This window comes from Leptodactylus fuscus, chromosome 3 (genome assembly GCF_031893055.1).
Source record: "Leptodactylus fuscus isolate aLepFus1 chromosome 3, aLepFus1.hap2, whole genome shotgun sequence".
Lineage (NCBI taxonomy): Eukaryota > Metazoa > Chordata > Amphibia > Anura > Leptodactylidae > Leptodactylus > Leptodactylus fuscus.
The window spans coordinates 175442465-175514553 of record NC_134267.1 but is presented as its reverse complement, the minus strand read 5'-3'; the positions used below and the strand labels follow the sequence as shown (position 1 = coordinate 175514553).

The 72089-nt window shown below is 41.8% G+C and overlaps 1 protein-coding gene across 2 annotated transcripts; it reads left to right on the top strand.

Moving 5' to 3' along the window:
• Positions 1–26585: 26585 nt before the first annotated feature.
• On the top strand, positions 26586–68449 carry TSC22D2 (TSC22 domain family member 2). Of its 2 annotated transcripts, XM_075268783.1 has the most exons (4): positions 26586–28765; positions 48441–48509; positions 63375–63426; positions 66010–68449. In XM_075268783.1, exons 1-4 carry the CDS (start codon positions 27018–27020, stop codon positions 66274–66276), a joined length of 2136 nt encoding a protein of 711 aa, XP_075124884.1. In that variant the 5' UTR covers positions 26586–27017; the 3' UTR covers positions 66277–68449. The 2 variants fall into 2 exon arrangements, with proteins under 2 accessions (XP_075124884.1, XP_075124886.1); XM_075268785.1 differs by lacking the exon at positions 48441–48509.
• Positions 68450–72089: the final 3640 nt, after the last annotated feature.

Here is a 72089-nt window from a genome sequence, read left to right as displayed (position 1 = left end):
GCCAATGCATTCTATTAGCCCGATGAAGTAGAGCTGAATGTGTGTGCTTAGCACACACATTCAGCTCTACTTCATCAGGCTAATAGAATACATTGGCCAATCAGCGCTGGCCAATGCATTCTATTAGCTTGATGAAGCAGAGTGTGCACAAGGGTTCAAGCGCACCCTCGGCTCTGATGTAGCAGAGCTGAGGGTGCACAAGGGTTCAAGTGCACCCTCGGCTCTCCTACATCAGAGCCGAGGGTGCGCTTGAACCCTTGTGCAGCCTCGGCTCTGCTACATCAGAGCCGAGGGTGCGCTTGAACCCTTGTGCACACTCTGCTTCATCAAGCTAATAGAATGCATTGGCCAGCACTGATTGGCCAGAGTACGGAATTCGGCCAATCAGCGCTGGCCAATGCATTCTATTAGCCCGATGAAGTAGAGCTGAATGTGTGTGCTAAGCACACACATTCAGCACTGCTTCATCACGCCAATACAATGCATTAGCCAGTGCTGATTGGCCAGAGTACGGAATTCGGCCAATCAGCGCTGGCTCTGCTGGAGGAGGCGGAGTCTAAGATCGCTCCACACCAGTCTCCATTCAGGTCCGACCTTAGACTCCGCCTCCTCCAGCAGAGCCAGCGCTGATTGGCCGAATTCCGTACTCTAGCCAATCAGCACTGGCTAATGCATTGTATTGGCGTGATGAAGCAGTGCTGAATGTGTGTGCTTAGCACACACATTCAGCTCTACTTCATCGGGCTAATAGAATGCATTGGCCAATCAGCGCTGGCCAATGCATTCTATTAGCGTGAACTGAGTTTGCACAGGGGTTCTAGTGCACCCTCGGCTCCGCTACATCAGATTGCTACATCTGATGTAGCAGTGCCGAGTGTGCATCAGATGTGTAGTTGAGCAAAACTGACTCAGCACTGCTAAGTCTGCATTCGCATAGGAATGCATTGGCCAGCCTTCGGCCAATCAGCGCTGGCTCTGCCGGAGGAGGCGGAGTCTAAGGTCGGACCTGAATGGAGACTGGTGTGGAGCGATCTTAGACTCCGCCTCCTCCAGCAGAGCCAGCGCTGATTGGCCGAATTCCGTACTCTGGCCAATCAGCACTGGCTAATGCATTGTATTGGCGTGATGAAGCAGTGCTGAATGTGTGTGCTTAGCACACACATTCAGCTCTACTTCATCGGGCTAATAGAATGCATTGGCCAGCGCTGATTGGCCGAATTCCGTACTCTGGCCAATCAGCACTGGCTAATGCATTGTATTGGCGTGATGAAGCAGTGCTGAATGTGTGTGCTTAGCACACACATTCAGCTCTACTTCATCGGGCTAATAGAATGCATTGGCCAATCAGCGCTGGCCAATGCATTCTATTAGCGTGAACTGAGTTTGCACAGGGGTTCTAGTGCACCCTCGGCTCTGCTACATCAGATTGCTACATCTGATGTAGCAGTGCCGAGTGTGCATCAGATGTGTAGTTGAGCAAAACTGACTCAGCACTGCTAAGTCTGCATTCGCATAGGAATGCATTGGCCAGCCTTCGGCCAATCAGCGCTGGCTCTGCCGGAGGAGGCGGAGTCTAAGGTCGGACCTGAATGGAGACTGGTGTGGAGCGATCTTAGACTCCGCCTCCTCCAGCAGAGCCAGCGCTGATTGGTCGAGTTCCGTACTCTGGCCAATCAGCACTGGCCAATGCATTTCTATGGGGAAAAGTTAGCTTGCGAAAATCGCAAACTGACAGGGATTTCCATGAAATAAAGTGACTTTTATGCCCCCAGACATGCTTCCCCTGCTGTCCCAGTGTCATTCCAGGGTGTTGGTATCATTTCCTGGGGTGTCATAGTGGACTTGGTGACCCTCCAGACACGAATTTGGGTTTCCCCCTTAACGAGTTTATGTTCCCCATAGACTATAATGGGGTTCGAAACCCATTCGAACACTCGAACAGTGAGCGGCTGTTCGAATCGAATTTCGAACCTCGAACATTTTAGTGTTCGCTCATCTCTAATAGCAGCCACTAAGACTGCTATAGCGGTAGTTTTGCCCATGCCTGCTGAGCACTGTGTGCGTACTGAACAGAGAGAGGGGAGAAGAACATTTAGACTCATCTGGCAGAGGCTTATCTCTCCCCTAGAAGAGCAGGATCAGGTAGTTGCAATCAAACTGCATATACGGTATGTTATCTGTCCTGACATCAGTCATTGGGGAGGGAGTCTGCCATACAAGTTAAAAGGTTGTCTGAATCTGTTGCTACTGGTAAGTTCGATCAATACACATCCAATAAATACGGCCAACTTTACTTACTAAGCATACTAGATTTAACAGAAACCGCTTCCCTTTACATATACCTGTGTTTGTGAGGCTGACAGTCCATACACTCTCTCTGAATACAGGTTTGAAAGTGAGGAGGGAGGAAAGCATCCTGAAAAATGGAGATAGAAGCATTTTTCCATAATATGATATATTTACAAAGTTTCTTATATTCACTTGTCTTACTTATTTATAAAAAAGTTGTTTCTGATAATTGGGGCTACAATATAAGGAATCTGCATAAACGTATATGACATGGAATTCCAGCGCTAATATATACATTCTGGCTGCACTAATGAGATTAATCCTATCACATAACTTGAGGATTTATGGATAACTAGTTGACTATAAAGTGACTGATGTTTTGTTGCTGTAGGGACCTACATTAAAGGTGTGTATGTAATGGGAAATGGCTTTCCTCCAATGTGTTAAGTGATTGCCTATTTTCCAGGTTGTGGAATGTTAAGTATGATCTTGTGTAAAAATTTTGGCACGATGCAGCCTTGATTTATTTCCAATATCGTTCCTGATAATGAGAATCAGAAAAAAAATAAACAGAGCAAAGTTACTCCCGTTCAGTGAAGTGATCCTGTTGCAACATGTATACTAAATGGCAGTAAAACTCCCACTTCATTTATGAAGAAGCCTAAATATTACATAGAATAATGAAATGATATGCGACTTTATAATACAGGGGTAGGAAACCTTTTTTGTTCGGCATGCCGATTTAAATAAAAAAAAAAAATCAAAGGAGTGCCACACAATAATTTTTACTCTGACGACAACTACAAAAAAGTCATATAGAACAAACTGGCCCGTATAAATAGGCTTTAGATGAATGTTCCAGTCAGAGCAAGCTACCACCTATATACGAGTAGATAGAATAGGGGATAACTTGCTGATTGGTCGGAGTCCTACCATTGAGTACTTTGTTTCAGCTATCTCTAGCGGTCCTATTGAATTTAATTGAGTAGCAAACACGTCTGGCCAGCCACTCAATTCAAAAATGTGGTGTAAATCGCCCCAATTCTCATGATTGGTGGGAGTCCCAGTGGTCAGACTCCACCAATCAGCAAGATACCTCCCATTCTTTTGGATAGAGGGTAATCTGCTGTGACCGGAATACCCCTTTAAACTGTTGCCAAACTCCTAGCAGTGTCTTATCTGCCATGCAAACAATAGATTGGGCATGCTAAAATCCACCATACTCGATCTCTCTTTCCCCCAACATCCGCTGTCACAGACATTAGAACATTGGCCAGTCTTGCTGAAATCTGTGGATTCGGCCAACTTTGATCTAATTTTTGGCCAGCTCTAAACTTTCTCCACAAAACAGAGGTGAGATGAGGTGAGAAATCCTGTACTCCACAATTATGATATAAAAAAAAGTTGTAAAGTAGAGTGAAAAATTTGTGAAAATTTTGCGGCATTTAAAATTTTTACAGCACTCACTCCACTTTCAAAAGAGTTTATAGGAAAGTATGCATGGTTAGCCCATCTAGCTATGTATCAATTTCAACTCTCATTCCAGTAAATGGGTAGCATAGAAAGTGGATCGACATTTCAGTTTTAGGCTAAAGCCTTACAAAAAACTGTTTTTTACAGGACCTGCAAAGTGTGTCTAATCCTATCCACACATTGTAGGAAAAAAATTGCAGGGGAAAAAATGTGTTTTCAAAAATGCCCACATCTTTGAAAAATTGCAGCATGTCAATTAAACCTGCAAAAATGTAAACGGTTACCATATAGGTATAATAGGTGCAGAAAGTCCTCCAAGAGAAGAAAAATGCTTTATTCTGCTGCGTTTTTATGTTGCACTTTGCTACGTGAGACCTTCGCTTTAGACTTCATTTTATTCAGCTTGGTGCAAAATTTGATAAATTTCACCAACGCAGACTCCATCAAAATTGCCTTTAAAAGTTCCCCTTATGATTAAGCTCTCCATAGTTTTTATACATTGGAAGAGATATATTAAAGGGATTTTACCATTAGAATCCCTTTTTCTACAAAGGCCATGTTGGAATAGCTTTTATAAAGACTATTCTTCTCCTACCTTTATTATTCTGATCCACGCCGCCGTTTCTGTGAATTTTCTTTTTTCTTCCGTATGCAAATGAGTCTTCATAAAGCACAGAGGGCATCCCCTGTGCTCTCTGAAGACTCTACAGTGTCGACTCTGTCTTCTCCCAACGTCTCTTTGCCCGCGCCATCAGCTGGCAGAGCCGACTGCGCATGTCTGTTTGGCCATCTTCCTGTGGCCTTTTACACAAGCATAAGTTCAGCCAAAGGAAAATGGCCGAACTGACATGCAAGGTCTGGAGAAGAAGACAGAGGCATCGCTGGAGAGTCTTCGGAGAGCAGAAGGGACGACCCCTGTGCTGCTTTCTGAGCAAAGGGGAAGGTGCCCAGTGCTTTCTGAAGACTCAGTTGCATAAGGAAGAAAAAAGAAAATTCACAAAAAGAGCAGTGCGGATCAGAACAATAAAGGTAGGAGAGGCATAACCGTTATAAAGGCTATTCTGAAGTGGTCTTTGCAGAAAGAGGGATTCTAATGATAGAATCCCTTTAAACAAAATGCACCAGAATTCTTGTGTAATTTGCACCAAAAAAACCAAATATACTGTGTGCCACATTTATCAAGTGTTGTAGACACATTTGCAACTTGTTTGAAAAAGGGGTGTAGCCTATCAGAAAAGATGTGTGCTTTTTTGGGAAGGGGCATGAACTAAGCTGTGACATTGTGTGCCAAAAAGGCAGAAGAGCTTTTAAGTTAACTAATAAGTTGTATAATATTCAACTATACAATCTCGTAACATGCCATATTTATCTAACGTTGATAAATCTGGTGCATTTTAAGACTGCCTCCTTTGTATGAGAGTAGGTAATATACTGAAAGCTGAGCTCAACAGCAGCACACATTCTCTATTATGCTACTGAATTTTCACTGAAAACAGTAAAAACCATCCTATCATCATGAATAATAAAACACGTCTTTACCAGCAAATTCATAATATACTTGTAGGGTCCTGAGGATACATGTGAATGTATTCTGTCTGAGAAGCTCCATAAACAGGCTCCTGTAATATCTGCCACTATGTTGACCCTCAAATGCAAAATTCCCAATAGATCCTTGCTGCTTTATTATTTAGACACTTCAGTTTTCCAAGGCAGTGATTCGTGTAGCACTATATATATATATATATATATATATATATATATATATATATATATATGTATATATATATATATATATATAGTACATGGTATACATTGCCATGTATATAATCCAAATACTGTACATAATTCAGTCTTCCCATAGGTAAGACAACCCTCAAAGTAATTCTACACATACTGCCAATACAATATAAGGTAGTACTATATTAAATGAAATAAGACATCGGATTCATTAAAGACTTGAGATGTGTGAAGCAAATCTGCAGTCAAAATGTTTTTCTGGGCTTTTTTGGTTACAAATCAAAATGCTAAAAAGCTTTATATCAAGACAGCAATAAAATTAATGAGCATCTACGAAAGCGAAGAGTCAGCAGATTACTGCATAAATAGAAACATCAAATCTTTAATTTTATCTATTCTAAGGGCAATAATCATCTAGACATTAGAAGCACAATGATAATACCATTCACTTAATTGTCAACTTCAGTAAATAGTCTCTGACAATTTTAGAAACTGTGCTAAACGTTAATTTCATCTGCACTAAGTGGCCATTTTATTAGAGACACTCATTTATTATGATACCTGTGAACCAAAAACTGTCCCAATGGGGTAAGTATACCAAAGTCCAAAGAAACACACTAATAAAAAACATAACATCTATTTAAAGGTAAGTGCTAGACCCTTTTATGACTTACAAATAAAGATTACATTTTGACAGAAGTATGTCAACACAAAATTGAGATATAAGCTAATGACAGTACCTTGTAGGGCTATAATCACAGTTTACAATGATGTATTCCTTATTTAGGACTGCTGCTCCATTGTTGTAAAAATTGTCCTTTTAACCCTATGCACATGAACAGAAAGGGGCTTTAGTGGTTTTCCATCAATGGGTTTCACTATCTGCTGCTGCTAACTGCTGCTCAGCGCTGCCCTGTGCATGTCTGATGATGACGCACGTCAACCTGAAGTGAAGAAATCTGGCCTTAGCTGCTCCATATGAAGCCGGCATCCTTCAGTTCCAGGTGTAGAGTGTTACCATCAAACATACACAGTACAATTATTACTTTGTGCAGAGGAGAGAGGTGTCAGTCATCTAGCAGGGTGGAGCTAAGCATCAGTTAAGAGCAGCAGATAATGAAGCCCATTGATCAAAAGCAACATCCCAAAAGCCCTTTTCTGCTCATTTACATAGGGATAAAAGGACAATTTTTACAAGAATGGAGCAGCAGTCCTGAATAAGAAATACATCTTTGTAAACTGTGCTGACAGCACATTAGTTTATATCTCAATTTCGTGCTGACAGACACCCTCTAACTACTTTATAACCAGACCATTTTCCCAATTTTCCCTAGCTCACGACCAGACACATTTTTGGGTTTAGTAGTAGATATGGATTTGAAGACTATAACATTTTTTTCATTTGTGTTATTCACAAACTTAAGGTTTTATTTTTCTAAAAATGTTACTTTTACATTTTAACATTACAAGTTTTTCTGATTTTCCTGTAGCTGGGGTTGATACATTAGCCCCGATTACAGGAGGAATATGCTGCAGAGTTAATGTGGCTCATGCAGTCCCTGGCACCTGTCAGATCACATGAATGCTGCTGCATCATGGCAGCTTTCAGTGCTCATTTGTTTTTAGGTGAAACTGCAATTTAATAAAATAAGTTAAAAAACAATATTTTCTATCAAAACTGAGTGAGTTTAATAATATTAGATTGAAAAAGCAGCTATATTTCTTCCTACACTCATACTGCAAGTAAAGTGTTAAAGTGATGATAAAACCTCCCTTATGGACATCGCTGTATGCAAGAGACCTTGGAAAGATAATAATGCAAAACATTTTTAGAGTTTGTTGAACAGCTGTGCTATTCTGAATAGTTTGCACAGGTCCCTAAATATATAGTCATTCCTATATAAGCTAAAATGTACAGCAAGGGAAGAAAGAAGGACCCAGAATGACTGGGTTGACATCTGCGTTGCTGTCTCCATTCAGACACTCGATCACAGTTTTCACCTTAAAATTACCCTCAAGTCTCTTCTAAAGGATCCTAAGGTTGTAAGCCACAAACCTGCAACCTACAAGCTCAGGCAGCTTCAGTGTAGATATATATCTTTCTGCTTCCCGGCAACTCATGCTCTCTCTTTCCCTGCTTTGGGCACAGCTGGATCGGGAGAACTGGGGAAAAGACCATGGGCCACAGATTACAACCTCCGGGGCCACATGCAGCCTGCAGGCCATGCTCTTGATCTAGAAACCTCATGAGGTAAAAGACAATTTTCCTCATTTTAAGGTAAATATTCCTTCCCAACTCTAATCTGACAGTCAGAATAAATTAATGTATCAAAGTTTTAAAAAATATAAAAAATTAAAAGTTCAAATGACCACCTTTCCCTAGTATACATATAAAACTAAAAAATTACTGTGAAACATATACACATTACGTCTCCCTGTTTCCAAAAATGCCCAGTCTACAAACTTCTAAAAATATTTTTCCCGTATAGTGAACGATGTAGCAGGAAAAAAAATCTAAAGTACCAAACCGCCATTTTTTAACTGTTTCACCTCTCATAAAAATTTTAATAGAAAGTGATCAAAGCAATAGACACTCCCCAAAATGGTATAACTAATCTGGCCCCGCAAAAAAAGACAACTCATGTATCTCAGCACATGGAAAAATAAAACCGTTATGGGGGTCAGAATATGGTGACTTTTAGAACAAAGATTTTTTGCAAAGTTTTAGATTTTTGTTAAAAGGTTAAAATGTAAATAAAATTATATACATTTTCTATTTCCAGAACAGTACCGAAACATTGAATACATGTAACATATCATTTTGGCTGCAATTTTGGATTAAAAAGCCCTTTAAACACTCAGGGCATCATTTGTGAAAATACAAAGGTTTACTTTAGCTTTTCAATGGCAGGGTGAAAGTGAAAAAATTGATCAAATTGGTTACTACAGGCAATTTAGCAGTTAAAGCATAAGTAAACTTTCAATTAACTTTTTTTCTGGCAGTATTTGTGTCACTAATAAATAAAATATATTTTTTTCTCCCTAACACATAGGAATAGCCTTAAGAAAGGCTACTCTTCTCCTACCTTAGCTCTCAAAAGAGAAACAAGGGAAAGAATAAAGAAGTGCAGTATTTCACAGAAAGGAGCCAAAATTTGTTAATAAATCATATCAAAATTTACTTACGACACAAATAACATGTTTTTATAATGATGAGCTATAAGTTCAAGCAACAATGATAATCCTTTTTAGTGAGGTTAGTCTATATTCAAACAAGAGTAAAGGATTTTGCTTATCTAAGATTGGTCATACACCTGATCTAAATGCTCACCTATAGCTTTATAATGGACCTGTACTCATCATGAACAACATGCTCTTCTGAGCTGTAGATGACAGAAACCACACTTGCTGTGAGAGCAAATGAAAAAACCTTGAAATGTGAAATAACCAGTGAAAAGTCCCTTAAATTGTAGAAAACTGTGTTATTGCATGTACGTGATCAATTTAGAATTTGGGCATACTTTAGTTACATAAAAATGAGTTTTTTCAGTCGCCAGTTTATAGAAGCAAAATTGAAAGGAATAAAAGAAAAAAGAACAATAAATAAAGCAATAGAAAGTCTCCAAAAAGTGACATGAGATGTTCTCTGAAGTCAATTGGCAATTCTGGGTCACATAAATCTTCAGAAATGAAATCAAAGCTGAACATTTTACTCCATGTTTGTGCCGAATATGAAACATGTAATTTCATGCTAGAAAAGTTGAGTTTTACTTTTGCATATTAAATGTAACTTTACTCTCTGTGAATAAGAATTCATTCACATGTATCAATGAGCTTTTATGAAATCCTATAAAAGGGCTTTGGGATTACAGAACCACACACCCCACTCCATGCAATACTAGCTAGAAAATTAGCCAAGAAACAGTGACTGTAACAAATGTAATAGTCACAATCTTATTTTTAGCTTGCAAAAGCCCTTGGTCTGCATTTTTAAATACTGTAACTAAACCATTAAGATCACTTGATCTTCTGATGATATTCACTGTAGTGTCTAGTTAAATAAAAGAAAAAGTGTGAAAACAAAGCAAAAGAACAAACGTTATGCTATAAGTTTCTATAACTGGTTGTTGTGTGGAGATCACTTATATGGCATTATTTTGGAAAAATATAAGGACCTAATTTCCTATAAAAAAAAATGTGTTGAGAAGGACATATTAGTAAGTCAAGTAATTGGTATCAAAATGAGCTACAAATAGTATAATTTTATGGTTAATAGAAACATAGGGTTATGGTATCAATTTAATGGTGGCTGTACATGGCTTAAACCGCACCCCCAAATAAATGTATTTTATTATCAGCTGTTTTTACAGGAAAATTGTAGTTTTACCTGCAATACTGCCTGGTCACTAACCTTGAGACTAAGACCTCATGTAGTGGGCCTCAGGGAAAAAGCACGGAAACACATTGCAGTATTTCCCAAAGCACTTTTAACAATAAGTCCACAGTTGTAAGTGAATTTCCAGTTGACCAATACCCCAGTGCTGCTGCTGAAACTTGGCAGAAGGGAAAGACAGAGACAGCGAGTCCTAAAATTGACCCAGTCCCTGTCCCTACCGACTTGCCACAACTGTCCTAATGACAAGGACAACTGGACAACAGTCCCTTCTCCGAATAAGTGTAAACTCTAAACCCAGACAAGACAACACAAAACAGAAGAGGAGTCAGCAAGCCAAGGGTCAAAGCCAGAGAGAAAACGCAGTACCAAATCACAATCCAAAAGAGTAGTCACAAGAAAAGCCAATGGTCAGAAGTCATTACATACAATACAAAAGGAGCAAGTAGAAAGCTTATCAAGGACAAAGTCACAGTAGCCAGCCAGCATGCGTGGGCAGATGACCTGTTTATAGGAAGTCCAGAAGCCGCGCCCAGACTTGATTGGTAGACAGGTTGTCAATCACACAGGTAAGGGTAAGGTTAACTATTAGAGGCGCAGAGGGAAACCAAGGTAAAGGAGATGGGTACAGTGGAAAATCAGTTATAGAGGTGAAGCAATAGGAAACTGTTCAGATAATACAAGAAGAACCTAAAGCAAGTAATAATAACTGAACACACCTCCTGCACCGCCACACGTGAGCGGAGAGTGGCACAGAAGCCTGAGAAGGCAGAGACTTTACAGCAGTATTCCTCTATGGACTTTCTGCTTCAATTATACCAACAGGAAAACTTCCGCTGTTTCTGTAGATATAATTGACATGCTGCAATTTTTAAAATCATAACAGTGGCAGTTCAAAGCCACTTTTGGACTACTTTTGATTTTTTGGCATTATTTTTCACTGTTTACTTAGTTTCTGTACTGAGAGCTGTTCCTGCCTTTCATTGAATGTTACTATGTAAGGAGAACCGGGCTGGGTAAAATGTAGAGAAAATAAGGATGGGGGAGGATCATATCAAACAGTTATATTTCACACATAATATAATGTATATATTTGCTTTTGGTGTTACTAAGTTTGCTATCTATATTATTTCCATTTGGAAAACTCAGTTGTGATTAGGATATATCTATGCAACTGTATGATATCTATGATATAAAGATCCTAATCCCGACTGTGTTTTCAATCAGTGATATCTCTGGAAATAATTTAGATAGCACTGCAGCCTCAATTTCATGTATAATAAGAGAATCTCTCGTCTTTCGTATAATACCATCGTTTGTACATTTTATAATGTCCGAGATATAACTGTTTGAAGTGAATCTCCCCCTTCCCCCCCTTTTTACACAAGTACCTACTCTGTACATAGTAACATTCAGTGAGCGGCAGAAACAGCTTTCAATACAGAAACAAGGGATAAGTGAAAAATGAAGGATCTCACAGAAAGGATCCAAAATTTGTTAATAGATTACATTACAAAATTTATTAATGACACAAATACTGCCAGAAAATCAAAAGAATACCCAAACTAACCCTATTGTTTTAGTTAAAAGAGTATTCATTGTATTTTACATTCCACTCCTTCATACTGCCTGTTCTTTAAGAAGCACTTGAGTCAGCTACAGTATTCTTCAGAAATTCTATATCTATTGGGGATTCTAAAATCCTCTGATCTGTAAGTGATATGTAAGGGAATTGCAATAGGAGCAATTCCTCAGTAGATGTTGGTAAACTCTGTGGGGAGGTGCACAATAGACAGTGAGCCCAAAGTTGAATTCCCACCACTGTCCCTTCCTGCTTGCCGGTCCTATACTAAGCAATAGGCGGCAACTGGACGACAGTCCCTTCCTATATAAGTGCCAACACAGAACACAGACAAGACAAACAACAAGAAAGTGAGGTCAGCTAGCCAAGGGTCCAGTAACAGTCGAGCAATGCAGTGCAGAATCAAAATCCAAGAGAGAAGTCAAAAGGGTAAGCCAAAGGTCAGAGATCAGTAATTCAACAGTAGCAGAAAGAGGAGCTTAGCAGCGACAAAGTCTAAGGACAGAGTCTCAATAGCCAGCGAGTCTGTGTGGGCAGATGGCATGTATATAGAAAGCCCAGGACCAGCCCTAGGCTTGATTGGAAGACAGGCTGTCAATCACACAGGCAAGACTAGAATTAACCATTTCATGAACAGAGGGAAACAAGGTGCAGGAGATGGGTGTGGTGGAAATTCAATTACTGAGATAGAGCAGTGTTCACACAGTTCAACAAAAAACACTAAGCAATAAATCAAACTGAACACATCTCCTGCGCCGCAGCGTGTGAGTGGAGGGTGGTGCAGAGACCTGAACCGGCAGAGACATTACATACTATATTTTAGAAACTAAGTGTCTAAACGCCTTTGCTTTCTTGGGTGATTTTCCTAACTCCACGGCACTGAATCACTTTTCCAATAAGCAGAGTACCAAGAAGTCGTTCTCTTTGAGTGTGAAACACATCAGGGCATATTCACGCTAAAACGGCTGGACGGATTTCCCTAAAATTTTCCAGAAACATAGTTATTCCTTGCGATTGAAATCTAGGCTACTTTTCGTGCCGCTAAACAACATGGCTCCTTAGCAGGACAGTCCCAAAAGTAGGACTCCTGGCCCCCCCCACACACTTCCTTGCATTTCCGGCCCCAAAATACCTCCACACTCCATATTGTTGCCTCTACGGTAGCCCTAACCCCACTCCATCACATTTACATGTATTTCCACACCTTACACACTCACATAACCCCAAAAACAAAGGTCTCGCTCTGCCACCGCCATCTTCTATCATCAGCTGTGTGCCACCGCCATCTTCTCTTATCAGCCGCGCGCCACCGCTTGGCCACTCACACCAACTGCACTTCACTGATTCACTGATGATGCCACACGCACAGTTCCCGCGCAGAGCCCTCACACAGTCTGGCCCGCACGGCACACATCAGACCGCAGAGCGCACACACAGTCTGGCCCGCACCGCCACTCAGCCCCGACCCGGCAACTTTCCATTTCAAGTTTACCATCTACCACCTGACCTAAAAAAAAAAAAATATATCCAAAAATACAAAAATTTCTATAGCAAGATTTCTCAAATGCTCTGACAGTTTCACACGTCTGTCTCCACCCAATTCTCCAAACACCGCAGATGAAGTCACGGGTAAAAGCTAGTTACTGTCTAAAAGTTAAACTAGACTAAAAATGCCCCACATTTATCATAGTGTCTGCTACTCAATGATAAACCTGTTGCATTATTAAACTACTGTATCTATTGTAACTTTACACCTCCAATTGTTTGACTTATTATACGCCAGAAAAATGCATCAAAATTTTGGTGCATCTTTTTGCACACTTTCATGTACTTTTATGCAAGTCAAACCCGTTTCCTAAGTAATAATCCTGTTCTGTATAAGTCATAAAACTGTATAAAAAGTGTCTAAAACATTTAATAAATGAGGTGCAAAGCATGCTAGAAAGTGGTTGCTGCAAATTATGAAAGAATTTTATAATCTCCCTCAGCATTTCTAGTTTGATGTCTTATTACTAAATATAATAGGCATATTTTGAAGATCTGAGCCCCAATGAAAAATCTGCAATAGGGCCCCTACTTAGTTGGTGCCATTTAGAATAGTGGTATATATTAAGGGGCAGCAGGACCTTTGGGGCCTCCTCAGGGTTCAAGGCACAGGAGGGCCTGCTACCTTTCCACCCCCTATGGCTACATCCCTGTTCTGAGAGTTTGACTTATATGTGCTGGCATGTAGCTTACAGTAATGCTGATTTGCAACTATATTTAACCACTTTTCCCATAATGGTAATGGTGCCTTGTGCAAATTGGGTTTGAATACCCATGTGCCAGAATGGAAAGCTACACTAAAATCAGCAATTCTGGCACAAATTATACTATAGTTATTGGGGTGTAGCATCCAACCTTGATCTCTGCCCCCTTTTGTAAAAAGTGGTGAGTGGGACACAGAAGGAACAAAGTCATACTTCTTTGGTGCAAGAATAGGACGTGCACCAATGATGCGCCACATTTCCATATTGTTGCATATATGGATTAGTAAATATCCCCCCCAAATTGCACTAGTGAAAGGTGAAAGCATTCATCATTATCGTCACTAGCATATGCTAGCATAAGAGCCATATTATTTGTTATTATGCTTTATATGCTTTTCCCATTTTAATATTCAGTGAATATTTGGAATGTTTTTGAAGTTAGAAATGTTTTAATTGGTGATGTAAATTATATGAAACATGTAATGAAAAATATATTTTCTATAGGTTCTATATTGACTTCCCTTACCAATAAATTTGCAGGGTGATTTGATGAAAAATCTGCATAAAAGTTATTAGGATGGTAAACGGTCTTGTTATCTGTAATTAGATGGATTACTTCATTTCAGGAATAAAACATACTAACTGAAGTCATTTGTCTTTGCCAAATTCTACTGTGGGTTCTTTGCTACGTGGTTATTAACTCTTCTAATTGAATTTTACATTGTAATTATGTAATGATATATCATTTAATCAAATACTTTATGTAATTAAATATCTTTATGGGAATTGGCATCCAAAGAATGTCTGGAGAATATGTTGATACAAAAGTGATCCACCTTTCAATTAACCCTTTCCCGCCGATGGCATTTTTTGATTTTCGTTTTTGACTCCCCTCCTTCTAAACCCCATAACTTTTTTATTTCTCCGCTCCCAGAGCCATATGAGGTCTTAATTTTTGCGGGACAAATCTTTCTTCATGATGCCACCATTATTTATTCTATATAATGTACTGGGAAGCAGGGAAAAAATTCAGAATGAGGTGGATTTGAAGAAAAAATGCATTTCTGCGACTTTCTTATGGGCTTTGGTTTTACGGCGTTCACTGTGCGGCCAAAATGACATGTCCCCTATAGTCTGTTTCGGTACGGTTCCACGGATACCAAATTTATATGGTTTTATTTACATTTTGACCCCTTAAAAAAAATCCAAAACTGTGTTAAAAAAAAATGTTTTCTAAAAGTCGCCATATTCCGACAGCCGTAACTTTTTTATACGTCAGTGTACGGGGATGCATAGGGCGTTGTTTTTTGCGGGGCCGGGTGTACTTTTTAGTTCTACAATTTTCGGGAAATGTTATTGCTTTGATCACTTTTTATTCAAATTTTTATCAGAATCAAAACAGTGAAAAAACGGCGGTTTGGCACTTTTGACTATTTTTCCCGCTACGGCGTTTACCGAACAGGAAAAATATTTTTATAGATTTGTAGAGCGGGCGATTTCGGACGCGGGGATACCTAACATGTATGTGTTTCACAGTTTTTAACTACTTTTATATGTGTTCTAGGGAAGGGGGGGTGATTTGAATTTTTAATACTTTTTTTTTTTTTTAACTTTTTTTAAACTTTTGTTTTTGCATTTATTAGACCCCCTAGGGGTGTTGAATCCCAGGGGGTCTGATCACTAATGCAATGCATTACAATGCTAATACATTGCAAAAAAATCATCCTCTCTTTTGCAGGCTGTATACACCAGCCTGCAAAAGAGAGAATTTGCAGACAAGCCTGGGAGCCTTGTAAAGCCTCCCGGTTGTCATGCCAACGTGACGTCAGCCCTGGAGCATGCTCCAGGAGCCGGCGATCACCGGCAAAATGGCGGCGCCCATGCGCCGCCGGGAAAATGGCGCCTCCAGCGCCTTTGACCGTGGCGCCGAAGGGGTTAATGCCTCCGATCGGTCCGGGGACCGATCGGAGGCATTAGAGCAGGTTGTCTACTGCTTAAAGCAGTAGACACCCGGCGGCTATGGCGGCCGCCCGGCTCCCGGGCGGTCGCCATAGTTACAGACCCGACGTGCGCCGTACTATTACGGCGCATGTCGGGAAGGGGTTAAAACTCATCAATTTGCAATAACTGTCTAAAAATTTTATTAAAATGCATAACCCTTAGTAAATATAGAATAGAAGCAACAACATTATTGTAGTACCACCTTTAGCATGAACATTATAATATTACTGTACACCATAGGCAGTGGTCCTTGGCGTACCTTGGGTTTACTATTACAGTCCTCTGATTGAATGAGCACTGTCACTTTGTCCATGTCATTTACATATATTATAATTTATTATTTATTTAGCTTACATATACACTCACCGGCCACTTTATTAGGTACACCATGCTAGTAACGGGTTGGACCCCCTTTTGCCTTCAGAACTGCCTCAATTCTTCGTGGCATAGATTCAACAAGGTGCTGGAAGCATTCCTCAGAGATTTTGGTCCATATTGACATGATGGCATCACACAGTTGCCGCAGATTTGTCGGCTGCACATCCATGATGCGAATCTCCCGTTCCACCACATCCCAAAGATGCTCTATTGGATTGAGATCTGGTGACTGTGGAGGCCATTGGAGTACAGTGAACTCATTGTCATGTTTAAAAAACCAGTCTGAGATGATTCCAGCTTTATGACATGGCGCATTATCCTGCTGAAAGTAGCCATCAGATGTTGGGTACATTGTGGTCATAAAGGGATGGACATGGTCAGCAACAATACTCAGGTAGGCTTTGGCGTTGCAACGATGCTCAATTGGTACCAAGGGGCCCAAAGAGTGCCAAGAAAATATTCCCCACACCATGACACCACCACCAGCCTGAACCGTTGATACAAGGCAGGATGGATCCATGCTTTCATGTTGTTGATGCCAAATTCTGACCCTACCATCCGAATGTCGCAGCAGAAATCGAGACTCATCAGACCAGGCAACGTTTTTCCAATCTTCAATTGTCCAATTTCGATGAGCTTGTGCAAATTGTAGCCTCAGTTTCCTGTTCTTAGCTGAAAGGAGTGGCACCCGGTGTGGTCTTCTGCTGCTGTAGCCCATCTGCCTCAAAGTTCGACGTACTGTGCGTTCAGAGATGCTCTTCTGGCTACCTTGGTTGTAACGGGTGGCTATTTGAGTCACTGTTGCCTTTCTATCAGCTCGAACCAGTCTGGCCATTCTCCTCTGACCTCTGGCATCAACAACGCATTTCCGCCCACAGAACTGCCGCTCACTGGATGTTTTTTCTTTTTCGGACCATTCTCTGTAAACCCTAGAGATGGTTGTGCGTGAAAAACCCAGTAGATCAGCAGTTTCTGAAATACTCAGACCAGCCCTTCTGGCACCAACAACCATGCCACGTTCAAAGGCACTCAAATCACCTTTCTTCCCCATACTGATGCTCGGTTTGAACTGCAGGAGATTGTCTTGACCATGTCTACATGCCTAAATGCACTGAGTTGCCGCCATGTGATTGGCTGATTAGAAATTAAGTGTTAACGAGCAGTTGGACAGGTGTACCTAATAAAGTGGCCGGTGAGTCTATAGCGCCATCATATTCCACAGAGATTGTGGTCACTGTCCCATATGGGGCTCACAAGCCACATTCCCTATCAGTATGTCTTTGGAGTGTGGGAAGAAACTAGCGTACCCGAAGGAAACCCACGCAAACATGGGGAGAACATACAAACTTCTTGCAGATGCTGTTTGTGGCGGGATTTGAACTCAGGACTCCAATGCCGCAATGTTAACCACTGAGCCATTGTGCCATAATATATATGATTGCTAAAAAATCCTACTAATATTATAAATGTGAAAGTTTGTGTGTTTGGATGTTTGTGAGTTTGGATGTTTGTTCCTCAATCACGCTAAAACGCCTGGACGGATTTGCGTGCAATTTTCCACAAACATAGTTTTCCCTCAGGATTGAGTCACAGGCTACTTTTGGTGCCACTAAACAACATGGCTTCCTAGAAGGAGACTCACAAAAGCAGGACTCCTAGCCCCAGGTATAGACTCACACACACTGCCTGGCATTTCCTGCCTCAACCTGCCTGCACACTCCTTACTGTCACCTCAGGAGTAGCCCTCACTCTACTCACTCACATTTACATATAGCTTTCCACTATACATACACAATACAACACATTACATTGTAATTACATGTATCTCCTATCACTGCTATATACAGTGCCTGACACATATATACTCCTGTACACAGGCTGTATATACTATATAATTACATGTATCTCCTATCACTGCTATATACAGTGCCTGATACATATATACTCCTGTACACAGGCTGTATATACTATATAATTACATGTATCTCCTATCACTGCTATATACAGTACCTGATACATATATACTCCTGTACACAGGCTGTATATACTATATAATTACATGTATCTCCTATCACTGCTATATACAGTGCCTGATACATATATACTCCTGTACACAGGCTGTATATACTATATAATTACATGTATCTCCTATCACTGCTATATACAGTACCTGATACATATATACTCCTGTACACAGGCTGTATATACTATATATTACATGTATCTCCTATCACTGGTATATACAGTACCTGATACATATATACTCCTGTACACAGGCTGTATATACTATATATTACATGTATCTCCTATCACTGCTATATACAGTACCTGATACATATATACTCCTGTACACAGGCTGTATAACACATCACATTGTCTGTATCACAACATACACAATATAACACATCAAATCACATTTGCTAGCCCACCAAACTTTTTAAAGCACTTTTACAGTTTCACACGTCTGTGTCCGCCCAATTCTCAAATCACCGCAGACGAAGTCGCGGGTAAAAGCTAGTATAATATAAGGCATGGGAAATAAATACTTTTCTATGTTTATATAAAAATAGAAATTATGCATCCAAGAATGGTGGCAAAAGAATGAAAAAACAGTCCTGCAATAAACAAAACCTTAAGTACAGCATTTTAAAAATGTGAAGATCTATTATAACTGGAATGTAGCATGGCAACCAAAAAAAACAAGAAACAGAAACATTTGGTGAGATTTACTACAGCTACTAGAATTCTTAATTTGTTTAAAAAATAAAGAATAAAGATTGCTTTACATCACTATTATTACGTGTTTAAAAAAATATAAATAAATAATGTTGGTAAAGAGCGTAGCTTGTTTGAACGGGTCATGGCTTAAGATACAATAACATGTGCCAAAATTGCAACAGAATTTTGGTGCAGTATTTTAGCACAAAGTCAACTAACTAATATGTATTGTAAATTTAGAGTAGACAACATGTGCCAGATTAAGCAATCAGCATCAGCCATAAATCTGTATTTACAGTACCTGGTGTACATCTGCACAGCCTAAATTTTAGATTGGTAATTCTGCTCTATTCTTTTTATCCTCAAACTAGCAGGAAGACCTGGCTTCGCACAGGTATATTTCATTTTTTGTTTGTGTAGTGGCCTCATAAGAATTGCCCAGTTTTGCAGTGGTCTAGTTTGTATGTTGTGTATGTGTCCATAAGCATCATATGATCATGTTTGGATATCAGTGAAAAACCTGCGATAGGTTGTTAAGGATACCTGGAGTAAAGCTGTGTGAATGTGAACTTGTCTAATAGTGTCATCAACAGCGCCTTGCCCCTTTAAAGCTGACCTACAGCAGTGAAGAAAAATGGCTGGGTTGTTGTGTAAACTAGGAGTAAAGCTCTGATTTGTGATGGTGTGTCCTGAGCTATGTATCTAATCCTCTGATGTGTGCTGAGCTGTGTATCTAATTATCTAATGTGTGATACTCTGTGCTGAACTGTGTACCTAATTCTCTGATGTGTGATATTGTGTGCTGAGCTGTGTATGTAATCCTCTGATGTGTACTAACCTGTGTATCTAATCCTCTGATGTGTGATGCTGTGTGCTGAGCTGTGTGTCTAATCCCCTGATGCATGATGGTGTGAGCTGAACTATGTATCTAATTCCCTGATGTGTGCTGATCTGTGTATCTAATCCTCTGATATGTGCTGACCTTTGTATTTAAAGAGGACCTTTCATGGTTTGGGGCACAAGCAGTTCTATATACTGCTGGAAAGCTGAATTCAGCGCACTGTCGGCTTTCCCGATCTGTGCCTGGGTAAAGAGCTTTCGGTCCCAGTACCAAAGCTCTTTACAGACAAAAGGGCGTTCCTGACAGTCTGTCAGATACATCCTTCTTCAAAGCAGTGCCTATCACGCTGTACAGTGAGACCGGGGAGGAACGCCCCCTCCCTCTCCTCACAGTGCTTGTCCATAGACGAGTATTATCAGGAGGGGGGGGGCGTTCCTCCCCGCTCACACTGTACAGCGCAATAGGTGCTGCATTGAAGAAGGACATACCTGATTGACTGTCAGGAATGCCCTTCTGACTGTAAGGAGCTATGGTACCGGGACCGAAAGCTCTTTACCCGGGGCACAGATCGGGAAAGCAGCCAGTGTCCTGAATTCAGCGTACTGTCGGCTTTCCAGCAGTATATAGAACTGCCTGTGCCCAAACCATGAAAGGTCCTTTTTAATCATCTGGTGTGATACTGTATGCTGAGTTGTGTATCTAATCCTCTGATGTGTGATAGTGTGGGTTGAGCTGTGTATCTAATCTTCTGATGTGTGATACTGTGCTGAGCTGTGTATCTAATTCTCTGATGTGTGATACTGTGCTGAGCTGTGCATCTAAACCTCTGATGCGTGTATCTCAGTTTGGATATCAGCTATGGAAAACTGGAGTAAATGCTGTGTGCATGTGGAGTGACCATGTGTATGGCAGTTGGAATATGAGTGAAAGATTTGCAGGTTTGTATTGGCTAATGCAGGCCATTGTTTTGGGAATACTATATCTCTGGAACTGTACATCTGAGAGAGTTGAGACCTGGTCTAAAACCTTCCCGGACACCTGATGTATTTGTGTGCTAAATTTGGTGAAGATCACGTTTGGTCATGCATAAAGAACAGACAGACAGAAACTCATTTTTATATACAGTATATAAGAGATAAGAGATATAAAATTGATTTGATCTTCAGGGGGTTAAGATAAAAAAAAAGGACGACAACATTATTTATTGGTGCACTTAGACACAGGGGGTACATGTATAGAGTAAGCATGTGATATTCTGTATATGTATCAAGAAATAATTATTTAGCAACAAAAAAAATAAAATTCAGATTAAAGAGGACCTTTCACCACTTTTGGGCACATGCAGTTCTATATACTGCCAGAAAGCCGACAGTGCGCTGAGTTCAGCGCACTGTCGGCTTTCCCGATCTGTGCCCGGTGTACAGAGCTTACGGTGCCGGTACCGTAGTGCTCTATGGTCAGAAGGGTGTTTCTGACCATTAGCCAGAGACGTCCTTCTGCCTCGCGGCGCCTATCGCGCTGTGCTGTGGAGCCGGGAGGAATGCCCCCTCCCTCTGCTCACAGCGCTCGTCCATAGACGAGTATTATCAGGAGAGGGAGGGGGAAGTTCCTCCCCGCTCCACAGCACAGTGCGATTGGCACCGCGAGGCAGAAGGACGTCTCTGGCTAATGGTCAGAAACGCCCTTCTGACCATAGAGCACTACGGTACCGGCACCGTAAGCTCTGTACACTGGGCACAGATCGGGAAAGCCGACAGTGCGCTGAATTCAGCGCACTGTCAGCTTTCCAGCAGTATATAACACTGCATGTGCCCAAAAGTGGTGAAAGGTCCTCTTTAATGCGCTCCCCATGATCAAAAACCAAAAAAACAAACAAAAAAAATCTAACAATAGTAAAATCGTCATAAGCCGAATGACTTTATAATGGTGAGTATAGGAGATGGCTGCACACCCTAGTTGACCGACTGGCTGGAAACGTACAATTGGTAGGAGACTATAAGAACAAAAGAAAAGAAAAAACCTAGTGGCGCACACCAAAAAACGTTGTATATACTTTTTTTAAATTTATTAGGATAACGTGTTTCGGGGCTATACCCCTTCGTCAGATCCACAGTAAGCTGACAGTCTGATATTCAACTAGACTCCTTAAACAACAGTACATGGGGAGTGTAGTATGTACAGACCGTTACGGCATACACGCCCCGAAACGCGTTATCCTAATAAATTCAAAAAAAGTATATACAACGTTTTTTGGTGTGCGCCACCAGGTTTTTTCTTTTCTTTTGTTATTATATCAAGAAATAATGTTGCAGGCTCAGGTCCTGAGATCTAGGTCTGTCATCTTTGCATTTCTTGTAAGAAAGCACCTTCTAGGATACCTGTCAGTGTTATGCTGAGTCTGAGACTACCACTAACAAATAAAGATCAGGTTTAACTCATTTATGCTGTAAACACTGTAAATCCACCAAAAAGAAGCCTACACATAAAAAAGACACTCACCCGATGTACAAGTACAAAACAAATCATTTTATTAACACAATAATACTAATGGACAACCATGCTTAACTTAGTGTCAACCTGCCCGAATGAAATAGATGCAAAAGTTTTAGTGCCTAAAACAAACTCTCCTCTGTCCCCGCTCCCACATTACCCCACATGATATGATGCTATTTCAGACTAACTTTATATGTCCAGGCTCCATCTGCACGTTCAATGACACGACTGGTGACGGCTCATACAGTTTTACATATGTGTAATGACAGTAACCTCTATTTTCAAAATTGTCTGACCACTGTATAAGCAATGCCGCCCCTGCTACCTCTTGTGTCACCCCCTCTACCTCATAGATTGTAAACTCTTGCGAGCAGGGCCATCAGTCCCATTGTGTGAAGTGACTATTTCTTTGTAATGTATCTTTCTTGTCTGTATATGAACCCTACAAATTGTACAGCACTGCGGTATATGTTGGCGCTATATAAATAAAATGTATTATTATTAGTAGTAGTATCCAGAGGAATGATATTAAATTATAAAATGACCACCTAGATACTGTGGGGAATCGCTCAGGTAGATGCTTGTAGCAGGAAACAGGGACACAGACACTGGATTGCACACAGGTTCAGGCTTTATTCACATGTAACACATACACTGCTTTTGCAAAGCCACAGGATAAACAAAACAAACACCTTATCGGCTGAGAAACTAACTTAAACGTAAGGAAACTTTTCCCTGACTATACAGTAGACTGGCTACCAGTCTCCCACCTTGGCAATAACAACGGGTGGCACAGTACCTGCTTTGGAGATCCGGACAGTTCAACTCTGTCAGTGTGGTGCCACCCTGCTAGTCTTCACACTCAGACTGTTATTAGGGCCTGATTAGTCAGCTGACCTCCCTGGTGTGAGTTTTTACCAAACACCCTTTAGCTGCCTGGCTGGAATATACTTGTCTTCCCAGACCAGACCCTTCACTCTCTCACAATATCTAACTATCAATTCTGTGTGGCAATAAATAATGAGGCCCCAAAGGACCAAAAAGTGCCCTTAAAAGTGCTGTCCCTAATCTAATAGTGATGGTTGAAAATTGTAGCAAACATACTCCACCTGTGAAAAGACAATGAAATAAATAGTAATGAAATAAAAACAACCCTATCACTACACACAAAGACACAAATAACAGAGATATAGTCAAAAATCCGCCTGAAGACACTCCCAACTAGGCCCATTCATTTGCACCTAATTCGGATCACAGTGCCGCGACTGGAAGCCGATGCACTGCCTCCGCCTCAGATTCCAATCCAAAATACTCCGTCAGAACTTAGCCAAAGGGTAAGGACTAGAGATGAGCGAGTAGTATTCGATCGAATACCTCGCTCCCATAGGAATGCGTGTAAGCAGCTGAACACCAAGGGGTTAAGCGCAGTGAATATTTGATGCGCTTAACCCCTTGGTGTTCGGCCGCTTACACGCATTCCTATGGGAGCGAGGTAATCGATCGAATACTACTCGCTCATCTCTAGTAAGGACCCACATGACTTAAGTTAAATTAACAAACTGCAGATTTTATATCCTCAAAACAGGTTACTTTCTTATTTTATTTTTTAACTAAAATCTCATCTACTTTTCAGGGACTGTAAAACATAAAGCAAAATGCAGCATTCCCATTCTGTATATCCCTAGGTTATATATTGAAAATTAGAGTATAACAGGCGACACAACTCCTACAGTTCCCACCTGTCTCCAGTGACAACGGTCTGAATTTTTTTAAACTGCAGATGATATGTTAGAACTGCAGTCAGTGAGGGCAGACAAAAGAGCCTGTCACAGGGGTCAGTGACCCATCTCTGATACAGCAGCAGTACTTTCGGCAAGTAAAAAGGTCAGATCATCAACTAACTGGAAAATTGTCAATCAAAGCTTTACAAAAGAGAGTTAGGCTAAGGCCCCATGTAGTGAGCCGCAGTCAACAAACGCTGTGGAAAAGACTATGGTGGAAACTAAATGCATTTTTTTCTGCAACGCTTTTCATAGAAAGTCCTCACAGTTTTCCTCTGAGGACTTTCTGTACCTATTGCATCTCTGTAGTAATCATTGACATGCTGTGATTTTCAAAAATGCAAGTGTTTTTGAGCAGTTTTTCCACTGCAGATTTTTTTTCTGTAAGGTGTGGATGGGATTAACTAGAATCCCATCCATTTTGCAGGGAATGTAAAATGCAGAGTTTTTTTGCCACAGTGTTTCTGCCACAGACTACACACAGCGTTTTCGCATCATAGGGCCTTGGTCTATGGCCTCACGTAGCAAGCTGTGGCAAAAGAACACTGCAGTATAGACTGTAGCAGAAACACATCACGTTTTATTCTTCAGCGTTTTCCATAGAAAGTCTGAAGGGTTTTGGTGGAACCCCCATGTTTAAAAAAAAAAACAATGTGTAAAGTACTGTAAAGTACCTGCAAAGTGGATGGAATTCTGGCTAGTGATGTTTGAGTGCTAAGGCCCGCCCCCAGTGCTTCGAGAGAACTAATTTGCATACTGATGAAAACTGGGATTTATACCGAACGGCGGTGTGGAGAAGACATCTAAAGGTAGGAGAATAGCCTTTCTTAAGGCTATTCCTGTGTCAACAAAAAAAAATTTGATTTTAATGATAGGATCCCTTTCATGTAACACTAAAGACTCCTCTAATAGCTGATTGACCAGGGGCCTGATGTCAGACCTCAACCAATCTTTACCAGATGACCTATCCTAAAGATAACTCATCAGTTATGAAGCCTTGATAACCCCTTTAAGAGGACCTTTCCCCACCTCTAGCAATTCAGGTTCTTAGCATCTGTTAATAGGGGCTGCTCCACTAATTCCGACACAGATGGAATTTTCTCTAGCCCCCCACCATTCTCTAACATTAAGGACAGTTAGTTTTGGTGCCTGATGCTCTGTGATGTCGGAAGGGTGGTGTCAGGCAGGGGTCGTGATTCAGGGCTCATTCACATCTGCGCCCAGCACTCCGTACTTCAGGTTTCCGTTTCCTGCATAAAACAGAGGCAGGAGACGGAAACCCGGAAACCTGCAGGATTCTCTCTCACCCATTCATTTGAATGGGTGAGAAAGATGCCCGGCCGTGAGCGGTGGTGAGTGTTTTATGCTCTCCGCCACGAAACCGGGTTTTATAATCCGGACACAGAGTTGGACATGCAGTATAAAACAATCACCGCTGCTCACGGCCGGACCCGGTCTGTGGTTTCCGTCTTCTGGCATGCAGAAGACGGAAACCACAGAACGGACAGCTGAACGCAGGTGTGAACCTAGCGTCAGTCATCGGCAACCAGTGTCAGAGCTCAGAATCACACCCCTTGCTTGACACCGCCCACTTGACTGTACAGAATCTAAATAGCATATCAGGCACCAAAACGAACAGCATTGATATTTCAGGAACAGTGGGGACTAGAGAAATACATCCGACTGTGCCAGAATCAGGGGACAAGCACCTATTACATAATATAAAGATCTAGGCTTGTGGGACACGGGGCAAGGTTCTATTTAATTAAATTATATTATAAATCAGGCCAGCAAAAACAGATAGCAGGCAGCCCCATTTCTAGAAAATCCATGGTCATCCACCATTAGAATATTTAGTACAGTATGTTCCTCCGATACAAGTGTGAATGCTGCCTAAGGTGAGCTACTATTCTCATTCTCTATTCTACTATTCTCAGCCACCAAACCATGTGACGCTTGCCCTGAACAACATTGTAGTGATGTGCACCACCATCTTCCAGGCACTTTTTAGCCTTGGTTTTCATCACTTTGATACGCCATTTCTACTATATTTTTGCAGTCACTCCCTCCCCCATGTGCCACTTTCTATAAGTGCACGGTGACTTCATGTACAGCACACACTACAGGAACAACAGTTCCAAACTATGTTCACTCTCACCAAGCACAGCTCTGCGCATGCCCACTACAACAGCACCCTGTGCCAGTCTTCCCCACAGCTCCAGTCACGAAGGAGTTAAAGAAAAATACCACCCCGGACTTAGCTAACTGCAACACAAGCCGCTCATAGACAAAGCGGCAGCAGAATCCGGGGCCGTACCAGCAGCACCACCCCCTCCTCCACCTCCTACAGCAATGCCCGAGGGGAACGGTTTCTCCTGCCCGTCATCTCTATCTCTTCTCTTTCCCCGCCCCTTGCGATGACGCAGTAGAGTCTGACCAATAGAACGGATTTATGAATGGCTGCAGCCCGCCCTGCCTTTTAGCACAGTGCCCCTGGCGGCCATCTTGTGTACAATGATGACAGCGGTTTGAATTTTGAGTGTGTGAGGCAGCGCTGAGGAGGCGGTGCCGGGGCGGAGCGGAGCTGAGGTCAGCTCGAGGGGGCGGGGCCTCCGGAGCCGCCGTCACTAACAGACATTTATCCCTTGTACTTTGCAGCCTCCTCAGCGTCTCTCACTTCCTCTCAGTGATTCGGGGACAGGACAGCAGCACATCTTAATCCTGACATGTCTGTCGCACTGGAGTGCAGGTAGGGGTGAGCGGGGGAGCCGCGGCCTGTCCCCCTCCTCGGGCTTCCCACATAGGGTAAAGCCGGTAGCGCCATCTGTAAGAGGAGCGAGCGGCCTGTACATCCCCGGACTGTGGTGACAGAGGAGGCCGGGCCTAGCTGGGGCCTGTAGCAGTAGCAGCGAGCCTTCATCGTTACCGGCGGAGCCGCAGAAATGTGTACGCTGCGTTAGACGTTGTCACCGGGAAGTCTCCCCTCCCTCCCCCGGACCTGGGTGAGGAGCTACCCCCGAGCGGGACCGCCGCTTCCTCCCCCTGCCTCCCCGGGGGACGTGTCTCGGCTCTGCCCCTCATCATGTCCAAGATGCCGGCTAAGAAGAAGAGCTGCTTCCAGATCACCAGCGTGACCACGGCGCAAGCGGCCAGCAGCATCACCGAGGACACCGAGAGCCTGGACGACCCCGACGAGTCCCGCACCGAGGACGTCTCCTCCGAGATCTTTGATGTGTCCCGAGCCACGGACTACGGCCCCGAGGATGTGGTGGAGCGGAGCTCGTCCGAGGAGACCCTGAACAATGTGGGAGACGCCGAGACCCCGGGCACCATGTCCCCCAATGTGCAGCAGGAGGCCCCGCTCATCAGGAGCAGCGGGCACCCGGCTCCCAGCCAAGCTGGTGCCCAGCAGCAGAGCGGACAGGCGGCTACACCCACCAGCGTGGCCCCGATCTCCTCCTCCTCCCCCTCCGCTGCCACCAGCACGGCCGCCTGCAGTTCACGTTTCCGGGTGATCAAGCTGGACCACGGCTCGGGAGAGCCATACAGGCGGGGCCGCTGGACGTGTACCGAGTTCTATGACCGGGAGCCTGACAGCAGCAGCACCGTCATCACCAGGACTGCCGACTCCATCCGGCACTACGAGCACACACCGGAGCGGGACAGCGGCCTGGGCGCCACCGTGGGCTCGGTGCATGTAGGGCATGGGCCGGACTCTATAGCTGACACTTCCCTGACTGCTGTGTCACAGCTGCTGCACCCCGACAAGCTGAACCAGCCCTCCCAGCACTTTGTCATTGGGCAGCAGCCCATAGGTGGAGCAGCGTCTCAGGGTGCTGCTCAGCCCTTGTATCCTGCTGCTCAACAGATGATGGGGCAGCCAGGCCAGTCCTATGTCCATGCACAGAGTGGCCACAATGGCAAAAGCCCTGGACCCCAGAATGTAGCTGCTGCCCAGACTGGCATGTCTATGAGTCAGCAGCAGACCAGTGCTTCTGGAAGTCAACCCCAACAGTTCACCTACTCCCAGGCCCAGATGCAATCGGGCCATATGATGGGCACCCAGGTCTCTGGCCAGGCTGACTATGTGCAACATTTATCTGCTCTACAATCACAAGGATCCAGTCAAATAGCACCAGGTACTGGAGCTCCAGGCAGTCTTCCGGGCCAACATCTGCAAGCAGGTGGAGCGCAAGTACTGGGCCTTCATACCAAACCCGGTGGTGACTCGGTGAGTCCAGGATCAGGACTTGTTCCCAATGCACCAACTGCCCAGAGCCATCCAGTTCACATGCCACAACCTGGAGCCGTGGCGCCTATTGGTGGGGTGCAACAGAAACCTATAAGTCAGCAACAAGTGACTGGAAGTAGTCAGCTCTCAAACATTCCTGGTGGACACCACGCCATGACCCCTGGCCTGCACAATGTGCCCAGCACTGGGGCTTCTGGAATAACAAGTAGTGTGCCTAGTGTGTCAGCTACCCCTGTTACTATGCCAATTGCTCCTTCGACTTTTGTACAGTCTCCGTTGAGTAGCCATACTTCTGTCAGCAGGAGTAACAGCTTGATCCCAACAGTTGGGCTTCCACCTGTGCAAGGTACAAGCAATGTACATACAAGTCTGCCACAGTCCACCATTAGTCAGTTTCAGAACCAGCCACTGGCTGGTCAAATCGATGACCGGAGAAAGTCGGAACCCCTACCTCAGCCGCCAATCCCTTTGATTTCTGAGAAGTCTTTTGTGAAAGTTCCTATCACGGACCCTCTATCAAATCCTCTTCATTTACCCGTGTTTGGTTTACCTATCCCTGTTGATGGTGAGGATGACAGGTATGGAGCATTTCACATTTGTCTTACTTGCTATACATGCATTTCTTTCCAGGAACTGGCGTAGGTTGTCTCGTGTACCACTGAGTGACACTCTTGGCCAACAGGTTTCTAAAGTGGTGAAAAATGAGTTTACCCTTTCAGCTCCTTAGTTGGCTAACTGACTTGTGTCCTTTTGTAGCTGATGTGGGTCTTGGAGGGTTCATGTGCTGTGTGTGTGCAGATAATCCATCTAATCTTTCCATGGTATGTAGCACAGGAAGTGTCTCACAGAGTGGGTGGCACCTGACCTGGAGCTGTACTATACAAATGGTGACACAGCTCCCGTTATCTCTCCATTATATCAGACCATAGTGGGGAATCTGCCGGCTCATAAGTGGCATAACTCGCCTGCATTCCTGACTACCATGGACTGTTCTTTGGCCTTCAAGCTGTTGCAGGAATGAGTTCATGATGTTAAAAGTATTGGCTGATGTGGGCATGTGATCTGGGTTATCTTTGGTCACCAAGGAACATCAGAATCCACTAAATCCAATCCCCTTACAATGTCTCAGTTTTCTTTCTAGTTTGGTATCTGGTATGACAGTACCTTCTAGCAGGTTTGGTCTGTGGTAGCAATTGGCTGGTATGTAGTGAATCTTCAGCCCCGCAGAAAACTTGTCTTGTGTAATACGTAGTGTAAGGGATCATGCACGTGACTGTATTACACCTCTTAGTATATGGCCTTATAGATCACCATATGTAATACAAAGGAATGGGCTTGAGAAGACTGTGAGTGAGGTCTCATGTCAGGATTGTGTAGACGTTTTGCAGTGTCTTGGCCCTTCCTTTGGGACTGATCCGTACTACCTAATCTGTGTTGCTGGAAGTCTTGTGACTGATGTTTTGCAGGCTTTTGGCATATAGTACAGAATAGCATAGTTCCACTACAGAAGCTGCAATACGTTCTAGTGGCACAGGCTGGTAAATGTGGCTGTCGTTGGCTTTATCACCTGGCTTCTATTAGGTATATGTTGGCTTTGGTGACGTTTATGTTGCTTTTGGTTTTAATTTTTATTTTTTTTCTGTTGGAAAGCAATATTAGTGAGGGGTTGCTGAATACAGTCTAGTGTCCTGTAGCCTCTTCTGCTGTGACTAGGCCGGGCTTCTGGTTCGGGATGGATGAGCACAGGCTGTAATGGTGACAGTCTTCTAGCTTACGCCCTGTGCACATGTGCCTTAGCATAGCTTTGTAATGTTACAGCGCATTTGTATCTGTTTTAGTAAATGCTTGTATTCCCCATGAAATACTCCGGAGCATCTTTTCTTATTCCCTTTTCTTGCACTGTTCCTGTTATTCCTCCTGGCAATGTAGGAATAAATTGACAACCGTGTATCGCCCAATGGGGGTGTGTCCCTGTATTCTCAGTACCGATTGGACAGCGTCGCTCTGCTATGGAGTTGTCAATTTATTCCTACGTTTCTAAGAGGAATAACAGGAACAGAGTTATAAAGATGCTTCAGAATTGTTTTATGGGAATTACATGTTTTTCCATAAACACTGTTGGGGAAAAGGGACCGGTCCTCTTTAATGTAGTGTTTGCTGCTTTTTCGTTTAACAGGGTGCTTAGGTAGGACTTGTGTGACAGTCTATAGGATTGGCAAGTGGTGAGCAGCTACTGATCATAAATGGAGGATGCTGGTTGACCACTAAGTTGTCAGAAGTTTTTACGATGTGTTGTAGAAGTCACGTTTGGGCCCGTCCCTTTAAGGCTACATATGGTATGCAGATGTAACTTGTCTTCCCCAGTAAGTATCCTAGTTATGGCAGCCTTATGTGTTGTAATTTATTGGGGACGATGACTTTTATGGTCTTTAGTTTTCTTCTTTTTCCTACTTTTTATGATTTTCAGTGTTCTGTCACATACTGCAGTAAGGATACACTTGCTTTATATTACAGTGTAACCATCTATTTCGTCTTTTATGTCTGCATCAAAGAAATAGGCTGAAAATGCAACTGTGGTTTCCCGCAGAAGTTGTCTTCTGAGCTTTTTGTATAACTATTACTAATAGTGCTGTCGCCATGTACTTCAGCAACCGTTCTTTAGATGCATCGGCCGACGACTCTGCTTCATGCGTATGGATTACCATTGTATATTAGTATGTGATATTTCAGATCATACCTTCTATAGAGAGACATGACTGAGTGTAAAACCTGTCACCTCTTGAGTGAAGGACACAAATATTTGGTGACACTAACCATTGGAGTGGGGTGATATGTGGTAACTGTAGATTGTAAGCTCCTCTGGTGCAGGGAGTGATGTGAATGGACGTAGTACTATATGAATAACGGATAAGTTTTTCTTGTTTATGACCTTCCACTATTTGGCTGCCATATGTGGTGACGGTACTTCATGGACAGGCTGACTTCTTTGTGAGAAGCCCTTTTGAAATGTCATTTGTTTCCTGAGGTAAAAAGTCTGTTCCCGCCTTCATTATGGGCTGCAAATGTAGAGCTTAGCGCAGGTTTTGTTTGGTTCCCCACTTTAAAGGGGCCTGCCACCAGAAACCGCAGAATCACACCAGCGTTGTGGAGAACATTGTGTTGGACACCATTATACTTGTTATAGATAGTCCAATAGGTGCACCATATCTGTGAAAGCTTGCTTTTTTTTTTATAATAATATGTAGATGAGACTCTGGCACACCCCATTGCACTTGACACATTTGCATATTTCTAACCCTCCTCCCCAAATAAATGTTGCATCTGTTGGAGTATTACGTTATGGTGGTGCTCAATGTAATGCCCCCTATGATGCACTGTGCCAGGTTTAATATGGTGCTTTCTCATGTGTACTGGTATACACAATTTCCAGAGTGAGGTAAAAGTTCTGGGCCTTGTTGATGCTTGTGTGGGGTTTTTTAATAACTTTCTACTGTATAACACGATAGACTATAACGTTCATAGGTCATCTAAGTCAGAGGTAGACAACCTTGGTGAGTTAGTGATTTACTATTGTCATCACTACAGTAGTAATGCAGAAGTAACTGAAGACCTACGGTCATAAAAATGTGTTTTATTCACACCGACGTGGCCATGTCGGTCATGTAGGCTGCACCTCTACACTGTGAAGCTGAAATATCTTTCATGTTGTGCTCAAAGTGATAACTTTTTTTTTTTTCTCTTTGCACATATAATAAACTTTTTTTTCTGATAAAGATCAAAGACATGGCATATCTGCAGCATATTATCTCATTACATAGATTATCCATTAGAGGTAGGGATGTGTATTAGATCTACATGAGTCTAATAGTCAGAACCCCATCAGATCAGTTTTAGGACAGCGCAGCACCCGGTAATGTACAAAGTGTAGCAATGGCCTTAGGGTACCGCAGCACTGTCCCACAGACATCAAAGCGCAGTGCTGCAATACCTAAAGCAGCCATTACACATCGTACGGTGAGTGGCATGTAAACATTACATTGCACCGTCCTGGTACTGGAAAAGCCGCCAGTGAGGCTTTTTTCCACTGAATGGTACCATATCGCCTCAGTTCATCTTGTACCCCTTTATGTCATTTTTTTTTTCACTCGGTTATGGATGCTTGTTTAATTTTAGTACCTTTTTAGACTAGTTAAGTAGCAAGTCAGTGGTACTATAAGGGCACGTGTCCAAACACTGCTCTTCTGGTTGGTCTTCACTAGATGACATCCAGCTACTATATGAAGTAGGACTTTCTACAGTGGAAAACAAAATGCATGATGCCTAAACAGTCAAGATGAACCCAACCAAGGTGATCTGGTAATATGCAGAGGAAAACTGGCTGTAGTTGAGTCATCTATACTCTTCCATAAGTACATGCTTCAAGCACATTTTACTGTCAATTATTCTTTTCAAGTGATAGGGAAGCATTGTGTGATGGTGGCCATAGACATTAGATGTATGTCTCCCCAATAACAGTTGTTGGGGGACATAAAGATTGGGAAGATTCACTTTAACGGATTCTTCTACTCTTGAGCAAATAAGCTGCTATAAGAGAAGTCTGATAGTGATTCTTTTTTTATCCCCATTCAGAACATATGCTTGGCTGAGCACACATGTGTATGGGCGTATCATCTGACAGCTATCTAATGTGTATGGCCAGCTTTGGAAACTGACCACAAAATAGAACTATGCAAAATCTGACCTGACAAGTTGGACTTTTTCTGGCCATTGCCAGATGGAGTAGATAATACCTGTAACATTTTTGGTGTACTCTATTAGAGACATGGCACATACATTTGACATGGTCAACTAGAATGGCAGTCTTCAGAGATCAGCCCTAAAAGCCAAGTCATTTAGAAATATGAAATCTTGTAAATCCAGCCTAAATTATTGAGATCTACTCTGGTACTGTTATATCAGCCGATAGATCCTGATCTTGCTGTACAGCAGAAATTATATCCACAAATTGTCTTTCATTGTAATGGTTGCACATCCTAAGCTGAGGCTCACAACTTATCACATGACTTGTATCACTGTCATACAAAGTGTGTAGTATTAATAGTCCCTCTGCCTCCCCGAAGTCTAATTGACATTGGCTGAAGGAAAGACTGGGGGCTATGTCTTCACTATAGCATTATCTATAGAAGGTGTATTAGTAGGAACCTGTACACACATACGTTTCTACTTGGTCAGGTGTGCTATGCACAGTCAGGTTCTGTAGAAACTGGATGACAATGATTTTGCGCAAAACATCTACATTTAGCTCATATTGGAAACTCATTGTGCTAACTTATTCTTATCTGAGGATTCACACAGGCTTTATGTAGGAAGACTTTCCAGTTGTAACTGCGATTGTATCAGGCTACAGTTACGGTCCAAAGAAATACACCGTTACACCGTGTAACTGAGGAATGTAAGTGTCAAGAGTTGGAAGCTGAGAACAGCAGAGTGGGCCGTGCTACACTTTGTGGAACCTCCATTCACTTCTATGGGAGTTATCAGATGTGTGGGACAGCCTGCTCGACTGCTTCTGTAACTACCGGCCATGGCATAGACAGGACAGCGCTTAAGGGGCACCGATATTGAGATGCCTGCACTTATCAGACGTTTATGGCATGTGCTATAAATGTCTAGATGGAGATGCCCTTGTAAAATGCAATGTATGGCGATGTGAACGCACATCGCCATACAATTAGAGAACAAAGAATGGACCTTCCTGTGTCAAAACATTTCTGCAATGAAGATCATAATATCACCAATGACATGAAAATTTTGGTATTAAGAGGGAATTTTAAATCCAAGAAGAACTGACGGATTTATGAGTACAAGTGCATGACCCTATTTAACACTCTGGAGAATGGAATGAACCTTTCACATGGGTTAATGGCATCCTACAGAAATCACTGACCTGAGACAGCCATAAAGACAACAATGTGAAAATGTATCCAGCAAACCAAAAATTAAAATATAACTTCATTTATAAAAAATAAAATGACACTCTTACATTGTGCGTCCAGGATACAAGAGCGTAGTCAAAAGCTTACGTGTTTTGGAACTCCTTTTGTTGTCCCTTACTCATTTAGCTATGAGTAAGGGACAACAAACGGAGTTCCGAAACGTGTAAGCTTTTGACTATTATGCTCTTGTATCCTGGACGCACAATGTAAGAGTGTCTTTTTATTTTTTATAAATGAAGTAAAAGTTTGCTGGATTATATTTTCACATTGTTGCACCTTAGTAACTCCACTGCAGTCTGGAGTAAGTGTCCGTGCAACCTTTCATTATTACTAGGTGGAGCGGTTTTTCCTATTTTGTTGTTTAGCATAAAGACACTCTAAACTGATAAGAAACTGGGGATTTGTTTACGTGTACATACCAATAAGCCTCTTCCCCCTCCCCCCCCCCCACACACACCTCCTAAAATTCTATCCCTATGTGTCCTGTTGTACATACGGTAAATATGCAGCCTTCAGAAATTGTTTAGTTATATCTGAAGAAGAAGCCGGGAGCTTTGAACCGTTATTTTCTATCATCATCATGAGTTAGCCATTAAAAAGGTATCATCTACTGAAGACTTTCAAGTTTTTTTTTTTGTTATATTTCCTACCCACTGGATAACACTGTACAAAAACATTTTCCTTATACATCCATTTTGTTATGGAATCTCTTTAACCCCTTAGCGACCTTTGACGTACTATTACGTCATGGACGCGAGGTACTTTGCGCACCATGAAGTAATAATACGTCATGGTTATAAACAGCCTCCGTGTCTCAAGACACGGAAACTGTAAGAAGGTTGCTGCTGTCCATGACAGCAGACAACTTTCTTTACATGAATCGGAAGATTTAACCCCCTCCCTGCCACGTGGATCGCTGCAATTGGACGATTGCTTCGCAATGTCCAATTGCAGCTTGCCGGCACAGATCCAATGATCTGTGCCGACAGATCGGTACAAAAGTGACAGTGATTGGAGCTACACCTTGCACCAATCCCTGTCGAGTGTTTGGGGGGCGTACAGTGGTGCGACCCCCTCCAGATGTTTTAATTGGTCAATCTGCCAGCATCATGGCAGATTGACCAATCAATGGCGTGCAGGGCAGTGTAAACTTCGGGCACTGCTCTGCTTACATCACTCCCTCTGGGAATTGCGAGCAGAGCAGAACCCGTGCTGCCCTGTGAGCCCTGTGCGTGAGATTGCTGCGTTACCGCTGCGTCATACCTCGATCAGATTCTGCCAGACGTCCTAGGTCCTCTCCCAGCCAGCCCTCTACTGCCCATCTCTCCCCTCTGCCGTCTCCCGTCCCCCCTCCCATCTCCTCTCCACCCTTTCCTGACCGAGGCATCTGAGACTGTCTGGCTCCTCCAGCTTCTGGGTCCTAAACTCTGCATTCTGTGCAGAAAAGAGACTCACTTCCCTCCCCTTTTTGAGAAAGCCCTTTTTGGCATTTCTCCAAAAAAAATTTTGTTTTGTTTTGTTTTTTTTTGCATTTTTGCATTTTTTTTTTCCTTTTCTTTTTTTTTTGTTTGTGCACAAGCTTTTTTTTTTGTAAAACTCGCCACCGCAAATTGACCAGTAATAAAATATACGTTACTGGTCACATTTGTGATTTTTGGCTCAGTTTTTTTTTTCTAGTAGGTAGAAAAGAGAATTTTGTTTGTGCACAAGCTTTTTTTTTTTTTTGTAAAACTCGCCACCGCAAATTGACCAGTAATAAAATATACGTTATTGGTCACATTTGTGATTTTTGGCTCAGTTTTTTTTCAATCTATATATATATATATATATATATATAGCTCCATTTTTGATAGAAGGGAAGGTTGTTTTTTTTTTCGTTTTTTTTTACATAAAATACACGTGGTAAAGCACAACACACCCCACACTGAAAAAGTTTCAAAGAAATAAAGTTTCAAGAAATAGTTTTATATACTCAAGTAAAACACCACACTCACACAAAAATGTCCCAATCATCCCAAAGAAGGTTTTCAGTAGAAGAGGCGTACGCCATACTGGCCTCTGACACTGATACCGCCAGCGAGGGAGAAGAGGAAAATGCCCCATTCCTTTATTTTTCCTCTTCTTCCTCCTCCTCCTCCTCCAGTGATGAGCAACCCCAAAGGAGGCGCCCCAGAACAATTGCTGAGTTAGTTGCCCCACCTGTAGAGCCCATGTGGACCCCACCCCCAGAAAATTATGAGCCTCAGCTTCCTGACTTTGTTGCCCGGTCAGGAATACAAATTGAGACTGAGGGCTTCAGAGAAAATGACTTTTTCAAAATCTTTTTCTCTGATGAGTTTGTAGATCTTATGGTGGCCCAAACGAATTTGTACGCTGAACAATTTTTGGAACAAAATGCCACCTCTTCCTATGCCAGGCCACAGAACTGGACCCCAGTAAATGCAGCAGAAATGAAGATTTTCTGGGGTCTTATTCTGCATATGGGCATAGTGAAAAAACCTAAAATTCGTCAGTATTGGAGTACAGATGTCTTGCACAACACTCCAATCTATCGAATGGCTATGACCAGGAAGCGGTTTGAAAGTATCCTAAAGTTCATTCATTATAATGATAATTCCCAGTGCCCGCCCCAAGATGCCCCAAATTTTGACCGCTTATACAAAGTTAGGCCAGTCATTGACCACTTTAGTTCCAAATTTGCAGAGTCCTACATCCCTGATCAGAACATTGCAATTGATGAGTCTCTGATCAGTTTCAAAGGGAGGCTAAAATTCCGCCAATACTTGCCCAGTAAGCGGGCACGGTATGGCATTAAAATGTATAAGCTATGTGAGAGCAGTTCAGGATACACTTATAAATTTAGGGTGTATGAAGGAAGGGACACAAGGATTGAGCCCCCAGACTGCCCCCCAATCCTAGGAGTTAGTGGGAAAATAGTGTGGGATTTGCTGCACCCACTGCTGGACAAGGGTTATCACCTCTATGTGGATAACTTTTACACCAGCATCCCACTCTTTAGGTCCCTGAGTTCTAGAGGAACTGCAGCTTGTGGGACTGTGCGCAGAAATCAAAGAGGCCTCCCTAGGGCACATATTGAGCAGCGCCTCAGAAAGGGTGAGAGTAGTGCCGTCTGCAATGAAAATATGCTGCTGGTCAAGTATAAGGACAAGAGGGATGTTTTTGTACTGACCACAATTCATGGCAGCGGCAGCACCTCTGTCCCTGTGCGTGGCACCAGTACCACTGTCTTCAAGCCAGACTGCATCCTGGCATACAATAGGTACATGGGAGGGGTTGATCTATCTGATCAAGTCCTAAAGCCCTACAGTGCCATGCGAAAAACAAGAGTGTGGTACAAAAAGCTGGTCGTGCACATGGTTCAGATGGCATTGTATAACGCGTACGTGCTATCACGATGTGCAGGCCACACAGGAACTTTCCTTGAGTTTCAGGAGGCAATTATCAAGTCCCTGATATTTGGGGACCTAGAAGTGCCAGGCCCCAGTACTTCTGAAACTCATGGTTCCCGTATTGTACCAGGGCAACATTTTCCCGGTGAAGTCCCCCAAACTGCTAAAAAAGGGAAAACTCAGAAAAGATGCAGTGTGTTACAAAAGAGGAATAAGGAGAGACACCATTTATCAGTGTGACACCTGCCCTGATAAACCTGGCCTGTGCATGAAGGAGTGCTTTAGATTGTACCACACTTCCATGGAATATTAATTTTAGAATTTATTTTCCATGGAATATCGCCTCCTTATACCATCACGTACTCTGCACACAATTACTTTCATCCGGTTATGCAGTAATTTCTGGATAATTATTGCCATACAAGCTGCATCCAAATGTTTGCTATACTTCTTGGTAAATTTTTTAAGAGGTGTAATTTAACACTAACGTCACTGAAGTCAAGGGGTCTAGTTTCCAAAATGGGGTCACATTTTGGGAGTTTCCACTGTTTTGGCACTTCAAGGCCTCTACAAATGTGACATGGTAACTAAAACCAATTTCAGCCAAATCTACCCTCCAACTATTGTTCTATCCCACTGTGTGACCATACATCACTTTACATACACATGTGGGGCATTTCTGTAGTTGGGAGAAAATGCTTGACAATTTGTGGGGTGCATTTTCTCTTTTAACCCCTTGTGGAAATGCATAATTTGGGGTTAAAGCTACATTTTATAGCAAAAAATGTCACTTTTCCTTTTGTTGGGCCAATTCTGTTACACTCCTGTAGGGTCAAAGGGCTCACTATACCCCTTGATAAATTCCTTGAGGGGTCTAGTTTCCAAAATGGGGTCACATTTTGGGGGTTTCCACTGTTTTGGCACTTCAAGGCCTCTACAAATGTGACATGGTAACTAAAACCAATTTCAGCCAAATCTACCCTCCAACTATTGTTCTATCCCACTGTGTGACCATACATCACTTTACGTCCACATGTGGGGCATTTCTGTAGTTGGGAGAAAATGCTTGACAATTTGTGGGGTGCATTTTCTCTTTTAACCCCTTGTGGAAATGCATAATTTGGGGTTAAAGCTACATTTTATAGCAAAAAATGTCACTTTTCCTTTTGTTGGGCCAATTCTGTTACACTCCTGTAGGGTCAAAGTGCTCACTATACCCCTTGATAAATTCCTTGAGGGGTCTAGTTTCCAAAATGGGGTCACATTTTGGGGGTTTCCACTGTTTTGGCACCTTGGGGGCTCTGCAAAAGGAACATGGTGCCTGCAATCTATTTTAGCAAAATCTGGCCTACAAAATCCAATTAGCGCTCCATCCGTTCTGAGAGCGACCGTGTGCCCGTACATTAGGGTACCAGCACATATGGGGTATTGCTGTGTTCGGGAGAAATTGCGTAACAAAATGTGGGGTGCAATTTCTCCTTTAACCCTTAGTAAATGTGTAAATTCTAGGGCTAAATGAATATATTAGTGATAGAAATTGAAAAATGTAAATTTGACCTCCATTTTGTTTTAATTGCTGTGAAATGCTGAAAGGGTTAAGAAACTTTCTAACTGCTGTTTTGGATTCTTTCAGGAGTGCAGTTTTGAGAATGGGGTGACTTATGGGGGTTTTTACAAGAGAGGCCTCTCAAGTTCCCTTCAAAACTGAACTGGTCCCTTGAAAAATGTGTTTTGGAAATTTTCTTGAAAATTTGGAAAATCACTGCTTGACTTGTAAGCCTTATAATATCTGAAAAAAATGAAAGGGTGATTAAAATTTGACTTCTACATAAATCAGAGACATGGTTAATTATATTTATCAAAAAATTTGGGTAGTATGGCTTTCCATTTGAAAGGCTTGCAATTTCAAAGTTTGAAAACTGCACTTTTTTCCAAATTTTCATCAAATTTCCTATTTTTTCATAATCAAAGGCAAAAAATATCGACAAATTTTCTACTGACATGAAGTACAATATGTCACAAAAAAACAATCTCAGAATCACTTGTGTAAGTTAAAGCGTCTCAAAGCTATTGCCATTTAAAGTGACACATGTCAGTTTTGAAAAAAGAGGCCTGGTCCTTAAGTCACTTTTGGGCTGTGTCTCTAAGGGGTTAATATTGGTGCTGGAATACCAGTGTGAAAGGTGCCCTCTTGTCCTGACTGATGTGTAAAAATTATCATAAGAGGAAAAAATTGCTTTTCAATATACAAAAAGTTGTTGTATTTCCTGTCAGATGTCGGTAGCTGTTTTTCGCACAGTAAAGGAACACCTAACAGTTTTATTTTCTTTTGATCTGTTGCATGAGGCTGAGGCCACACGTTGTGGAAAAGCTGTAGTATTACCAGTACAACATCACGGCCATTTATTTCTGTATCTACATACAGCATTTTTTTATATGACTATATTACTATTGGAATGAGTAGTGCTGATATAATTTAGTGATTTTTTTTTTTTTTTTTAAAGCTTTTCATGTTTACTAAACCTGTATGTACCTAAACCCAATTTTAGTATATTCCTGCATTAGCGTAAGGCCCTGTTATTGTATTATTACAGGACGCCATAGCACCGTGGTAGATTATTTTGATGACCAGTTGACTTATGAGGATTGTGCTGTTCTTGTAATGAAAACTAAAGGAATTCCTAATTAAAAACTTACAAAACTAATGTGAATTGAGCCCAGAGTTAGGCTGTGATGGAGGAACACACAGACCATAATAAGACCCCTTGTACTGCTATATTAGGAACCATTCCAGTGCGGCCAGTTGGTTATCATTGCAATAATAAATTTGAGATGAAGGTATTTTCTCACTCCTATGTACAAATGTGTGTCTTCTATTTGCCAAGGAAACTTATAGTGCAAAGAGAGTTGTCATTAGAAAGCAGAAGCCCAACTAGTTACATCTCACAATATAGAGTATGTGATGGGTGGTTGTATCATTTATTATATAGTTCCAGCCTCTGGGACATATACCTGTCTCAAGAATTGGGATCCCCTGACCCCTGTCTCACCACTACTGAGTGCACATGCGCTGCTTTCTCCATTGTATGCAAAGGTAATGAGAAATGCCTGGCCTTTTTTTGGAGCTCTCATAGAAGTAAATTGAAAGGGACCCAACCCCCACCCTCCCAACTGGATTGTCTGGTTTACTTACCTGATAGTCAAACATCCTATTGGAGAATTTGGGCAGATAATGATCCTCCTCTATTAGCTTTTCATTGGGGGAGGAAAGTATTGGAGACCATAACCTACCAAGAAAAGATTGTGCAGGCAGCCTGTGTGAGAAGTTTTGATGTAGGAATAATGAAACCTTATACAGTATAGTACCCAGGAAAATACATTGGTGCTACTTGTCACGCTGAGTTCTGGCAGCCGCTTCCCTTCCTCTTGGCAATTTAGTTTCATGTTGATATAATCCGGGCACCTATCTACACCCATATTACAGCTGAATGTCTTGCTATGACTGCGGATCTAACCATATTGACAATGTGTTAGTTTGGAACATTACACTTGGGCCAGGGCCAGGACTTGGCCTGTAGATGTGTGGCCATATTATGCTTGTGTGACACTAGCTTTGCTTTTGTGTTTTGAACCAGACCAACCATTTCAACCCAACGCTATTCTAGTTTCAACAAGGGGTTGGACAGATGAGAGCAACCGATCTAAAAATGTACAGTAAACCCAAGATATTGAAATTCCTAATTCATCCCATACCATGGCTTGTGCCTTTTTAAATGCCACTTGCAACAAACATTGTCACAATTGATGTTTTACGCCACTTTCTGAAAAGGGTTAATTGTCACCAGATAATAATCATTTATGCCAGTTTTCTGCTGTAAAAAACAGCTCTATGCCAGCTCCAGACTTGTGTAGGCCTGTGAATCCACCTGATTGGAGGCCGGGGTCTCTTCATAAATTGGGTGCATCTTACAGTGCAGGAATTATCTACAAGAACATACAACCTGCCAAGCTTGATGATCCCCCTTTACCTAGTGTCTATCACAGTTTCAGAAGTTTTTGTACATACAGTCTATTGAACCAGTCAGATCTTCTTTCCATGATCCACTGGATTACTGTATAGTTGTGTTTTTATACATCTGAATCCTTTAAATTGAGTCGATCCGAAGTTTTAGCCCTGAAAACTGCTTGCAGGACCTTTTTGTATGTGACCTTGCCTATGTACATGGTCCCCCTTATTTCCTCACCATGAATTCCACCTTTTAATGCTCTGGATCCCAGGATCTCCTTCCCAGCCTCCCCATCTGTTCTTGAGCCAAGGGCCTTCATGTGACAATAACTTCCCTTAGGCACTTGTGATCCTGAAGCCAGAAGTATTAACTTGGCTTTCTGAGGCATGCAGGCAGCGTGACCATACACATAGGTATGTTTACCAGTGTCAACAAGTGTGGACAGAACCCGGAACTGGTCATACACGTAAGAGGTCAGGTGAGCGCTTCTAAGCATGTTATCTCATAGTATTGGAGGAATGCACTGGGTATTAAGTGTTGGATATGGAGATAGAGATATATATATATATATATATATATATATATATATATATATCGTTCAGTGGCAGTTTCCTAATTTGTCCTGGGTTGTCGCCACAAACCGCTGAACCACATGCTGTGATATACATATTTAGATGTTCTACTTGAAATTTATGGTTTGCACGTTCCCATAAGATGCTGTTTTTGTGAAACTACATCTGGACATGGTGGTTGCACGGAACGGAGAACATTCCTTGAAAAGTCCTCCACATTTGGAACACAAGTAAAATATGACTGTGTTGGAATAAGAACAGAGTACAGATCATTTTCCATAGATAGCTGACCAGTATGAGCTGCTCCGGCTGCATTCCAGGAACTCTAATGAATGGATGCGATTGTGAACTGTCAGCTCCAGCAGCTAGGTAGCTAAAAATCCACAGTGCGCCCCTTGGGTCTAGGTGCCTTTTGCCTCATTTGTCTAAATGCTTACTTGTGTAGTGTTAATTGAAGCTGATAAATCCAGGCATTACCGCATATGACTTCTAATATACTTGTTTTATTTAGAGAAGCAATTTACCTTCAAAAGTAACCCTTAAAGGGCTTGACCCACCAGGTATTGGTCATAAAGCTGTGCTTGCCATTTACCTGCTGTTAAAATGATCCAGTTATGATATACGTGATAATGGCAAGTTTTCAAAATGGCTCTTGGTATGCATGTCCACCTAATGAGCTGAGTGCTGGTGGACGCACATGCTCAGTCACTCTCCTCGTAGTAAGGTCTCAGCATAATGATTTTCTGTTCACTACAGAGCAACAAATAGAAATGGCTATCTGCCCTGCTTGTCACGGTAGGACTGGAGCCTCTGTGGTAGCATGCCAGTATGTCTCAAAATACTCCTTCTAAAGTGGAAGTAAGAAGGGACTAATAGAAATCTATGTCAGCTGCCAGAGGGAGAAGGAAACTGATTCTGTCCAGAGCCCATAACCAGCAGCACAGACTAGCAGTTGTACCAAGGAGAATGTGATAGAAAAAGTTAAGTTTTATACTAGAAAAATTGTAAATGACTTTTAAACCAATTTCTATAGCCTTTCAGGTCTCTGTCACAGCGATTCATGAGATAACCCTGAAGACTGTTATGTTGGATGGCTACATTAATATGTGAACGGTTTGAAGGATGCCATTTTCAGATCTGTATTTTTTTTTTTTCTTCTTACATTTCCTGGCCTTGTGATCTATAGACAGGACTACTGGGTGCATAAAATGGAAAGGACTCCAGATCTGCATGGCAAGGGAATGGTCAGGATTATAAAATGAAAATTACTGATCTGAAATTGGTGTCCTTTTATTAGTATAGTTTATAGAGATGCTTGAGAGTCTTCTGTTCATCTACAGTGGAAAATCTTTGCCAGAACAAAAATCCCTTAGTCAACTCTCATGAGTGCTATGTGGAGATGGAGTTTAATGCTCAAAAGTATTTTACACTTCTATGTAAACACGACTTGGCTAGTAAAAGTTAAGAGCTGAACAGGATTAATAGCACATGGCTTCTTTATTTCCAGGAATAGTGCCACTGCTGTCACAGGTGGTGCCTGGTATCGCAGCTCTGCTATATTGAAGTGAAGGTTGATGAGCTGCACCTCTGTATGTGCTTGATGGATGGACGCGACTTGTCAGAAAGCCGCTCTGATTTTCTAACCCTTTCATCCCCTTTAAAAATTTCAGGTCACTGTCTCTGGGCTCTGGGACTATTATTCCTTGTTGTCAATGAATTATTGGCAAATGCAAGCATGTTGTCCTGTTCCTCAATCCTGCACTTGGCTGCTAAAATGGTTTCCCCTCTAAATATTCTAAAGGAAAAAATGAGCGCAGAGTCTACAAGTGTAGATGAAAAGGAGCAGGTCGCTGCACAGAAAGAGAAATGTGAAGGTTATATCTGTAATTTACTGCCAGGTAGATCTGAGAGATCTATGGGTGACAGAAGCGACTACCTGCAGGCACAAGTCTGAGGAGACTGCACATAGCTATTGCATATTATGCTTCAGGAGAGCCGGCACTGGAGGAACGCTTTTATCCTGACAGACTGGTAAAGTGTGTGTGTTCACTTGATGGCTACTGTGACTAGTAGTGCCCACCAGCATCATTCCTGGCACGGGTAACCAATAAGTTATCTGTCCTGTATGTTTCTAGCCCTGCCTAGTTTTTGCCTTTCGCGGATAACCGTTCGGAGGTTCTAGCAAAGTGATAAAGTTCATCAGAGATGTGGAAACTGGCAATAGCGCAGCTTACAAAATCCACAAAAATGTGGCCTGACTACATCAATCTGTTTTCTTAATTACAATTTGGCAAAGATTCACTAAAGCGCTAATAAAGATAACACTGCAGATGGTTTTATCACAAGTGATCTCACTAGATACAGTCAGTGCCAAGAAGTTAAGGCCCAGTTATCGGGAGCGATTATTCGCAATAGTTTGCCCATGTGAACGTGCTCCGATCATCTGACAAGCAAAGCACATTGGTTGGGCGATCACTTTCTTTATGCAACATAACACATACTGACAAAGATAAATACAGACTATATTGGGGAGACAGATTCACTGATTGCCTTACCCATAGCATGCAGCAATCGTTACTGCTGTATGACCACAGACATTAGCAGCTGCCTGTGGTGACCAATGACCACACAAGTGTGATAGGGTAATGTGTTATCTGCAGACTTGTGCAGTCATTGGTCACTGCGCCTATGGGACTGAAAGCGTACCATTATACAGGCAGTTATTGGGAATGAATGTTCCAAATCATCACCTGCTCTTTGGCCCGTCTAAATGGGTTCATACTGTGGATTCACCTAAAGGGCTCCTAGCAGGCAACATTTCATGGGCAGATTTGTTACTTCCCAAATCTTATTTTATCCTCAACATCTGCTAAAGGCTCTCCATATATACTTCAGATGGTCGGCCAAATGAGTTGAAATGGGTGGGTCTGGCCATTACACATCTAATGTGTCTTGAGGTTGTTTTATGTGGGCAGATGAGTTGCCTATACTGCATAGATTCTACATTCATATACATGTGAGTATAGAACAATGATCATTACTAGTCATTCATCCCAATACAGTTTGTATGGTGGTAGCACATTCTTATTACTGGGCATGTTTACATGGCAATGGTTAACGCAGGCCACTGATCACCCATTAAAATGTTGAAGGGCCTTAAGTGTACATATACTTCAGACTATTGTCGGAAAACTCTATGGTAAGTGATAAATTGTTATGGTGCAAAAACACCTTAAAGAGATCCATTCACCACCTCCACCAATTTGACCTCCTTTGATAAACTCCATTCCACGGTTTTTACCACAGGTGGGATTTTTTTTTTCTCCAGCCCCCCACAGGTCTTGAAAACCCAGTGCAGCTTTTTTCAATGCCTACGCTCTCCAATGTCAGGCAGGCAATGGGGTGCGACTCCAATCCAAGGCAGACAGTAGTGCTCTGGGTCACACCCCACCTGCCGCCGTAGTCTAACATACTATGAGAGTTGCTCCCCTATGATATATAGTGGGTCTCCGTGAAGGACCTGAGCGGAGGCGAGTCAGTGTGTAGTGTGATCATTGCCACCTCTGGTCCATGGTATTCTTGGAGTATAGGTCCTAGGAATGGTGCCCTCTAGTGGTTCATATCTCTGTGGAAATCCTATAAGGCCAGTATTTGTGGGGGTGGAAGTTATAAATATTAGTAACTAATGCTGAACATATGACAGACTATTCAGTGAGTAGCTGGTGTATTGCAGCACAGTGGTTGGCCAGGACTTGGTTCCTGATACTGGGATGCCGGCCATGTTTTCTGTAAACTAGAACTGTTTTTAGATGCATGTAGGTGGACTTTCGTTCTTGCCTGGCAATGGAAATTAGAAAAAGTCAAAACCAAGTAGTATTAATAACAAAACTTCAGTTATTAGCCCTTGACCTTTTTATAATGTATTGTCATCCAAATCTATCCACAGCATTCAGTTGTGTATATATGTGTATAATAGAGGATTGCTAATGCCCCCTGTATTCTGTATGCAGACACCACTACTGTCATCGCCTATTGACAACTATGGAATTTCTTACTGCTTAGTTTTTGTTGTTAGGACCTCTAATAGTTTACTGTCTTGGTAACAATTGCTATTCTTAATGGAAATTTCCACTGTATAACATATTGGGTATTTGTGTAAATGTCAGTCCACTGTTTCTGGTAGCTACCTAAGCCAGAAGAGACCCAGGGGAAGGAAGCCATAGAGAAGAGAAATGAAAGCTTAGAAAGTCACTGTGGCGCCTGAAAAACTTACACGAAAAACAAGAACAGGTCTTGGCTGTAGGACATAGGCAAACATTTTCCTATGTTCCTGTGCTTGGATTCTGTCCCTGTTTGGCACAAAGGGAATGCTGCATATAAATGTGTGAATAAGCCTGAATGTCTCCGCATGTCTCTATAGCCAGGGGCACATCTACGTGGTGGAACAAGGGGGCAGTGGCACTGGTCACAAGTTTTTCCTGCACTTTTGTAGGGAGCCGCAGCATGAGCCCGTTCACTTGGCCAGCATCCTTCATTCTTGGGATTGTCACAGGTCAGAGCCCATTGATCAGAATATGATGATGTGTCTATGATACATTATAACTTTACAAGACAGCAGGTTGTTTGCGGGGGTATTCCTAATATGTGACGCTTGTCCAGTGCAAGCTTCGTAAATACAGTGATAATCTGTGACGTGACCGCCTATAGTGGATGGTAGGTTGGTAGCGAATGACTTGCGTAAATATTATATCATTGACAAAATGATGTATGCGAGTACAATAGAGGTCCTGGAGCAGTCGTCCCTTTTCCTGCATGTCGTTCTGTGCTGTGTTGAATTCTAGATATGATAAGCAATGAAGTGACTGCACAAAAAATAGCTCACTGCAAAAGAAGAGGAGGAACCAGCGCTGTGCAGAGGTGTAAGCGCTTACAGGAAAAGTGAGGCTGCAGCTTTCTCGCTGACACACATTTAGCACTTCAATTTACTATTTTAAGTCTGGGTTTCAGTTACAAAAATACCAGTCACTGAGATGTTTTTGTCTCTGGATTATTTGCACTTCAATAAAGCAATCCCCCCCCCCACCCCTCTCAAATGCATAAGTGACCCATATTGTATCACTAGATGCCTAGTGATACCTATAACATATGTTGGGGCTACTTCGTGGGCTATAATATGTAATGACATATCCTAATGATAGTGTATTATTTCACAGCTTAGTAGTTACAATGTTTCACCCAATTTGCCTTTGTCAAGTTACATCAGGTATAGGACAATGAGGACATGCACTCTCATTCTCCTGTAACTTGATAAAGGCAAATTTGCCAGCACGTTGTAGCTAATAGATTTGGTTGTGAAATAATACACTTTGGAAACTAAACCGGATATAATCGATGAAATAAATGAGCACCCATCTTGTACACACTAAGTTGGGTTGCTGTTTTTCTTACTTTCATGGTATTATGCTTTGAAGAATCCTCCCACTAGCACCCAAATATAACGGAGCGCGGTGACACCAACCTATTCATATCCCCATGATAGACCCTCATTGATAAATCAATTACCTAACACCCCCACACCTCCACCCTCAGAGAATGGAGCAGACAGCTCTGTTCTCTTTTTAATGCCACTGTTTGCTGGTCTGACCGCTACACAGAGGACAGCGCTGTCTTGCTACCTGCATCATTCTTTGGTACTGGGATTCTGACCCTCACATCTTTAGGACATGTCATCATCAATATTTGTAGCCCAGAAAATCCCTTTAAAGTGGGGCCTGCAGCTGTAAAGAACTTGTGACATATCTTTGTGGGGAGACACACAGATAGGAGAGTACTCTGCAGCCAGCCATGACTCTTGGCTTCTAGCATCTTTCCAGAACAGTTAGACATGTATTTGGGTGTAATGAAGTGTATATTTGGTGTAAGTGCCAGGAAAGCTCCAGCATATATATATGGCACACCTGTTTAGAGGCTGGCATTCACCGAACTGATGCCAAAATAGTGTCTTTGTCTCCTCTAGCACACGAAGCCAGTGGCTCAGTCTGGATTTGGCACGGTTTGATCCGGCTATGAGTAGGGGGTACCTCAAGTTGAATGCAAATCCTACTTTTGAGAAGACTTGTAGCCTTCTGATGCTTGGCTGGTGCCGGGTCCTTCAGTTGTCTATGGACATTTAATGTTTTCTGTAATAATTTTTCCCTTTCTTCATTACTTACAGCACAAATGTTTTCTACCTTTTTTTTTTTTTCCATTTGATTCTTGGGTCTCGCAGGAATCCTTCTTCTGCTTTCTATGAAGCATTTCAAGTGAAGTTTCGCGGGTCAAAGAGACTGGGTGATAGGTATGAGCACTGTATGGCTACGTGCAAGTTTTGCATGAGCAGCTTACCATAAAGCTTAATTCTTGAATGACCCTATGGGAACGGTGCAATGGAAATGGAGCTTTGTGGAGCTTTTCTGGTGTCTGCAGACTGTAATTCCAAGGAGTGTGACTGAAATAACTCTTCTTTTCTTTAGGTTTTACCTGCTCCCTTCATTGCTCAAATCCAGTTCTTGTCTTCCGGTTATTATTTATTCCCCTCCCACCCTTTTCTTTCTTTCTTTTTGCAAGTATTAGTTGTTAGTGTTACCTTCTATCCCTGTTTTAGCACCTTTCAGTTTTTCTGTGTGGTTGAGGATCAGAGCTTACTCCATGGCCCAGGGTTGTGTTGACATACAGATAAGAAGGCTATGCAGTAAATCAGGGATTCATTAAGGGTTTTTTTGTTTTTTTTTCCCCTATCATCCCACCACATCAGCCTTACTAGTTATTCCTATATCTATTGGGGCTATCCTAGAATTATTTGTTGGAAGAAGGGAAAAGAAGATATATTGACAACATCTAATAGAGGATCGACAGTGCAATACCATGGTGAATCCTCTATATGTCCTTTATATATTAAACAGGTTAAGCTTTAAATCCTGAATGCCCCCCAATATACACACACACCACCACCTCCAAGCTAGCATGCATGTAGGTAACACAGAATGGATGGCCCAAAAGTGAAGAGAGCGTTGCACCCCTCCAACTTTCCAATAGCTGATCGGCATGGGGTAGGTCGGATGCTTTCCTATATACTACTGATGACCTATAACGTCAGGGTCCCAAAAACTCCTTTTAGCTGTACATGGACTCTTTTAAAAGATGTCATCCATATAAAGGTGGAGAGGTCTCCTCCTTCTAGTTCTTTAGTCCTGGACAATAAAGATGCTTGAACTTATGTTCTCATCTTGACCCCATATGGGTCGTCTTATAATTATTACCATGGTCATATTTGGCCTGAGTTGACTAGTTGAGGTTAATAAGTTACTGACCATGTTGTGAAGGCAATGCCAGGAAGTAGATGGTGCTTGTACATGTCCAGTTGATGTCAGTAGCCCTTCTGTATTGTGGGCCCATTATTGCCATTTCCACAGGACCTAGTTGTCAGATAGCACTTCTGGATCCCGGGTCATATCTAGAACATAAACTTATTAGATGACGGGATATATTATATGCTGGACAGTGTTTTATGTTCCCATCCTTCATTATCTGCTTCACATATTCATGACTACCTCTTTCTGGAGGATCGACCACTGACAAATCCATCTTTTTTGCTCCAAAACCTCAGTTCCCAAGTCCTGTGATCCTTGGTACATGTGAGGGAGCTATATGATCTAATTGTGTACAACTTTTTTTTCTTTAGTCTTTTTAGATCTACAGTATTTCTATTTTGCTTTGGAGGACCTTGGAACTGGATTAGAGCAGTCAAGGGAGCAGGGAATACCGTAAAAGAGAAATAAGTGGGATTAACAGTGTGAACACCGACTGATTTTAGCAACTTTTTCTAAGTCCCAAACAGAAAAAAGAAACGGAAAAGGTAAGTTTAATTTCCCTTATTGAAGAGGGTGCACTGAGTCCATGACTAGATACAAGATTTGGGGTACTGGGATAAGTCTGCAGGACATGTCACCCCCGCCCTTAAAGTGATCTATCGATATATTCTATGAAACTTGCATCTACTAATCTGTGGTGCGCTTGTGTCTTGCATTGTGTGATCCGTGTGCGTTTGCAGTTTTTGTATACTATTTTTGTACTGCATGACTGCATTGTTAATCTACGCGGCAGTGTATTTCGTATAGCAAGTGGTTTCCAGACTTGTCCACCTGAGCCTGGAATGTGACCCAATCTGACGTGTTACAATGCTGTATGCTTCCAGCTCCATACACTGGCTATTTTCTGTGTGTCTCTTCTTTCCTCTGGGAAGTGGTATTTTCAGTCTTGCCGTTAAGGTTGCTATGTGACTTATCCCTAGAGTTCGGTGAAAGAAAAACCAGTTCATCAACAAGAATTAGCATTTCGGGCCCTATTTATTTAGTGGGTATATAACAAACATGACAATGTGAGAAAACGCAATCGTATCCCAAGTGAGGTGTGTCCGATAAACATGACACATGATCGCACTCCAGTCTGTAAACGGGTTGTCTTATTCATTTCTGAAGTCTACACACACATCTAGAAGCTTCCAGGTGTACATGGAGGCATGCCAAGTTATTTTAGCATGGAAAGGTTACGTATATACTACTTTTTAATTTCTACTGTTAGAGGCAAAATTGAGGATGCAATGTCCCTCTTATGACTGACTTGAACGGCGGATGCCACCATAGCTCAAGTATTATCCGTGTAGTATTATCCGTCACTTGTTGTATGCTGCTGGGGCTTGCTGTGGTGCTCCATTGCCAATGTAAAGAACTAAAATTCTTATTGCCTTTACCTACAGGTACCTGCCTTCCCCTAAATTACAGAGTGGGGTAGTGCTGAAATTGCTCATTGTCTTCATATGCAATACAGATCTTCTGTGAAGATGACTTGCTGCCCAGTATGAGATACATGATCTCTTCAGAGGCAGAGAGCCATGGAAATAATTGTCACGTGATCTGTGGTTTTCCATATATAAGGAGGAGGGAATGTCATCACATGGTCATGTGACTGAAAGGGAGAATGGTTTTAGAGGCTCTCTGCTACACACAGTACATCACAATGTCATTTACAGGGCCTTGCAAAAGTATTCATACCCATTGAACTTTCACACATTTTGTTACCCTAAAACCAGAAACTTAAATGTATTTTATCGATAGGTTAAGTGATAACCAACACAAAGTAGCAGATAGTTGTGAAGTGGAAGGAAAATGATACATGGTTTTCACAATTTCAAATAAAAATCTGAAGAGTGTGATGCGCAAAAGCCTTCAGCTCCCCTATGCCAATACTTTGTCGAGCCATCTTTCTCTACAATTACAGCTGCAAGTCTTTTGGGGTCTGTCTTTACCAGCTTTGTGCATTTAGAGACTGAGATTTTTTTGCCCATTTTTCTTTGTTAAATAGCTCAAGCTCAGCCAGATTTAATGGCAAAGACTTGAAAATTGCTGTTCACAGATGCTCAATGGGATTTAGGTTTGGGCTTTGCCTGGCTCATTCTAACACTGGAATATTCTTTGCTGTAAACCATTCCACTGTAGCTCTGGCTGTATGTTTAGGGTTATTGTCTTGCTGGAAGGTGAATCTCTTTCCCTTTCTCAAGTCTTTTGCAGCCTCCAGTAGGTTTTCTTCCAGCATTGCCCTGTATTTAACTCCATCCATCTTCCCATCAACTCTGATCCGCTTCCCTCTCCCTGCAGAAGAAAAGCCTCCCCACAGCATGATGCTGCCACCACCATGTGTCACAGTGGGGATGGTGTGTTCAGGGTGATGAGCGGTGTTACTTTTCCGTCCCATATAGCTATGCATTTAGGCCAAAAAGTTCAACTTTACTCTCATCTGGCCAGAGCACCTTCTTCCACATGTTTTCTGTGTCCCCTATATGGCTTGTGGTAAACTAACGGCACTTATGTCTTTCTTTCAACAATGGTTTTCTTCTTGTCACTCAGTGAGCACCGGAAGTTCACTGAGCTCTGTGTTGTGTGTACACAGGGGGAGGTGAGAGCAGGGAGGCTAATGATTCGGCAGCAGCCTCCCTGCCCTCTCCTCCCCCTGTGTACACACATCACACAGTGCTCAGTGAGCTTCCAGTGCTCCAAGGTGGATAATTAGCATATCAATAAAAGCGGCTGAAAGGATTAACAAATTAAAGGTATGCCTGGAATAGCCTTTCTAAAGGCTATGCAAATATATTCTTAGTTAAAAATGAGTTTTCCCAATGATGGAGCCCCTTTAAAATTGTGTGAACCTTTTATCATTTTCCTTCCACTTCACAATTATCTGCTACTTTGTGTTGACCTTTCACTTAACCTCTCAATAAAGTACATTTGTTTGTAGTTGTAAGGTGACAAAATGGGAAAAAGTTCAAGGGCTATGAATACTTTTGCAAGGCTGTGTTGTGATGTGTTCAGGAGACCATTTACTTTCTGCCCTTGTGCCTTCTAGTTCATTATTATCTCAGATGCCCTCTATCAATAAGGACTGTTCTAAGAAAAATATCCTTGTAGTACTTTTTGGTTGGATTCACATCTGCTTTTGAGATTGTCAAGAGTCTGGACCGCTATTAGCCAAAATATACCGGACATATAGAAGCTGAAATGTCCTCAATAATCTGCTTCAGACTCCATTGCCACTGCTTGTCCTGCAAAGTAATAGAATTAAGTAGAAAATCCATCCACCACTGGAGATGTCACGTTTGGGGAAGCTTGTGTGTTTCATTTGACACATTTATTAAGGCTGTGTCCACATGGGACATGCATCAGCAAAAACTGCACCAAATCACGTTTTTTTGTTTGCAATTTCCACAGGTAGTAAAAATGGTAGCATAAATCTGCATGCTGTGGGGTGGGTTTTGTTTTCTTCCCCTGTGGCCGAGATGGTCTCTTAAATCTTCCAATTTACAGGTCACTTTTCCCAATAGTCTCCTGTTGGATGTTGTTTTGCTGCTGATGCCATCTAGTGGACTGAAGTGAGAATGGCAACTCATTTCAAAGAATAAATGCCTGCATGTTCTTCACTGCTTAGATGGAATACAGATGTGATCTGCTAGTGATATGACTTAATGAATAGGTAGTCGTATACAATCCCCAACATATGGACAGCGTGCGCTCGGATCGGCTTTAGTATCAACTTCATTTATACAAAACTGTATACTTGTTCATATGCGCCAATTTTATACTAGAAAGTTATTCTATAGCTAATGGTACACAATTGCTTTTCAAATTATGTAATGGGAAACTAAGAGGTACAGATTCTCAGCTGGGATGACTGAAGCAAATCTGCCCCCCACCCCCTTCCCAATAAATGGTAAAAATCACAATTGTCAATGGCCGTTTACTAAAAGGGTTGTTCATGCACAGGGGATAGGTCATCAGTTCGTGATCTGACACCCAGCCCCCACACATACTGCAGCAGCTTCTGGTGCCTGAAGGCTGCTGAAACAGCTGACAGGGGGACAGTGTGCGGTCTGCTCATATTCTATTAATGGGAGTGGTGCAGGGTTACTGCAATAGTAATGCTTGACTGTACATGTTCCCCATGCACTGCAGAAACTTCCGGCACCTAGAGGCTGTTCTGTGAGTGGTCTGGGTTTCAGACCTGTCATTTAGATGAGATACTGATGACCTTGGTCATGTAGATAGGTCATCAGTATGAAAATTCCTTTCATCTGAGCCCCTTGATTTTGCTGGGATAGTGGGACCCTCTTGCCATCTAATATGTATACAGGCCTCTACTGACTGAAGGTGTTGGTTAGAGAAGGATCAGATGGTTGGATTTCAGCATGCTCTCTTTTTGGGAGCCAGAGGGAGATGACAGCCTCTGGCACCAGTTTGTCTTCTTTCTGACCATTCAGCATGTGTGTTTAGTGGAGGAATGGTGACAATTGTCTGTTTTTGGCCAGCCTTAGGACATTTTCCTTGAATTCAATCTGTAGAGCTCATATAGAGTAAATCCTGCTTACTATCATGTAATGTGAGTGAACTGGAATGGACAGAACTCCATAATCTGCAAGGCGGCTTCAGTTGCATAATGTTAGCTGAGGCTCAGTGGTTCTGAGACTCACAAGTCCTGACCCATGCTACAACTATGGGGACACCAAAGCAACTACATGACAGGAACCCAGGAGTGTGACTTGCCCTAGTGTCATACGTTCTAGTCACTCCTAGGTTTGTAGCTTAGACTTGTAATGTAGATCAGCCACTTGCCAATATTTCCTTTTTTGAGAAGTAATTTCCAGATTAAGATCTCTGATGTACAAACCACATCTGGTGTTATCGGAAGGCTAACCAGCAGACTCTCTGGCCTAATCGCCCCTCGAAAAAGAAACTCGGCTTAAAATCTGAAGTGGAATTTTACTGTCTGACAGGCTTGTAGAGCGCTCGTATCTGGACTAACCTAATGAAGTAAATAATGCTTTACCATAATATATTAGATAGACTCTAAAATTTCTACAGAATTGTTTCATTAAGGCAAGTGAGTGAGATTGTAAAAGTTGTCATCCAATATCTCAAAGATCGTCATCTCCCCTGGTATATGGAACAATGGAGGACATAATCCTTGGGAAAGATTCGGTCAAGCATATAGAAGACTGAGGGGAATCCTGAATTCTCCTGAGCTGCTGTCCATTAAAAAAAAAACACAACAAATTGACCCATGAACGGAGCCACGCACACGGAAAGAAAAAACAAAATTGCACAGACTTTTGTTCTTTCTTTACTTGTCTTGGCCATTCAAGTCTAAAGGGTCATGAGAAAAATGGGCTATATACGGATGTTTATCCATGTGCAGTCATTGGTTGGTCAACGTAAATCGGATCAAATATGGAACTGCACAATTGGGTGTTTTGTTTTTGTTTTTTTTTTTGTTTTTTTCTGGTTCTCAAAATGGAGCACTCGTGATTAAAAACAAAAAAACAGCCTGAAAATGAGTTTTGTGCTTGGGGCGATAGAATAGAAGGGGCCACTGACAGTACAGAAGTGTCCATGTAGCCTGAATCATTTCTCTGAGTCTACGCTTTGTAACCTGGAAGGCAAAGTAGCCATTTTGGACTACTATTGCTTAGTCCGGCCGTCTGCTCTAAAGTACATTTTAAGGCTTTGCTGCTCCTTTACACGTAAGGTGAGCGCTAGCGTTGGACAGACGCCAGGGTTAGGCCATTTATTACTAAACTAAGTAAACCCATGAATGGCGTTGTGATGAGTCAATACAATGTGCAAATCGGGGCTTCGAGTTGTCAGACTGTCTAGGTCAGTACCATTGTGGAGTGACTCATACGATTGTTCTGAAATCTTGTGACACTCCTGTAAATATTGCCTCAGTTGTAGATTAGGTATCAACCTTGAGAGACTGAGGCACCCTTAAGGAAATTCGTAAAATGGTGTTCCCATCCCGTGATATTTTTACATTTATTGGCTAAATTGTGTCTAAATTGGCTAATTCTGCGAGTCCTCCCCCTCCATCCCCCTCATCTTATTGTTTATATCCTTGTAGAAGGTGATGACGGATTCAGGACTATGTGAATGCTTTCTTTGGATAACATTCCTGGTTTTCATATGGTCTAAGCTAATGCAGTGCGCTCACTTGTCAGCTGGCAGGTAATGGTTAGTGAAGCATTACATCTTCCTGACACTGTTTACATGACTATGTACTTAGGGTGATTGAGGAAGGGGCTACGTTGCACAAGGTGTAGTCTGATGTGTTGCTATTAAAACTATTGCAGCAAACCTCTGAATCTATTTACCGGCTAATATCGCAGGCTTAGATCTATAGTATATTGCTGTTCTTCAAGCTGAACATACATGGCAGATCACCGGTACACACAGAAGAACCGACCAGAAAGGTTTGGTAAATGTGTTAGGCCATACAATACAGACACTGGAAGTGACACTTTGTGTGTTGGAAACTGCAGCGCGAGACTCTCTATTCTGGAAGTGTTGTGTGTTTTATGTTTGCAGTGTGCAAGTGGCTCTTATTGATATCCCATCCATGGACAGGAGACAGAAACCTGCACTCAGTTTTCAAACCCATTCATTTGAATGGGTTTGGAAAGTGTCCGGCCGTCAGCGTTTTGTGCTCTCCAAGGCGAATCCGGGTTTTTTTAACCGGACACAGTCGGACAACATAAAAAAGTGTTTAACAAAAGCCAGGAGTGGATTGAGCAGTAAGGAGAAGTATAAGTACTTACTATATATTTTCCATTCCCTTTTTAGCTCCTAAAAAGCAATGTGGAACCTCAGCCTTACAGTCCCAGCAAAGTAAATGATGATTCACTAATGTCATCCACACATTACACAAAAAGTATACAGAAAATGCAGAGTTTCCAGAAACACATGCATTTTTATTAATCACAGCTTGTTAAATGTATTCACAGAAATGCTGCAGTTTCCCCATACACTCATATAAGGTAGAAGCAAAAAGGAAAAATGCTGCTTTCCCCAGCGCCCCTCTCCTCCACAGCAACTTTTAGCTGTGTTCTGCTACTTATGGACTTGGCCTAATGGGGCTTTGTTTCTCCCTTTTTTTTTTTTTTCCCCAATGTTGCTGTCCCATTTCCAATGAGTGATTTGGAAATGAGATTGTCCAGGAATAAAAGAACATGGCTGTATTCTTCCAAATATAACACTAAATATGTCAATGAATGGTGTCTGATATTGCAGCTCAGCTTCATGGAAGTGAATGGCACTAAAGCCTCGTTCACATCTGCGTCGGTAATCCGTTCGGAGGAGTCCGCATGGGGACCCCCTGAGTGGACTACCGAACACATTTGCAAACGATATGCAGTGAAGGCACATGGACCCCATAGACTGTAATGTGGCTGTGTGACTGCCACGAGATCTCCACAGGGAACATGCGGACAGGACAGTACTTCACAATCTACTTTCCTGTCCATATGATTCATGCAGAGACTGTGCGGCAAGCACATGGACCTCATTATAGTTTATGGGGGTCCATGTGCTTTCACTGCACACTGCTTGCAAATGTGTTTGGTGGTCCATTCGGGGGGTCCCCATGCAGACTCCCTGAATGGATTACCAAACGCAGAAGTGAACCAAGGGTGAGCTGTAATGCTTTTTACAACCTGTGGACAGGTAAAAGTTTTTTAAAGTAGCTATCTTTTGTGATCTTGTAGAGCCTGTCTAACCTTTGTAAACGTCTGATATCTCTCAACTAATTAGAAAATAGTGGAAACTCCTGTATCAGACCAAGGTGCTGCAGCGCGCAGAGTCATCCTGACAATATCTCACTGAGGAAAGTCCGGTTGCTCCAATCCACTGTGGATAATATGGGGTATCTGTAGAAATAACAGGAGGGTCCTGGTAAAGGCAGTGATGTACAGTTCCATCTTTTCATCCTGTTTTCAGCACAGACTATTGCTGTTTACTTTGTTTTGCTATATTTCTCAGCTGGTGTAATGTGCGTTATGCCACAGTGCGATCTGTAATCCTCCTTGGTAAGTCATGCTTCCAGTTCTGAATGCCGCTCATTATGAGAGCACAAATAGAATAAACATATCCATTTGAGAATTAAATTTTTAGATGTTTTTGAAGCTTTTTTTAAGTAGTTGAACTCATGTCTGTTATGTCATTTCATCAACTTAACCTAATGAAATTAGCCTGACCATACTGGCTGAGATTCAGAGCACAAGGCTGTAAACTCTCCACCCCTTGTGTGTATGGCTCATTTGTTAGGAGGAATGGCAGGTAGCTCCACACCCATTGCTGATAAAGCCTTGCTCCTCGGTCCTGGTGACACATTAGTCTCTTGCACAAGTCCACGCAATCCTGTACGTGCAAAAGGAAAGGTTGGCAAGCATTGCATTGCTCTGGTTGTTTCCTTTTTTTTAAAAAAAATTAAATGTGGAAGACGACATGGCATGTAGACGTTCATACATGGGCTCCTCATTTCCACACTCCCGGTCGCGTGTGCGCACCTATTGGTGAGTTTCTTTTTTTAGTTCTGATTTAGTTCTTTTGCCAAAATAAGCTAAGTTTCCATTTTACCTCTATGGTGGTGTCAGGATGTGCTGAATCTGCTGTATGTTTCAGAATGGGATCACATAGAAGGGGTTGGAGGTATGTAGGTATGTATGAGTGCGTGTATGTATAATATAAATACACATATACATACATTATATGTATATATATAATATATATGTGTGTGTGTGTGTGTGTGTGTGTGTATTTTTGTGTATATATAGATACAGTTTGAGTGCAATAATAAGTATAATTGTGTAAAAAAAAAGTGTGTGTGTGTATATATATATATGTGTGTGTGTGTGTGTGTGTGTGTGTGTATATATATATATATATATATATATATATATATATATATATATATATATCTCATACATACACACTATGACTGAGCTTTGATCTTATCCCTGCCTTTGAAGTGACATGTATCAGCATCTAGTAATTTGCATAATGATGTTTAGAGAAGGTTTTCTGTCTATAAAGCTTGTTGATAGAAGTGCTCTCTATATGCTCCTATAGTGTACTTTGTAAACAAAATTAAAAAAAAAAAAAAAAGTGTCCCCTGACATCTGTAGTTGGCAATGATAGTGTTGGTAGCCCCTGGTTTTCTCACCCTTCTCCCATGGGCATACTCTAGAGTAACATCATGGAGGTGAGACTTTCTCAGGGCTACAATCTGTCCAGAGTATTACAAACTGTGGCTCTTCTTACTTCACTAAACTTACAGTAAAGCAGACAAGTCCTTGTGTTAAATCTCTAAGACTTCTGGGTGAATGTTACTTTTCTAGTGGTCGACGGTCATTACTCTTGCGTTTTCAGGTTCCGAAAAGCAGATGTACTAGCCACGGTCGTGATGATGCCGCAACGACCCGAGGAAGGAAAAGCTTGAAAATATCTCAAACCACGGACTTTCTATTTGGGTTTAGAAAGTATAAAAGTGACCTTTGCTAATAAGGGATGCTCTTTGTCTAGCGGCTCTTGTGGTGTTTTCACAAGCAGGGCAGGTTTGTGTTTCACACGAGTGTGCAGAATGGCACATACAGAGTAACTGGCCATCTCCCAAAGGAAAAGAAGGATCAGAAGGAAGGGAGCGCCATTGTGGGCTGTTGTATGTCCTCTCCTCAGTTTGGTGGTAAATAAAATATAAATCTAGTTTCTATATCTAGTGTGTCTTTTTGACCCTGGTGTGCAGTGGTTGTCCTGCAGGTGACTTGTGCGGGGAGCACTAGCCCATGGTCAGTGTTACTGGCGCCATTAATGTTTATAGATTACCCTTATTTCCTGGTCAGTAATCAGAAACAACCTAGAGAAAAAGAATATATGATACAGGTGCCTTAAGGAGTCTTCCTGCCACTTGGAGCATGTACATAAAATACTTTAATAAAGTTCAGTGTTTCTCTAGGTGTTACGGTTAATAAGTAACCATGTTCTATAGATTTACTTGCATATACTCTTGCATATACAGACAAGGTATAAAGAGGTTTGGAAGTGGACTATCACACGGGGAATATTTTCTTTAAAATCAGCGTCACTAGAAGCCAGCATATCAATCTAGCCCTGCAGATATAGGTTAGTCTCACCTGAATCAAAAAAAATTTCTCATGGGTTTTTTTTTTTTCTGAGAGCTATTTTTCACAATATGCAAATAATCTCTTTGGAGGAGCAAGGTTGTTACCATTACTCAAGAGGTAAGCAGTAACTCCCACATTGCTACAAAAGTCTCATTTATGTATGGACAGAAACTGTGATATCTCACCAATTCACAAGGGGGAAAACACTGTTCAGATGACCCGATCTAATCTGCGGTGCGACGTCTAGTGATAGACTCCCTTTAAATCGTATGTGGACTTTTCTTTGCTCCTTTTCCTTGTTCCCAGTGACCTGACATTTATCACCCATCGTTGGAATAGATGCAAAACCCCTTTAGTGACTTGTTGCCAAACTGCAAAAATCTTCTCCAGTCTCTAAATGTATATGATACTGTAATATTACATTTGTGTAGGAAGTTGATCCCATAGGATAATCTCATGACTGTAGAATATTATATTTATTGCTCTGCAATAACACTTTATATAAAACCATCCAAGCCAAGTACTTGGTTTCCTTCATTTCAGCTGTGAATACTCTTAGTACTGCTTATAAAGTCCGGTTTGTCTCTTTGGGTGGTGGTGACTTCTCTGGTAACTATTGCTGCTGCATTTCTGCCTGCGTCACTGGTGTCCTCTCTCAGGAGCTGGGACTGTTGCATAACTGGTAATAGGAGATCTTGTGTCTCTTATGATCAGATCTCCATAATTCTATTTACCTCTTTGTACTGACAATGTAGCAATAGGTCATCGCCATTCACTGTATTCATATGACCCAGCTCGAAAAACTAGAGGCTGGATTAAGAAGTGCAGACATACAGGTAGAACGTTGTATTAATCCTGGTGGATATATTTAGTGCTGAGGTCTTAGATTCCACCAAGCAGTTGTGGGCAGAATCGTCTAAGCCAGGGGTCTGCAATTGTCCGCACCCAAGCAGTTGTGAAACTACAACACTATGCATGCTGGGAGTTGTAGTTACACAACAGCTGGAGTACTCTGTTTGCAGACATAATGTTATATCTATGTTGTTTTAACATAGGCTGGGGGTCAACAGTCATCCAGACTACTTTGAAGAAGCACTCCAACAAAATTTTGTTCTATCTCTGCACCCCTCCCCTGTTTGTCATTCTCCGGGATTTTTTCATTTTTGCTTACATATCCGTGCAATCCATGATCAGACATGATCGTGTGGATTTTAGTTTTCTCTTGGCTCTGCTATTAATGGCATGAGGCCTCAGCTCATCATTTCTGGGCAGCTGTAGACTATACTGTATGTACCTGCTGGAGGGCAGTGTGATATATCCCCCTCTATAATCTGCTGAGTATACGCAGTATACAGTCATGGAGGCTGAGCTGCTCCTGATAGTCCATCATTGAGGAACTGTGGGCCTGACTCTGAAAGCCTCTGGAGAAAATGCTACATGATTTGACATGATCTTGACATTCTCCTCAACAATTTGGAGTTTTTATTTTTAAAATCTGCCGACCGATTCAAAAGATACGGCCGCTGTAAGATTACATGTAAATGAAGTCTCCAAGTGGGTGGTCCTTGTTGTTCTATGAGAAATCCAAAGGTTCCCGCCCACATGGAGAGTCGTATATAGTAACCTTCCAGGGGCTGTATTTTTTTCAATGGGTAGACTGGTTTAAAAAAAAAAAAAATTGTCCAGGGGAAAGGCAGTATGGTGTATTTAGCATGTTCTACGTGGTGACAGACCGCCACCATCTGAATTTATCAGGTTAGAGTGAGGTCATATGACCCAATGGAAGAGAAGGCTTCAGATAAAAAGGAATAAGGTAATGCTGACTGAAAATGTATAGAAAAATATATTACCATTCTATCCATATAAAAAATTATTTTGATGGGAAGAAAACTTGGGGGTGTGAAGCCCTAAAGAGAGATCCTCAGACAGGACCTCATCACTTAGCCAGACTGACTTCTGCTTTGGCAGACCTGAAGTGTCCAACGTTGTGAGCAAGTTCTGGAGACCTCTCTGCCATTCACCATCACAAATGTACACAAATAGTAGAAGGAAATGGTCTAAATCTGGCCATACAGACTTCAGTCACTAGCATATGGACGGCTGTATTGATGGAATTGGATCCTGCTCTAGGAGATCAGAAGAGATTTTCTCAAATACTTGGCCAAAGCCTTTTCTTACAAGATCTGATTCCATCTTTAGGACTGATGTATAAGCTACATATTTAGTGCTAGAGGCTCATTCACACAGTGGATTTGGTGAGTATTTACAGGAAGAATCCACATCTAAATCCTTACCAAAATCCTGAATAACGCTCTGCATGGGCAGATTCACATTACAGAATAAAAACCTACTGTTTGGTAGCCCAATGCATAGGAAAGTGCCGCCAGTTATACAAGACAAAAAAGTGTCAGAATCTACCACCCTGGGGGCTAAAAGGAAACAATTTACTCTGTCATGTAAATGAGAATCTATGGCTATGTTTAGAGCTTTACTGGAGTGTATGTCAGACATGAATACCTGCATGCATTGTGAACCTTAGGGTCTGTACATCATAAGTAATGGGGCAGATTTACTTACACCGCGGGGAGCCGCGTCACTCTCGGGTCAAAACTCGCCTGCCAGAACCGTCGCGGTCACAGCTTCCCCAGTTGCTGGCGCCTGAAGAAAGGGCAGCTCGCTTCTTTTTTTTCCGCTAGCGGTCTCCATAGACCACCATTGTATGGAGACAGATTTTGAGGCAAAATCCGCTGTCAAAATCCGCCTCCTTGCCCCCGTGTGAACTAGCCCTAAGGATGCACTGGATTTCATAGTGTCTGAAGTTGGATGACAGACTAGACTCAGTGTAAGGAGGCAGCAAATGTAAGTGTATACCATCTGTAAGTGGCCATACATTGTGTGAGAATGCTGCAACAAAATTTTGATGCAATTTTGAAGAACTGTGTTGCATTTTAAGCCACGTACCTTGTCTGAGAAGGTGAATGTCCAAAATACTTCTGGTGCGAAGCATATACTTATGGAGCAAGAGCTGGTGGTGGAGATATGTAGGACAGGGCTGAACGTCTGCATGTAGCTGGATATGACCTGAGACTATAAATCTGCCATTTATTACCAGTGATGACATAACCTGTAAATCCACTGGAGCGAGGGCTGGCAGATCTACTCCATGGCTCCTCCAGTAGTTTCCAGCTGTCACTTCCCTGTATATTTAGCTGCTAGTACAGTAGGGGGTTGGGTAGGGGTATCAGGTAGTGTGTATACAGCCCTATCACAGGGATTCATAAGGTGTATTCAGCTTATACGCTTACAGTATCATGGTTTCCTTGTTGTCTGACTTGTCTTGTGAAGGAAAAGAATAGCATGTTTGTGTAAATGTTGCTTCCCTTTGTATTACAAGATGTAGAAGAATAAATTACAATTGTGAACTGTTTTTACCCTTTTTGTGTCTCCATTGTAAGGTTTTTGGTAGCACCAAGCACACCTTTGCACTCTTCGCTTAGATGGCTATCTATAGTTCTGTTTGTTATGAAAACCTACATTATTTCTAATTTTTGTAACAGGTTTTATGTCTCAATGTTTGCTTTTTTTGTCATGTCTTGTCACATTATTTTGAAGTCTTGCGGCTGCCGGAGCAAATTTGTAAAATAATGTTGTTCTTTTTCTTCTTAGCTCAACGAGTGCGAATGTTGTAGCCATCGACAACAAGATAGAGCAGGCTATGGTAAGTACATTTATGACAAATTTCCGAACTGAGGAGCAAGTTGTCGACTTAAAGCATTACAACGAAATGTCCCTTATCCCTACACCCCTCACCAGATTTGTACACTGCTATTCAGTGTCTCCTTTGCTCCTGACCAGACACCATCTTAATTTTTAGATTTGTCACTATGTTGTGGTAGCAGTGTGGTAATGCAGTAGTAGTACCATCTACACCACTTGGGGAGAATGCAAATATCCTTTCTCTGTGTTCTCCTAAATACTGTGAGGAAGGCCGCGTTGCTATTTCCTCCTTTATAACTGTGTGAAAGGAGGCTGTTTAGTCATAAGCCGTAACTGAAAGGAGGTTTTGCTGTCCCCATGTGAAACACTCCATGCAGTGAGGAGGAAGTGAGACTGACCTTTGGAGAGGCAGAAGTCCATGTACTTGCCAGAAGAGGGTCGGTCAGCAGCCATCTACTTCTACGGCCAGTTATTTTTCCATAGCTGCTTCCCTTTGCTACCATGGCGGTGGAGTTGGCAGGCCTAATAAGACTATAAATTTTCTCAACTCCTTCATAAATGGCTGACAACCATGGTCAGACAGAAGCAGAAAGTTCCTCTAATTTAAGGGGAAAAAAAAAAATCTACTGAATTTCTGTACAAGTAATTATGTAACCACTGCATCGAACTATTCGCTGGTTCACACTATAGTTTGTCTCTGTCATTCGGGTCTGCATGGGGACCCGAAAGAGGGAGAGTCTGACCGCTAAAAAAAAGCTTACCTGCAGTCCCAATAGACTGTAATGGTGTCTGTTTGGGGTCTGTCGGCTTTAAAGTCCTTCTCCTTGCACCGATTTTTAGACGCAATCTGTGATAGATTATCCTACCGAGACTCCAACGCAATTGTGAACCTAGCCTTAATCATTTAGATATGAGGCCAGAAGCGGTAACCTGTTTTCTGACACTACTCACTGCTAGCTCTGACTCTTAGGCCCTATTCACACGGGGCAAGAGGGGGTGGATTTTGGTGCGGAATCCATGTCATAATCCGCCCCCTCACAATGGTGGTCTATGTAGACCGCTATCTGCCCTTTCTTCAGGCGGATTCCGCGGCTGAATCTGCCGTGGTGTCCGCCTCGTGACAGCACCGTCTGGACTAGGCCTATTCATTTGGGCCTAATCTGGAGCAGAAAGCTGCCATGGGACGCCGTGCACTGCACCAGCATCCCGTCACGGCAGCCGCAACAGAATATGCACACGCGTAATTGCGTGTGAACTAGCCCTTAACTCCTCGACTCTGACTTCACATTCCTTACTGTAATTGACCGTTTTAATAGATATTGCAGACTTAAGTAGCATAACTAAATATTACAGATAATTCTAAGAAACTGTAATCTATCTGATCAGGACCATGCCTCTTCTGCTATCCAGTTGTTTGTTTTTTTTCTTACTCCTCCCTCTGATAAACTGAGTTTTACTCTGAAAATTCTACAAGATCAGTCTCAAGACCGACTGCAGATCACAAGACTCAGATTACACATGTCTGTACAAATCTACAGAGGGGAGGGAGGACATAAGCACTGAAGGAGAGGCTTTTGGGGTTTGTTTTTTATCCCATCTATTTAGGAGATCCACTTAAAGGATGCAAAAAATGGAAATAAACAGATGGCTATCCGTTTACATAAAGATCTTTTTATTTTTTTGTTTTTTTATGGACAAAAACATAGTATACTAGAAACAGAAATTTTATATATAAATTTTATTTTTATTTTTTTAACCTCTATGTAAACAGATGGCGTCTTTGCGCCTGTTTTTACATCCCTTAAGTAGATAGAGCTAGAGTCCTACAATATGAGCAGAGTACCTGGAGGAAACCTACACAAAGGCAGGCAGAACATAGAAACTCCTTTTGATGATGTCTTTGACCGGATTCGATCCTAGGACTTCAGCAACCACTGAGCCACCATGCAGCATTTCCAGAATTGTCAGCTTCCAAGTGCCATATTGTGCTAATAAGTTATGTTTTTGCTAAGGGTTCCCATACATGATAGATAAGTGACTGATTTGGTGAAAATAAACTCTGACAACAGATCAAATCCCAATGACATGAATAAGATATTTATGGGATTTATGATGGATCTGTTATCTGCTGCTAGCATCCATTACAAAATATTACCAGCAGACGCAGCGGTAGTGTGAACGCTCCCTGATAGAGTAGTTGAGGGTAAGCGAGGACAGGCAGCACATCCTTCAGATGGATGATGACAGATTGTAGTGGATCAGTCAAGGCTCTAGTAATGTGGTGGCGCCACTGTGGCAACTTGTGGGTTGTTTTTTTTTCTCAAAAGCGAAACATTTCCAGCATTTAGTGTGAAAACAAAGGCGTCATACTAAATGAAAAGTAACATTATATGATTTTTTTTTTTCCAGAAATAGCAGTGTGAGAACATAAGGGTTCTTTCATTTTTGTGCACCAGCTTCTGTGCATGTATTTATCTCTTTGCTCCTACGTCATCTGTGCACTATAAATGGATGGTTCACAATTACGTTGCTCTTTTTATTTTTGTAAGGTCACCTTTTTCACCATTTTATTTTGCTTTTCTAGGACCTGGTAAAAAGCCATTTGATGTATGCAGTACGAGAAGAGGTGGAAGTCCTAAAGGAACAAATAAAGGAATTAATAGAGAAAAACTCTACACTTGAACGTGAAAATGCACTGTTAAAATCCCTTTCTAACAGCGACCAGCTGTCTCAACTTTCGACCCAAGTGGGTCTTGGCACCTGTCAGCAGCCGCCTCCAGTGACTACAGCTCCTCACACCGCTCCACAGACCGCACACCCCCCGCAGCAACCGAATGTTTCTTCGGCGTAAAGTGTACAAAAACTGCTTTCTCGCCTCGTTCAGAAAATCTGAAAGCAATCTGTCCTTGTGTGCCACTGCTGTTCTTTCCACTTTTAAAAATGAAAAAATGCGAAAAAGAGCAAGTAGCCATGCTTCATTTGTGTGTTTTGGCCTTTTCAGTATTAGACAATCGTACTCCCTGATCTCTCGCTGTGAGAGGGGTGATACCTATTGCTTTGCCTATCAGGTTTTTAACACAATTGGATTGTAAAGAAATATGTATTTGTGTATTTAGGCGCATCAACAGAACACATGCATTCTTTGAATACTGACAATGAATGTGTGCAGGTCACTAGCCCTTCTGTAAGGGGTCGATAGCAGCACTTTATGTTCTAGAAAACACGAAAAATGCATGTCTTGTTATAAATGAAGCTACTCTGTTACTAAAGCAGTTGATGCTCATGAATAGTTATGGTATTTGGAACTGCATGAAAGATGATGTCATCACTGTCCATAACTTGTCAGCTGTCTAATGATGTCATACTCCATAGTGGTAGACATCTCCGCTTAGCGCCTCCAGTTTATATGATCTGGTCAACCTATTATTTCAGGAGTGTAAAGTACTTCATCTGGATTTTGCAATTTTAGGAAGCCATTCAGAAGAGTGAACCTTTAGGGTCTCTATATATTGGGCTTGTCTCCATCTGCTTCCTGCAGCAATTATATCCTAGATTGCTCTGCATGTTTTCCAGGTATTACTATATCCTATATTGACGTGCTTGTCAGCTTAAAGGAGCGGCACGTCATTTGCTGCTCTTACATTAGGCCTAGTTGATAATGATGAACAATTATGTGAATTTGATCTCTCATTTTAGCCACGTCCTATAGGGAGGTTTTCTATAACATAAATTGCTGCCTGAATTGTTAAGGTCTGATATCCAGCAATGGGTCTTACTTACGGAGCTCCGGTGGCTCTCCCAGGGGGCGTCTCTTTATTTGTTAGAATATACTCTGAGCCATGTTTTGTCAGTTCTATGTAAGCAAAACTAATCATTGTATTCCTAGCGAGAGCCACCGTACTTTAAGTAACTTTTTTTTTTTTTTTTTTTTTTTGCCTCTGTTTAGTTTCAATGAAATGTTTGTGTTTTTATTTATTACAGGGCTGCTATTTTCTTAATATGTATGAACAATGTCACAGACACTCTTTTATTTTATTTTCCTTTATATAGAGAATAAATGTAAATCTATCATAAATAGTAGAGAAAACAGGATTGCATCCAGTAGGGCAATAACTGAGCATACGTATCCAGGCATATATATGTATATCTAACACTAACAGCAATCTTACTTTTTGGTATTTATTTTACAATATAGAAAAGATCCAGTCTGAATGTAAATTTTGTAAAGAGTAAGTATGGAAACCTATTGCACCTGTACAGGAGAGCGACAGTTGTGATACTAAAATAAATGATAGATTAGCTATTTTGATGAAGAAAAACTTTGTTCATTTCTCTTCTTTCCGAATGTGGGAGGAATAAAACAAAAAAAAAAAATGCCATGATTCCTATGCTTTTTAGAAAATTTATGTGAATTATAATTTTTTTAGGGTGGGATAAAAAAAAAAACTGTGAAATTGTTCAACCTACTTTGTAACCAAAGAAGCAAAGCTGTGTAATTTTTTTTTTTTTTTTTTATTTTGTTATGCACATTCTCTGTATTTTTATTCAGTGTTCTATCATTCACATTTATTTTCCTTTTTGCTGTTTAGCATGATCTGCATGACCTATTATCTCTGAACCACTTTCGTACCTCATGTTTTTTGTCCAGCACTCTTATTGTATATGTAATCTGTGAACTGCGTCCAATAAACAGAGCAAACAGCTGGTGTCGGTGGAGATGAGCTAGTGTAAAATGTACACTAGTTGTCAGAAAACTACAAAAAAAAGAAAAAATTTAAGTGAGCCATCTTTTGTGTTATAAATTTCGTATGCGGAAAAACAAGTTTTGTTACATTGCAGATTTTAATGTATTTAATAAATTCTACATGCAGATTGAGTGCAGTGTATAAGGAGTATTTAACTATAACAAAATACAAATGTACATTTCATGAATCTGCGAGCACATCTGTTTGTTTCTAGTCAGACACATCTGTCCAATTATTGTAAAGATATCTATTTTAACACCCTTTTATGAAATTATTAAATTGCAGTTTTGTTGAAATATGCGACTCTAGAATATGTTCCAAGTATTCACAATTTTAATCTTAAAATAACGCTAGGGTTTTTTGTTTTTTTTTTATAGATATATATATACCGTATATACTTGAGTATAAGCCGACCCGAATATAAGCCGAGGCTCTTAATTTTACCACAAAAAACTGGGAAAATTTATAAGCCTAGGGGGGAAATGCAGCAGCTACTGGAAAATTTCAAAGATTAAAATGGTCAGAGTTTTTGGGTGCAGTAGTTGCTGGGGAAGGGGGTGTTTTGGTTGTCTGTCTGCCTCTTCCCTGAGCTTCAGGACTGGTTTTTTTTTTTTTTGTCCCCTACATGGAATTCAGTCTGGCTTAATATAGGGTATCTGCTCCTATTAACCTCTTCCCAACGGAACAGGAGCGCTGCAGATCCCCTATATTCAGTAGACCGGGCACTTTCAGACACAGGGATACCTAATGTGTATGTGTTTCACAGTCATTTTCTACTTTTAAACGTATTCTAGGGAGAGGAGGGATTTCGAACATTATTCTATTTTCTTAAAGCTTTTTTTTTTTTTTTTTTTTTTCTTTTTCTCTCTCTTCTCCCACTATTTTATGGGAGATTCTAAACATTGCTATTGTGGCTGGCCATAGACTCACCCCCCCACCACACACACACACACACACACACACACACACACACACACACACACACACACACACACACACACACACAAAAAATATATATATATTTATTTTTTGCTTGACTCAAGTATAAGCCGAGGGGGGTGTTTTGAGCACAAAAACTGTACTGAAAAACTCTGCTTATACTCGAGTGTATACGGTATATATGAAAGGAGTTGTCCATATTTTTTTTGTGGTTATATATAATATATCTATATATCTCAATGATCTGGACATCCCCTTTAATGCAGTATATAGTGGTATAACACTTGGGACTTATCTGGCTGGCTACATTGAAGGGGATGTCCGAATTTTTATTTCTTAAGCTTTATAAATTTATTTAAAAAAAACAAAAAACAAACACACCCACAAACTTTCACACACATTTATGGTCTAAAAAGCAGCCTTCAGCTCCCATTCCAATACAGTTTGTTCCCTGTCCAGTCTATGTACTTCCTGTTGAAGTGATGTCATGCTGACATCACTGCAGTAAGTGCTCACAGCCACCAATCCACAGTGAACAGCATATTGGGTGTTGTGGTGGCTGCAGGAAATACAGAGACTGGTGGGGAATTGGTGGCAGGGGATCATATAGCTGGGATGATTTAGGAAGACCTGTACTTGCAGGGGGTTGGACCCGATGGCCCTTGAGGTCCCTTCCAACTCTACCAAAAAGAAAAAAGGATTGGTAAAGCGAGCCCAGCTTTTTATTTTATAACAATCTTTATTTTTATATAAAAACTAGCCTGAACCTTGTCTACAAATATTGTGTAAATGGGTTATTTAGGACTATGTTGACTCCACTACATACCAAGCACACCACCATACACTGCGTAGTAACTGCACAAGCTGGTGCAGCTCGGCCTTATTCATTTGAATGGGACAAAGTTGCCGCATGGTCACGTGACCAGGGCATGTGATGTCGCTGTTTGAGAACAGTGGACCCTGGATAAGCAATATCGGCATATGTACATGCTTGGTAGTATGCAGTGATGGAGGCCACACATGCTGTGATCTAAAAATTATTTTCCGGTAATGGTCTTGATAATGTGTTTTTTTTGTTTTGAGTCCCAATAACGTACACTTTTAGTTATTGTGCACACAGTATGGCATTGTATGCTTGTATATACTGTACACGAGCATACTGGTGCTGATTGACAGCTCCCCCCTCCCCTTTACTGGGCATATGGAAAAGGATTCCAGTTAGTATCTACTGGACATAGGCAGATTCTGCAGTTGAATATTCTTGACTTCCTATGTACATAAATACTGTGTGGTGCTTTTACACACAATAGTCAATGAATCCGTCATGGTGGTCTTGGAAAATGGAAACTAACTTAAACTGCAACTTCAGATTATTAGAAAAAAAATTTTAAATGAATGTAACCATATTTAACATGTAGACTAAAGTGAAACATTTTGGCAATATAAATAATTTAAATATTGGCAGAATTTTAAAGAGGTTTCTCGCTCATCTACTCTTTTCCTCCCCTCACCCCTTTTTATCTTAATTGTTTGTCAGTGTATATGACCATGACCACAGGGACTTTCTATGGTTTGGCACTTGTCAGATCCTGCAGTGATTTCCTTATTGTGGCCAGGTTATCTCCTCACACCTGTAGTGTCCCTGCCTGATAACTTGTCCACAATAAGGATTTCATGGCTGGGTTTCTGACAAGTTCTAGATCATACAAAATTCCTGTGTTCATAGTTCTATCCATTCGCAAGTCATGAAGAGAAAAGACACTTGCTGCATAGACGGAAATTTTTAAAACTCTGAAAATTTATATTTGCAATAAGTTTTAACTTTTAATTCTCTCGAAATGTACTTAAGGCTATGTGCATGGGAAAGCCCGTGATGAGGACACAAAGTCCTCTTTTAGTGTGTGGTTTTATACACGACTAGAAAGCAGATGGTGCATTGAATTCATTCCATTCCGAAGCAGGAAATTGAGCAATGGTAACATAGGATACTTCTCTAAGGCTATCGTCACATTAGCATTGTTTGGGGACTCCATCCTTCATTCTGCTTAAAGAGGACCTTTCATGATTTGGAGCACAAGCAGTTCTATATACTGCTGGAAAGCCGACAGTGCGCTGAATTCAGAGCACTGTAGGCTTTCCCGATCTGTGCTCCGGGCAAAGCGCTATCGGTCTCGGTACCGTAGTGCTCTACAGTCAGAAGGGCGTTCCTGACAGTCAGTCAGGAACGTCCTTCTTCAAAGCAGCGCCTATAGCTCTGTACAGTGTGAGCGGGGAGGAACACCCCCTCCCTCTGCTCACAATACTCGACCATAGACAAGTATTATCAGGAGAGGAGGGGGCATTCCTCCCCGCTCACACTGTACAGCGCGATAGGCGCTGCTGTGAAGAAGGACGTTCCTGACAGACTGTCAGGAATGCCCTTCTGACTGTAAAGAGATACGGTACCGAGACTGATAGCTCTTTACCCGGGGCACAGATCAGGCTTTCCAGCAGTATATAAAACTGCATGTGCCCCAAACCATGAAAGGTCCTCTTTAAAATATTTCCAACAATTTCAGACGGAAACCAGGCAGACCCCATTATAGTCTCTGTGGGTAACAGCCTTTTAAGCTGATAGGGTTTCCGTTGGCCGGGTCCCTTTTGTTTTATGTATTTTCTGGCCACAGGCCAACGATCGGCTGAACAAAGCTTTGTTCCCGATCATTACCCCATGTAAACTGTTCACCAATCAGCCGAAAATATGTTTGCTTGTTATTTGAACGCTCAATGTATGTGACTGAAACAATGATAAATGTTTAGCAGGTGACCAGAGAGGAGAACCAGCAGTCACATTCATTCTACATATTCACTGAACAATTTACATGAAAGTGCTGGTCAATTGCATATGGTAAAGGAACCGTTTCTTTAGGCCAGGATTAGACCGTGATTGTGGCTGCAACCATGGGGTGGGGGGTCACTAGAAGTTGGGGGTGCACTGTGA

What these genes read in the sequence shown, in the direction of transcription:
- TSC22D2 (XM_075268783.1), top strand. Translation starts at nt 27,018, where the DNA reads ATGTCCAAGATGCCGGCTAAGAAGAAGAGCTGCTTCCAGATCACCAGC. An exon ending in GTTGATGGTGAGGATGACAG is followed by an intron (nt 28,766 to 48,440) that starts GTATGGAGCATT and finishes TGGGTCTCGCAG; the next exon opens with GAATCCTTCTTCTGCTTTCT. An exon ending in ACAAGATAGAGCAGGCTATG is followed by an intron (nt 63,427 to 66,009) that starts GTAAGTACATTT and finishes TTGCTTTTCTAG; the next exon opens with GACCTGGTAAAAAGCCATTT.